We start from the raw sequence: 72,089 nt of genomic DNA on the forward strand, positions 1-72,089 counted from the left end.
GTTAAGAACCCAAGAACTATCATTGACGGAAGTAACTGTGCATTGAACTTCAGTCTTTTCTGACTCTGTATCCTTGCTGGATGTACCGGACATTGTTTTTGTTGACATTTCAATACAAAAAAAAGAACACAGAGACATTCATTAACTGCTTTGACTAGCATACACACCAGACTCTCCCACACTCCTGTCATCCAATTTGAGCAGTATTCAAAGAATTCAGAACTACGCACTGGTTCCAAATTTTCCAACTCAGTCCTTAACTAAAGTTTTATAGATTTTGGGATCTTATATCCAGAACCGAAGATCCTTGCAGAACTTGTAGCATTTTTTGTGACGCAGCAGCAGGGAAAAAAATGCACTATGTTGCGCCATATTTACAAAGTAGATCTACATCTGTTTATATGTCTGTCTCAACTTAATTTGTATTTGTACTAATGATTTGCCAATTATTTGTGCAAGTAACAATCACTTGTGAGATATAAAAAAGAGAAAGCAACACGGGAACTTTATATTATTCACAATTTTTTTTATATAAATACAATAATTGATCATACCCATCTCCTCATTACAGTTTATCACACAAGTGATCATTATTTAGGATAAATAAGTGTCATTTGTCTTTTATATGTATTGGGTTTGTTTTTTTGAATTATTTTTTTATTTCTCATATACCAATGATGGGTATTCTAGATAGGGAATCTCCTCCTCTCCTCTTGGCTCCATGTTATGATGTACCAGCCTCAAGGATTTAATCCCAAGATAAGAGAGGAGAGAGAAAACCCCTCTAGGTTTAGCTGTTTGCTTTGTCCACTCCATACCCTTTAAACTGGAAAGCCCTTGGTTAGGTTGGAGACCAAGCGCCAACAGTACCCAGGTGAAATCATCGGAATACTCTCATCTGTTCTGCCAAGCCACAAGGGCCGCCGAGATCTTATCCTGGCTAGAGCTATCGCATGCTATATCAGACTCACTAGTGTATATAATATATTTCAGACAGTCGGAAAAGGTGGGAACATTCTCTGACTTCCAAGCCTTGCATATTTGCCACCTAGCTAAAATCATTACATAAAACATAAATTTGGTCCTCATATCATTAAGCTGATAATCTACACCGAGACCAAAAAGAATCATCCTTGGGGTTATCACAAGATGTATACCCAAAACTTCTGTTATAAATTCTTCGATTTTAGACCAAAAGGGTAACAATCTTGGACACTCTACAAACATGTGCAAATCATCAGCGGCGGGGACTTTGCAGCGTGAGCAACAATATTCAAGGTTCATAATCTTTACCAATTTTTTCGGAGATATATACGCTCTATACAGTGTGAACATATGGTTCCGTTTTAGGGGGGGGCGATTTCACCACTGTATTTAGCAATTTAAAAGAATCTCCCCATAGAACTGGTAAGTTATCACATTGTAAACCTTCCGCTCCTCCCCATAACTTATTAAGTTCAAATTCTGTAACTTCATCTTTCTCATTTAGTGCCTCATACCAGAAGGAGATCTCTTTTTTCCAACTCCCCTTTCTCTTTACCAGGTCAAACTTAGGGTTAGCTGTTAAATCCCATGATATGGTAGTCCACCAGCTAGATAACTGATAATATTTGAACATGGTGAGAGTTCCACTTGTCAGCCTAAAGAGTGAGTCCCACCCCAATAGCTGTGAGTTATCGAGTAGATCCTGCCACTGCATAATACCAGCTGCTTTGAGGGGAAGCGATAATCGGTCTCTGAGGCATTCCGGTGTCCCTGGGGAATCCCATATAGAGGCCTGAGGTGTGTAATACGGGATTCCTAGCTTTTTTCTGACGAACACCTAATTCCTCAGAGCCGCATCTAACACCTTTAATCTAACCTTCTTGTAAAATCTAGGGTCCCCAAATTTAAATAAGAAGGATTCGTGCCCTAGAGGAATACCATGTAATAGTGCCTGAAATAGACGGCCCAAACAAGATGTATCAGCTTTATCAGCCATTAGTCTGACGTTTTTGAAATGAAAAGAATGGCAGTAGTGAAGTATGTCTGGCATAGCAAGTCCACCTGTTTTCAGTTTTCTTTTCAATTTTTTCAAAGAGATTCTGGGCGATTTTGAGTTCCAGATGAAAGATCCAATCCTTCCCTGTAATTTGACTATATCTTTTGGACTGAATGTCAAGGGTATTGAGTTAAACAGGAAAGTGACCTTCGGCAAAATAGCCATCTTTACCAGGTTTACTCTCCCGAAGATGTTTAGCGGAAGTCCGGACCAACAATGCAAGAGCCCACAGATGTCCTTGTAGATTCTATCCAAATGTACTTTATATGTCTCAGAGATGTTCTGAACCAGATGTATTTCTAGATATCTCATCTGGGGCTTCGTTTCGGGGAATGGATCCTCCTGGTTCCACTGCATGACCTCTGTTTTTTCCTTGTTAATTCTATATCCCGAGACCTCTCCAAAGACTTCTGCTTGATGAAGTAGTCGGGGATTGCTACCTCAGGATTGGAAGTATACATTAAAAGATCGTCCGCGTATAAAGCAAATTTCAAGTCTAATTCATTCATGCAGAAAGGTTTAATTAAAACATCCAATCTTAACTGAATAACTAAGGGTTCTATGTATAAATTAAACAATAAGGGGGAGAGGGGGCACCCTTGTCTAGTTGCCACGTGTTATTTCGACCCAATCTTTAAGTAAATTATTAACAAGAATATTGGCCTTAGGATTAAGATACAGTGCTTTTATGGATGCTATAAAATTTGTTGGGATACCAAACCTTGATAAAGCTTCCCACAAGTACAGCAAACTAACTTGGTCGAAGGCCTTGGCGGCATCAATTGCTACGATAGTTAAGGGGATTTTCTCCTCTGTAGCAAAATCGATTGCAGCAAAGGCCTGGAAAGTCAGCTCATTCAGCTGCCTGCCTGGCATAAAACCCCTCTGATCCTCGTGGACCACAGACTTGATTACTTTGGCCAATCTCGCCGCCAAAACACCTGCAAAGATTTTATAATCAGTATTTAGCAGCGAGATTGGCCTATAGGACTCGACGATCAGGGGGTCCTTATTAGGCTTCAGAACCAACGTGACTGTGGCCTCCAACCAAGTTTGTGGGATAGGCTCTTCTTCCTGATGTATTATATTGAATAAAGACGTAAGGATAGGAACAACAATATCTGATACTATTTGGTATACTTCCATGGGAAGCCCGTCTGGGCCGGCTGCTTTTCCCTTAGCCATTCTTTTCAACTGATTGTGGACCTCCCCCTCTTTGATGACAGAACCCAGGAGCAAACTATCTGCCTCAGTTAACTGTGAAGGCAAAGCCCCTCTAACCAATTAACTGCACCTTCGGTTGTTGTTTTATCGTTATTCCCCGTGTATAAGTTCTGCATATATATTTTAACTTCTTCAGAAATCTCATCATTATCATATGATATATCTCCAGAGCTCTGTACCTTTAATCCAATTATTTGATTCCTTGCTCTATCAGATCTAGCCTTCCATGCCAAAATGCGTCCACATGTTTCTCCATAGGAGAAATTCTGCAGTCCACTTGCATCCCACCTGTCTTTAATGATTTTATCCAGGTTAGCCTGATATTTAGCTTTTAAGCTCTCTAACTCTTTCTGTATGGTAATCAAATTGGCCTGCTGTTCTAGTGACGCCTTCTGTAGCTGTTGCTCTTTTTGTTTTATTTTGTATACAGAATCTTCCTCTATCTTCCTCCTGGTCTTATTTCTCTGTATCATTATGGTGGTAAATGCCCCCCTTAAGTAAGACTTAAAAGCTTCCCACACTGTTTGATCGGATGCAGTGGCACTATTAAACTTAAAATACTCCACCATTTGCTTCAGCAGATCATTTTTTAACCCTTCCTGTAGAAGCAAGGATCTATCCAAGGTCCACCGTCTAACTTGTATACCCTGTGAAAATTTGACCGTTAATTCTACCATGGAATGGTCAGATAATATGGCCGGAATATAAGAAGTGGACATGGTCTCAGAAAGTAAACCTTGATCAATGAGGAAGAAATCAATACGCGAATGATGTCTGTGCCTGTGGCTATAAAATGAATAGTCCCTATTTTTATGATTCTTAACCCTCCAAACATCCAATAGGTTGAAGTCCCTCATTATACTTCTGAGCTCTCTCTTTGATTTATGTAATGAGGGGGAAGCAACCCTGGAAGTGCGGTCCAAACTTGGATCAAATACTAAGTTAAAATCACCACCTAAAATAATAGGAGCGTTCAAGTCAAGAAAGCTAGTTTTTAAGCTTATCAGGGCCTCTGGAGAATCTTGGTTTGGCCCGTAGTATATTGCACATGTCAACCGTATATTTTTTATGACTAAAGATGCGGTCAGCCATCTGCCTGTATAATCAGTTTCGTATTTCTCGACTCTTATCCCACTGTTGGCTCGAATAATTATAGCTACTCCTCTCGTGTTACCACTCTGTTTAGAGCAAAGGAGATCCTGTACCCACTTTTGATTCTTAAAAGCAGCCTTACATTCCTGCTGCTCAAGGTGGGTTTCTTCTAGAAGAAGAATATGGCCCCCAGACTTATTCAAAAATTCGCAAATTCTATTAAACTTCCTACCCTCCCTCAGTCCGTTGACGTTCCAACTTATTATTTTATTCTCCATATTTGTCATCATAGAAGAAAGGGTATCTAATAACAAATTTGTCTCCAATCCTCATATGTACTCTATTCAAAGCTTGATTCATGTCTGTCCTAGTTGTTTTGGATATATGAGGAACATTTTTTCTCTTTATCAACCCCCCCCCCCCTTATGAGCCTTGGCGATTATATCGCCATTCGAGGGCCCTATCCCTAATCTGGATTCTGACCCCAGTAGTGTCTGCTATGTGATATAATGTACCTGCACCCAATTTTCATCTTATATTTTGTGTTTTTTTGTGTTTTTTTTTTTATTTTTTTTTATTTTTTCTTGGGATAGGTTCCCCTCATTTTTTTTTTACACACCTATATACAAACACACCTATATATATGTTTATGTGTCTATATATATATATGCTGTGCTCCAATTACCTAACCCAGTGTGCTTTCACAATCAGATTTTTGCGATATTTGCTCCTCTCATATAGTTTATTGTAATAAGTATCTAATGTTGAGCCTCTTTCAAACTAATAAGAAAGCTATCGAGTTCCTGGGCGGACGTAAAGTTCTATGTTTTATTTTTCCATACCACCCGTAATGAGGCTGGGAACTTCATCATAACCTGAGCCCCTAACCCTCTTAGCTCCTGCATCCGGGACCCAAACTCCCACTGCCTCTGTGCTGTCACTCTGCCTACGTCGGAGCGGATTAAATACTTAGAGGAAGTGATGAGTCAACGAGAGCCCTACCTAAAATCAGTTATTTTACTGAGTACGAGAGGAAATTTACCAACATTTTTCTAGGGGCACTCCTATCAGGATGACGTCGAAAGGGGTCTCTATGTGCCCGCTGGATTTCGTTCTCGAGGTTGATATCAGGTCTATCCTTCAAGACTCCTTCCCTCAACAGCTTGCAAACCAGGGACTTTACATCTCCATTTTCAGCTCCTTCAGGGATTTTCAGGAATTTCACATTATTCCGTCTTGCATGTATCTCTAAACGTTCCATATTCTGTTGTAGAGTCTGATTCTGAGCCTTCAATTCAGATATCGTTTTTGAGTGAGCTTGCGAGACTCTCGTAAGAACTGCTACTTCACCTTCTAACACCTCTGTTCTTGTGCAGATGTCGTCTAGTTTACTTTCAAGGTTAGTGCACTTCTCGGTAATTTTCTTCTGATTTCCTTCAGATATTTCGAATTTGGGCAATAATTTTGCCAAAAGATCCTCACGTAGGGATCGAAGTAAGCTCTCCATATTTTCGCTCCCCTCTCTCTGTTGCTGTTGCTGTTGTTAATCCACTCTTAGAGCACCCTCCCCTAGGGGATCAGCTGCCTTAGATGAGGAATCGTCAGCAATACTAACTGCTGTTTGGGAGGTAGTACCTGGCGGAGGCCCAGCAAGAGTCTGAGAGATGGAATTCTCTCCGCTATTGTCCTGCAGATCAGTGTTAGATGTAAGATCTCCCAGGTCCGTCTCCGGCTCTAACAACAGAGGAGCATACTTATTTTGAGACACCACAGAGGGACTGGAACGGGCAGCAAGGGCAGTAGTAGGCACCTGAAATTCAGTCCGTGGCGTCGCCTGCTTGCTCGCCGCGTCTAAACTAGATACTGCTTTCTCCATTATTTTAAAATATGATTTTAGAGAGGGGGCAGGTTTTAATATCTCAGAACTTTTTTTTTGTTTTTTCACCTCCTCAGTTTTATTTCTCTCCCTCCTTTCTCTCTTTTTTTGCCGCGGAGTCAAGGGGACAGGGAGCAAGCAGTCAGCTCAATTTAAGGATGCATGTGAAAATTCCCTCTCAGGTAGAGAGCGGAGGAGATATCTACTCCTTATTACTGGAGGAGCTGCGACTGCAACATCTAGTGCTCTCTGTACTTCCTCAATCTCTATGCTGCCATTTCCCCTCCTTTGATTCTCCTGTTGCGCGGAAAGTTCTTTCAGTGTTATTGGGGGAGTCTGTGTAACCTTAATGTTTTTGTCAGTGTCCATCCCTTTGGGACCAATATATGCGCCAGAAGAGATCTGTATCTGTAGCTGTTGCCTCAAACAGTCCCCAAGTGTAATATTGTGACACTCTCCAGGCTCTCTACTTATGTATACACATTGCAGACACCTGACAAATTACCTCCCTCCTCTCTGATCCATGAACGATACCCGCACACAGCCGTAATCCCACGTCTTCGAGGGTAGGCTCTTGTCGCTGCTATCTAAATCCTAAGCCATACGCTGGAGCGGCTCACTACACCGATCACTCTTTGTTCGCCTCGGTCTCCGGCTTCGTGGCGTTTGACGTCGGACCAGGTATCCACGCCCATCGAGCCTCCGGGTCCTAATGCTCAACACTCGGCTCGGCTCGATCCCAGGTTAGATCACAACGGAATAGAAAGGTGGAGGGCACAACAGGTTAGTAAAAAGAGAATTTTAAGGGGAAATAGACATCTTCTCGTGCTCACCGCTTCATTGCCGATGTTAGGCTTGCTTAAGAAGGTGCAAATACTCCAATACAGCCAGACATCTCCCGATCAGGGACAGAGCTCTCACGGCCGGCGTCAACCTGCCGCCATCTTCCTCTCCTATCAATATTGGGTTTGGGTTGATACAAATGAGATATAGGAACAAGTCAAATTCTCCTTATTCATTTGTCACACGCACTGTTTAATTCACATAATTGATATATGTACCCTTTCAATTTCAATTATTGTATTTATATAAAAAAAATTGTGAATACTATAAAGTACCCGTGTTGCTTTCTCTTTTTTATATCTCACAAGTTCTTGTTACTTGCACAAATAATTGGCAATTCATTAGTACAAATACAAATTAAGTTGAGACAAACATATAAACAGATGTAGATAGTCTGTCATTTGAGATTCACTCTTTGGAATAAAATCCCTTGCAGGCACCTTTTTCAGACAATATTTACAAAGTGACACATCTAGGTAGATGTGTGACTTTGTAAACCCCTGCGCCACAATATACCTGCGCCAGGTATAATGTATGCAGGGTGGGCCTTTTGACGCAAGTAAGCCTCGTAGAAGTGACGCAGTGATATCTATAAGATTTCACTGTGTCACTTCTAGGAGGCAAATGCGTCAATATCTTACACCTTCCTCACAGCAGGCATAAGAGTGACGCAAGGCACATTGAAATGGGACCTGCCCATGTTAAATGACCTATTGCTGAAGTTGCGTCACTTTTGTGACACACTCCAGAAATGCGTCATTTCTGCACCTACAGAGACGTTAGAAATACTGACATATCTGTAACTCCTTGCGACATGATGCGTCATATTGTAAATAAGACGCATCCAGCATGTCGTAAGGAGGGCGCAATGAAAAGTGACGCATTGCTGTTTTCACGCAGCGATGCGTCACTTTCCATAAATCAGGCCCCCAACCTCTCCTCCTATCAAGAAAATATCAGAAACCACCACACCATGTTTCGCACCATCTTTGGGAACCAGGAGTCCCCTCTTTGCCAGTTGTAAATACAACAGCCTAGGGCACCTTCAGCATACCTGAGGTCAAGGGTCATACTGTGTGGGCCCACTGTCTGCCACTACGGACCAAGGTCCCTGAACCCTGACATCAGAGCAGTGGAAAAAGTATGCATTTTTGGAACAGCAGCAATGGCCCACCCCGCCTTACTTTCAGCTCGGGAGTAGTGAAAAATCAAATGGTAATAAATTAACTTTATTACCATTTTATTTTTTGAGCATTTGAGTTAGCGGGGCAAAGCTCCTCCGCCCTAATGGAGGAGCTGCGGTGCCTACTCTATATTAAAATGTAAGAAAGTTATATTAACTTGCATGCACACAGTAAAAGTGCACAATAATGACATAATACAGCTAGGATTGTAGATGAACCCTGGCAGTATTATAGTAATGTACTTTAAGGATGCGATTCAAATGTCGCAGGAAACATTTTTCATTCCTAAGACCGAAGCTTGTTCACAGACACATTTAAATTTGTGCTCCCAGCAGCATTCGCAAAAAGGGAATTTTTGTAACACATTAGAAAAAATGATAGCATGAAAACAATGAGTTAAAGACAGAGAAACACATTCTTTATTCATCTCATAGCATGCCGAGGTAAACGTATTGCTTAACATATAAATAATTCTCTCAGGCTGACAGAGCAATTTTCAGGTGTAAATAGCAGAAATACTGTTCTCAGGACTCTTGAAAGTGTACTGTGAAAACAAATAAACAGGAATGATTCACAAAATGTAAATCCATGATATAAAATGTTTAACATTCTATTTGTCTGGTAGTTTCATGACTAGCAATTCCTGGACTCAGACATAAAGATTGTTTACAACATTTTCATGTAAGAAAAGGTGCTTCTGAAAGACATTACTGAGGTATTTTAGGTGCAAATATAAAGTTATATGAATTAAATGCAAATGTTGTAGATATAAATATGCAATTTGTCATCATGGATGCTCGTTTTGAATCACATTGTATTGGAAAATTTATAGGCCAAACTGTGGTGTTATTCATAAAAGTAGAAGTATTCAAGAAGAGTGGATATTTCAGCATGTATGGTTTTTCAAAGCAAGTAGTAACATATTCTTCAATTCACAAAAATGTCACAAAAAGGAAACATCGTACATTTGCACCTATAGGTTCACTTCTTAGGTATGAAACATTACATTCGGATCACCAATTTACCAGAATATCAAAGTCAAAATGATGAGGACTAAAATATGGATGTTAAATTACACTGTGTCAGTCGCTACTGTGTAATTATAGTTAGGATCAGGTTTCCATTGGAAATTTATTTACTGGTTTGCTAACACATTTGCCACAGCCGAAACGTTTGAACGGAATTATGCAAAATTTGGCAGAGAGATAGATACTGATCCATTTGGTAATTTGGTATAAATCAGTTCAATAGTTTTTGGGGAAATGTAAGTTCAAAATGTTTGTATATATGGTGACGCTGTACCTTTAAGTTCAAAACATACAATCTGATTGACTGGCTCCAACCTGAAGAAAATGTAATAAATAATCAGACATAGGGGGGTAGTGGACTGATGCCATGACCCCCTGGGCCTTGTGGAGTGTTTTTTTTTCTGGCAGAGCAGTACCGTGTTACTGCCAAAAAGCTCAGGGCAGCCCGTTGAAAAAATTTAGAAATACTGTAACATCACAGTGGCCTGAAAAAAAATATTAGCTGCCTTGGGGCGTTGCTCCATGATGGAGGTTGTCCAGCAACTGGGAGTGGGGTGCCTGCAGGGGGTTATGTAGCAACAGGGGCTGCGCGCAGAGCCAGGCCACAAGCCAGGCCCCACACCCAACCCCAAACTGTGCACGCTTGAAGGATATGCATAGCACAGGGATGAAAATCTAGGGGATGGGCACAAGGCCTTGCCTGAGGTTGTGTGCAGTGTGGTACAAGGTTGGTATAGTAAGGTATAGTACTTTCTGTTAAAAGTATGGTAATAATATCCTACTTTACACTAAACAACTTTAAAGATACACTGAAAACACTAAGGGGCCCATTAGGATGGTGGGCGGATTGCCCCTGCCAGGCCAGCGGTGGTCACTGCTGGCCTGGAGGGGTCAATCCGCTCGCCATCCGCTCCAGAATGACCCCCCGCCATATTAGTATGGCTGGGGGGTCTGCGGCGGACGGAAAGACCGTCCACCGCTTTTCCGCCCCGGTCGCCTTTCCGGGGCGGAAAAGGGTTTATATGGTGGCGGTGTCTATCAAAAGAACTTTCTTTTTTGCTTATCTGGGTGTTGCTTTTTTCATGGATTAAGCAATAAAAGAAACTTTTGGAACACACAGAAGATCCTGCGAGTGCGAAATTCATTACTCTTTCCTTGGAGGGAGTGTTTGTGTGCATATATATTACTGAATATTTAAGAAAAACAGTTTAATGACATTTTGTTTTTAAATCTCTGTTTCAATTTCTTTGTAAAGGAGATCATTTTTACATCTATTTATTGCGTTTGCGGCATCATTGGTCGTCGCAATGTCGCCGCTTGCCACGAACACCACATGGTTGTTCGAAATGTGAAGCAACTATATACCGATAGTGCAGACATTGTTTGAGACTAGGGATTCCAGAGTATTATCATTCAACTTGAGTTTTTGTATTTATTTCTTTGGAAGACCACTTTTGAAATGCATTTTTGATTGTGACAGCACTGCCAGACATTGAGATGACGTCGCTAGTGGCGAAGAACGCATGATTTTTATAAAGCCAGAAACACATATATAAAAATATTGTAGACAATATTTGGGAGAGTAGGGGTTTAGTAGTATTATCTTTTAACTTGAGTTTTGTATTTATTTATTTCAAAATACACTTTTGAAAAGTATTTTCTATTTCTTATGGTGGCACCATCGGCTGTCGCGATGATGTGGGTACTCTCGACGGCCGTGTGTTTTTTCAGAGTGTAAAACATATACATACATATTATTAGAGAATGTTTGAGGGTAGGGGTTTAATATAATTATCTTTTAAGTTGAGTTTTGTTATTTATTTCTTTAGAAACCACTTTTCAAATGTATTTTTCCTTTTGGCGCTGCCTCCGGAAGTCGGAATGACGTTGCTAGTCACAAAGTTCATGTGGTTTTTGCAAAGTCTAAGGGGCCTGTAGTGTAGTTCCTATATTCCCAATAGGCTATGCGCATTGGAATAATATATCCTGTAGTTTAGACATAGGACTGAGGTCGACTAGGTCTCTACCAAATATATTAAACTTAATTGTGAGTGCCAGCTAGCTCAGAGGTCACTAGAAACGTTCTCAAATTCACAAGAAGGGTTTAGATTCTGACAACCGCATAAACATGACAACTTTGTTTCCCAAGAATAAGAAATCGATCTCTAGAGTCGCAGAAACAATAGATAGCTATTTTACTCAGTCAATCGTGCATGCTTCGTTTCACCAGAGGTGCTGAGAAATAGAGAGACGGACGTTTTCAATAAAAAGTATTTATTGAACAGTCTTCTTTCTCAAGCATAAGAAATGTACTGCTACAATCGTAATACTGGTTATAAAGTACAATGCGTACAGTATGAAGAGTATTATAAAATAATACTGTAAAAGCATGATATGGTTTTTAAGCCATAAAATACCTAAAATACATACAGTGATAAATAATGACTAAAAGTACTCAACTGGTGCTTCTAAAATACGCCTACCCGGTGTAGCTAACCTAAGTCTAGTACAAGGGAAGAAGTAAGTGAGGTGTAGTTTAAGTTTAGTATTCTTTGCCAAGAATCTATTCCAAGAATTCTCTAAGGGTCTAATCAGCTCCGTACCTTGGTTTTAGAATGAAGGAGGTCTTGTATCTCTCTCTCAGGACTCGATTTCCCAGCAACCCACAAGGGTAGCCTGGAAACACTGGAGCTGGATTTCTCGGCAGGAGAAAAGACAGCCTCTCTCAGTGCGTCAGCTGGAGGGTCGGCTTCCTTCAGCACTTGCTCCTGCAGGGCGCATCGGGCAAGTAGATAGTCGAACTGCTCCAAACCACTGTGCGTTTGTCTGGGCAAATGTAGGCATATTTATACCTTGAAGGTGCCAATTTTGACGTATGATTGGACATATTAACGTCATCAAAGACTCAACTCTTTGAAAACTCCATGATTTACTAGATAAATTAGTATTCAGGCAAGGGGAAGTCCCTAGCTGCTGAAGGCGGGTTTTTCTAAGAAATCGTTGTTGATTCTCGGAACTTAGTGGAAGTAGCCATGCCGTATTTGGGCTGCATAGGCTCAGTCTAAATATGGTAATGATTTCCATACCTATATAAGGATCGGGTAATTTATACCTATCTATGGGCATGAATCGGGAAAATTACACTAGGGTCTTAGATATCTACACAACAGGCCGATTACAATGGTGCTAAATCCGTGACCGCCGGGCCGGTGGTGAGGCCCGCCAGCCCGGCAATCGGGGATTTACCGCCATCGTCCTTAAAATTCCCACCGCCAAATTAGGATGGCGGTGGGAAGGGAAAAGGTACCTCGGCGGACGGAAAGACTGTCCGCCGTGGTCCCACAAGGCGGGCCTTTTCCGCCCGCCTTGCGGGACGAGGTACAAGGGGTCAATAGAGGAAGTGCCGTGCAAGCATCGCCGTGGTCATTTGGATGCCTGTCTTTTGCGGCGAAGTCCCTGCTGCAAAAAGACAAGCGGAAAATGCCTTCGGGGCCCGTTGCGGGCCCCCCGGTTGTGCTGCACGTTGGTGGTACCTATGGTGCCCCCCTACATTTGTATGTACAAGGTGGCAGGCACCGAACAGTGCCTGCCATGTTGTAAAAGCAAATGTAAAACATGTGTTTTGACATTGTGGCAGGTGCTGCACCCGCCACAATGTAAACATACAGGATGCGCCCGCCAGTGTGGCGGGCACAACCTAATTAGTTTTGCGGGACCACTGCATCTATGGCGGGTGATCCCTTTTCCACCAGCAATGGCGGGAGGGCAAAGTCCACCCGCCATCGTAATAAGCCCCTATGACACACATTTTCACATATTCTAAGAATTTATAGAGAAGAACAGTTTATTAACAGAATCTTAAAGCATCTATTTTCAAGTTATTGTAGTAAAAACTGCTTTTTACTGGCAGGTCCACTAACCTCAAACACTTTGATCGTCACAAAGGTTACGTGACTGGGACAAAAAATTATGTGATTGGATTATACACTTTTCAAGTATCCTAGAAGGTAGACCCCACCCATATCTATTTTCCTGAAGATTCCTTTCATTCTACTGAGATCCAGAGGAGTTGACTGTTGTTAGCCATTGCAGAAAATGGCTACATCACCAGGAGGAAAGTGGTAAGTGTCACAGGAGGTGTACTAGGACGTTCAGGAAGTAGCAGAGGAAGACTCTGAAGATAAATGGAGCTGTTAAAAAATCCGGCATTGCCATGTACTGTATGAATTGTAGGACAATAATAAGTACTGGAAAGCAGTCAATTGCAGCCATGCATTATTGCGCAAGCCACCACAATTGTTCGTTTTTTTTGTTTCAAAAACCTACTTTATGCAGCTCTTCTTGGTGCTTATTGTTATTTTTGCACCTCTTTGATGCCGTTTCAGTTGCCAAAAAACTACTATAAACAACACAGAAACATTCAAAAATGACAAAAAAGCACATTAATAAAGGTTCTCATTAGAACCACAATTTACAGTTAAAAAAAGATAAAGTATGCTGTAAGAGTGAATGGTTGTGAGAGAGCGCAAACTGACCTAAATGTATGAGTACATCACACTTACCTGTAGTAAGCACAAATCATGAGGAGAAATGCCATGAGTGCTAATAGTATCTGTAATTATATTCTGAATGTATAGCTAATGTAGAGATTTAAGTAGAAGTGGAACTAATACAGAAATGTGTGACACTATATGATTTTAGTAGATGTGATTATTTCTGAATCCATGTCGTGTAGCTGTTAAAATGTAAGATGGTATGTGGTTAAACGCAGAATGTGGTAGGCCTCAGGGCCAGAGCTAAAAGGGAAGGTGTTTCTTTTCACGACACAGATTGTATTAATGTTTTGGTCATTGCATTAAATGGGCCATGATTTATAGAGATGTTTACTGAATAATAGAATAAGAGTATTAATATGCTTTAATTAATGAAGAAGTTGAATGCTATAATCATGATGAGAAATATTGTAGGCCTGAAATGTTTTAACATCGATTTGCACGTACATGTCTGGGCTGAGAAATGTTGCAAGCCTTTTTTTGGAAGTCTATGAGAGTTGGGTTTTTGGCTGCAGATATCTGTCTGCAAAGGAAAAGGGGGGATCCAATTATAAATGAATGAATAGAGGTCTGTTCAGTAGACGGCCCAGACATGGAGGAGGGTTCCGGAATGTTTAAGGGGTATCAGCGGGCCGGAGAAGAGTCTGAGAAGCAAGGTCAACTCTAACGTATGAGGCCCAATACAAGGCATCATGGAAAAAGCCAGAAGCTACACCACGTGAGGGGCGTCTCGCAAGGGGCGTCTCAAATGTTGTTGACTGTTTTGTATTAGGGACAGCACCCCTGGGTGGAGTTAGAGCAGATACCTGAGGACCCTTTAGAGAGCGGATGGGTAGGCAGAGAGGGGTCATGACTGGAGAACTATAGGTTTTCACCAAGAGACTTAGAGTGAGTGACTTCCCTTGGGGGTTATTCACTGCTGACACCTTTGTTAGGTTGGGACTTGGTTAAGTAGGGATACCATCTAGAGCAGGGTAGGGACAGCCTAACCTGTGCGTTTTCCTCCAACTTAAATGAAGGAGAGATATGCGTCAATGCTGATAGCTTTATTATTCTTAGAACTTGTGTTAGTGATTTCTGTTGCTCGTCTGAGGGCTTTCCGAGAGCACATGTATGTAATTGGACCTGTGTATCTCGTGAATCTCATTCTGAGATGCCTGTATTTGCAGCTTATCATATCCTTACAATAAACTTTTGAAAGCTAGAAGTTGTTTGTGATCTTTGGGAGCAGAGTCCTTTATTGGGTGAACTAGCTTGCAGAGAGGGGCACTTTCTTCCTCCAAGACAGGCAACAAAGGTTCAGTCGACCAGATCGAGGTTTGGATCAATAGTGATGAGGTATCGATCAAAATCTCGCCCTTCCAGTTGGTAGCTATAGAGGATGGTTGCCTTCTTGAGGACGGTGACCTAGGCCAGGTTAGCTTACCCCAAGGCCCCTAGAGATCGATGATCGGAAGAACAGCCCGCTGAAGAAGATCCGGATGACGTGAGACAGAAAAGGCAGCAGTATCGGTCGAGAGTGAGTATAAAGGGTTATGCGTGTTAGATTGCGGTGTTTTGTATTGTATCTATGTTGTAATGTCTGGCGGAGTTGAATGTCTGTAGAGTGACTGTGGAACAGGTTGTGAGCGCGCGCAACCGGTGGAAATCTTAAGTTCAAGGAGAGCTTAAGTGGTTCGGGTGTATCGGACACCCAGAGTAATCGTCAACTAGTGTGAAGGGGGTCATGAGGTACCATTGATCACCCGAAAGACCGAGATAGGGGGACCGTAAGAGTGAGTGCGTGAGTAACGGACGCTGGTCGGAAGTTACTGTGTGTGTAAGCAACCTATCAGAGAGACGATAGACATTTCGTCAGTTGAGTTGACAATTACATATAGACTGTGGACGTACAGTCGAGAGAAGTGACCGCTTGGTCGGAAGTAGTCATTTTTCGGTGTATGAATGGGACGCATGCATAACCGGGAGACGAGTTGAGAAAGGAGGGGTGCTGCTGCGAAGCGGAGAAAAGTGACGTCAGGAAGTGTCGCGCAGTGATTGGCTGACCGGAGAAAGACTGCGCCGTGATAGGCCAGCTAGCAAAGACGTCAGAAAGTGTCGCGACGTGATTGGCCGACCGGAGAAAGACCGCGCTGCGATAGGCCAAGCTAGCAAAGCCGCGACAGGATTGGTGGATTGTCATCAGGAAGTAAACAGAGTAGCGAGACTGGATATTGTGCGCATAATTATGAAGTGTTTTAAATGGCTGAGAGCGGTGTTTAAAAAAGAGAAGCGGGGATCGTATGAGGGGGAAGAAGCCCCGCCGGAGGGTACGCCAGCTCGTTACATGGCAGTGAATGTTGGGCTGCATACGATCCTTTGGATATCAGAGTGGAGTAAGATTACTGAAGGAAATGAGGAACTGACGTTCCCGAAGTACGGGACGTTCAGATTAGAGGTGTTACATTGATTAAAATCAGTCATGACCTCAATGAGACCCTTGCCTAGACCGACCCAGTTTGAAGCTCTTGAAGCATGGATTAGGGCAGCGCATGAAAAGAATATGAACAGACGACAAGAAAGGGTGAAACGATCGGTAAGGGCAGTACAGGATGCCAGGTGGGATGCGGATGCTAAAAGATGGAGAGTGCATAACATGGAAGTAAATAAACTGTACCCAGTGTTAGAGGTGCCCGTAAATAAAAGCCCCCTAGAAGAAGATGATGAGAGCGAAACAGAGGACAGCTTGATAAACAGATTATTGACAGACAGGCCACCCCCGTATAATAGAGCAGGGGGAGAGGTCGAGAATACTGAAGGAGGAAAGGGGGGCAATGCAGGAGAGCATAGACCGCTTCCCAGTTCAGAGTGGGATCCAGAGGCAAAGAAAGAGCTGTCCCAGCCTAGTCAGGTGCAACAGGTAGTCGGGAGGTTTGTGGTACAAAGAGCGCCGGAAACGGAAAGCGCCACATCCTACGCATTACCAGATGCACTACAGGTACCTGTTACCATAGGTCCTATAATATCGATATATGACCAAGAGAGAGCAAGAGGGGAAGAACGGGTACGGAAGGACAGAGAAAGAGCAGAGAAGGCAAGAAGGAACGATACGATCAATTCCCCAAGTCAGATGCCGATACCGAGAGAGTGGAGCACCCCGATGCACACAGCAGGGGACCCAGGAGGAGATCCTGGGGGCCCTAGATGGCCAGTGGATCTGAGGGGATCTGGACGAAAATCCTTTCAAGAGCTAAATGAGTACATGAAGCAGTGGGATGAGGCAGTGAAGGCTCAAAAGAGCATCATAGCTGCGGAAGCTGAAAGGGAAAGTCAGGACAGCCGAGCTCGGACTCACTGCGGGGCTGGGGAGAGCAGCCCGGAGTGGGACTGTAGAGAGAGAGATAGTAGGGGAGTCACCCATTGGGCCCGGAGTGGGAATAGAATAGATTTGGAAAACGGGGGCCCCGGGAGTGGAGGGGTGGCGCGCCCAATACTCAGTGAAGGGGAGAGGAGAGCGCAAGAGTACAGAAACAGCTTTAAGTGTCCACACTGTGTGCCCGGCACCAGAGAACTGAATGGGAGTTGTGAGAGGTCGCACCATAGTCCCTGTGATGACGGAAATGAGCGCAGCCCAGGGAATATGGGGAACCAGGAAGGATCGTATCAGATACTGAGCGATACTAGGCAAAGAGAGAGTAGAGACCAGAGGGAAAATAACAGAGAGGTGTGCGGTGAGAGGAGAGAAGAAGAAGAGAGTGGGCAGAGCAAGAGTAGGGGTAACAGGCCCGTGTTCCATCACCTTCCAAGATCGGATGGCCGAGCATGGGACCTGGAGAGATGGGAGCAAGGGAGGGCACCCATTAACTCTCCCGAGCCCAAACGTAGAGCTCGAAGTTGGGATGGTAGGGAGACCAGTGAGCCCCCTTCGAAAGACATATTGCGAGCTGAGATAAAAGCCGAGAGACTCGATGTCGCCAGTTTAAGGTCAGACCTGGATGACATGGTAGATGGTACCCTGCCTTTAGAAAGAATGGAAATGTATGAACAGGATGAAATACTGTATATGGCAAAGGACATTACTCGAAAAGCGAGAGCAGTCCATGAGAAGTTAGTCGAACTAGCAGGCAAATATATGGTGGACTTGTCAAGAACCAAAGCATTACAGGGTAACCATAGGCTACATTATACAGATCGAGACCTAGATGAGAGGAGAACGATTGGGCTGAAAACGCACATAAGGGAACTGATCGCTGGAATAAGGACATGGAGGGCACTAGATAAGTGGGAAGAGAGGTGGTCCAAGAAAGGGACCGGCAGGAGAAGCACGCTTGGTATGACACCAGGAGGACAGCAGGGAATAGAAGCTTACCCTTTGCGTGAAGTCGCAAATGGGAACTATGTACATGTCCCTTGGAGTAGGGGAGATTTAGCTGCTTTTACCACCTCCTTCCCCAAATTACGGGAAAACCCAGTGGAGTGGTACAAGCAAGTGGAGAGATTTGTAAAAATCTCAAAGGTCCTATGGATAGATCTGAACACGCTGTTTGACATTGTAGTACCAGGAGATCTGTGGACAGCATGCAAGGTTAGCGCTGAGTGGCCCACAACGGAGCCAGAGAGAGATGCTAAGACTAATGGGCCGTCCGAGATTGTGATGGCAAAATTCGAGAGAGTGATGACTTGGCTGAAAGAGAAAGTGCCAATGCAAGACATAGATTGGGTCAGAATAGACCGAACAAGACAGGAACCCAAAGAGACAGTCCACGAATATTACGAGAGATTGCTGAAGGCGTTTAAACAGTATAGCGGCTTGGATGTAATGGATCCAAAAGACATAGGGCAATTTGTGTCCAAGTTCGTCCTGGGACTGAGACCGGATATTAGTTTAATGATTCAGCAACACTCGATTTGTTGGCAAAGTAAACCCCTAGACGAAATACTGAGATATGCCAGGTACTGCTGTGATGAGATAGACTCCAAGGCTAAGAAACTAAAAGAAAAGTTGATGGTGGTACAGATGCAGGCAGCAGGAAAGGGGGGACCGCAGCAACAGCAGCAAGGGACAGGTACAGGAGGAAAGAAGCAGTACAGTCAGAACAAGGGCAATGAGGAGAGTTCCACCTTTAGACCCAGAATAGATATAGCTGCCTTGAAGAAAACGACTAGGTGCCACCAGTGTAACGAGGTGGGGCATTGGAAACGCGAGTGCCCCTACAATGTAGAGATAGGAGAGCAAGAGAAAGAGGAGGAAGAGGTCCAGAGCGCGCCTACAAGAGGGGTGACGCCATACCAAGGAAAGGTGCTCAAAGGGGGGGGGGCTCCTCCCCGAGCCCAGTTCCCGCAACCTCCTCGAGTAGGGACTATGGGTAAGACCTATAGACAAATGCCCCTGTTTGTAGAAGGGGAAGAGTGCTATTATGTGGACCCATTAACCGGACAGAGAGTGGAAAGAGAAGACTGCACCCTCGGGGCAGCCTTGGAGGTGGACCAGAGGGGACCCTATGTGGAAGCAGAAGTAGCAGGGTGCCCTACGACATTTCTGGTGGACACAGGAGCCACTAGATCCACGATCAGATCAGCTGCAGTTCCAGACCTGCCCATGTCTGGAGAGACCATACAGGTGGTGGGGGTCGCAAACAGGAGAATAACCAGCCAATTGACAGAACCGGTACAGGTGAAAATAGGGAAGTACAGCGATGAGCACCAGTTTGTGGTTTGCGATTCAAGTCCTGTGTGTCTGCTAGGAAGAGACCTGTTGTGTAAATTGAATTGTACTATATATTGTACACCTCAGGGAGTGGAGGTATTGACCAATGATGATGATGCAGACTTCAAAGTTGCAAACTCAAGAATATGCGTGGAGCTGTATCCTACTTTAACAGTAGATGAGCTCCCCTGGGACTTGAGAGAGACAGTGGCACCAGAAGTATGGGATTTCACTGGGGAAGAGATAGGATTGGTAAAAGGGGTGGACCCAGTAAAAATTGTAGTGAAACCGCATGCTGAGTTCCCAAGAACACCCCAATATAAATTGACTCCAGAAACGATTGCAGGCATAAAACCCGTGATCGAGTCCATGATTAAACAGGGAATACTGAAAGAAATCGTGGGTAGTCCATGCAACTCCCCGATTATGGGTCTGCAGAAACCAAATGGGAAATTTCGGATAGTACAGGACCTTCGAAAGATTAATAACATAGTCGTTTCGTGTTGTCCAGTGGTACCGAATCCATCAGTGATACTGTTTCAGATTCCATTCCAAGCTGAGTGGTTCACTGTGATCGATCTTTGTCAGGCTTTCTTTTCGATCCCTCTGGACGAAGAAAGCCATTTTCTTTTCGCATTTAAGCTGGAAAATCGCGTCCTAACATGGTGTCGTATCCCTCAGGGGTATACAGAGAGCCCATCGATCTTTAACCAGCTTTTGAAGAAAAATCTTGAAAGTCTAGTGCTGCCCCAGAAGTCAGTTCTGGTCCAGTACATAGACGACCTCCTCGTGGCGTCAGAAACAGAAGAAGCTTGCAGGGAGGACTCCATTGCTTTGTTAAATCACCTAGCTGCCAATGGGCACAAGGTGTCCCCGGGAAAATTGCAGTACTGCCTGACAGAAGTGCAGTACTTGGGACACAGAATAGAGAAAGGCAAACGAAAGGTGTCACCAGACAGGATAGAGGCGATCATGAAAATGAATGCGCCTAAGACACAGAGAGAGGTCAGGATGTTCCTAGGGATGGTGGGTTATTGCCGACAGTGGATCGCGAACTTTTCACTGAAAGCAAAGCCCTTGCAAAAACTGACGCACAAGGAGGTGAGCGATCCGGTACCATGGGACAAAGACTGTTTGATGGCATTCCTACAGCTGCGAGAGGACCTGTGTCGTGCTCCGGCATTGGGAATGCCTGATTACAATAAACCATTTTTTCTTTACTGTTGTGAGAGAGAAGGTTGCGCGTTGTCTGTGTTAGTCCAAATCCATGGGAATGCCCGTAGACCAGTTGCTTATTTCTCGGCTACTTTAGACCCAGTAGCCGCAGCGTTGCCCGGATGTCTCAAATCCGTTGCTGCAACGGGTGTCAGCATTGAGAGATGTGAAAATATCGTCATGGGGCACCCGTTAGAGGTGTGCGTGCCCCATTCTGTTGAACTGTTGATGACCAGGACCAAAACACAGCATCTGACCAACAGCAGGCTCACGCGATATGAGCAAGTTATTCTTGCTGCAGAGAATGTGACCCTCAAGAGATGCTCTGTTTTGAACCCTGCTACCTTGATGCCACTCCCAAATGATATCGAGGATGATGATGAATGTACAGACCATGACTGCCTCGATGTGACTGAACTATGCACCAAACCCAGACCCGACATCGTAGATGAGCCACTGACCGACCCAGACGAAATTTTCTTTGTCGATGGCTCATGTGTAAGAGACGAAGTTGGGCAGTTGAGAGCAGCTTATGCTGTTTGTACAATTGCTGGAGTTGTGGAAGCTGGGTGCCTGGAAGGAGTACACTCCGCTCAGGTAGCCGAGATTGTTGCCTTGACACGTGCGTGCTTGGCCAGCAATCAAATTCGAGTCACCATATACACCGACAGCCAATATGGTTATGGGGTAGTTCATGATTACGGGCAGTTATGGTCTCAAAGAGGCTTCATGACCTCTTCAGGCTCTCCCATTCGCAATGGAGAGTTTGTGCGCCTGTTGTTAGAGGCGTTGCAATGCCCAGCAGGTATCGCAGTTGTAAAGTGCACCGCACATACCAGAAATGAGGACTTCGTTTCGAAAGGCAATAGATATGCTGATGAAGTTGCGCGGTATTGCGCGGAACAAGGGTACTCTTTCACAGAGGTGGAAGTGGGTGGAATAAATGTAAGGTCTGAATTAGCCATGATACTGGAAACTGTTGATACTTGGGATGAACTGTCAAACATGCAAGAAAATGCTCCTGATATTGAAAAAGAAACATGGGAAAAGGCAGGATGTGTAATGGGTGAGTCCCATTTTTGGGTCTCAGCAGACGGCAGAGCAGTGTTGCCCAATGAGATGGTGAGTCCAATGGCTAGACTCATACATGGTCCCGTACACTTAGGGAGAGATGCTATGCTGAGAGTGTTTAGACAGACTTGGTACAATCCTAAGTTTAGAATAGCAGCAGAAGCAGTGTGCCAGCGTTGTGTGACCTGCCAGCAGCTGAACGTAGGAAAAAGAACACCAGTTGCACTGAGCCACATAGGAAGGTCTGGAGGTCCATTCAATAGAATGCAGATAGATTTCATTGAAATGCCAAGGTGCAACCGCCTCCGCTATGTCCTGGTGGTTGTTTGTGTGTTCTCCAGATGGGTTGAGGCATACCCTACACGTAGGTGCGACACCCTCACAGTGGCCAAGTTACTGCTTAGGGAACTCATTCCGCGCTTCGGGGTGCCGGCCTTTTTGGAATCAGATAGGGGAACACATTTTAACAGCGAGCTTGTGAAAATGATTTGTGCAGCTCTGAATATCGATCAGAAGTTGCATTGCAGTTACCGACCAGAAGCCTCAGGAATTGTGGAGCAGATCAATGGCACGATCAAGGCCAGAATAGCCAAAGTTTGTTCCTCAACGACCCTGAGTTGGCCTGACGCCCTGCCATTGGTTCTCATGAGCCTTCGTAGTACCCCAGACAGAAGAACGGGGTTATCACCACATGAGGTGTTAATGGGGAGAGCAATGAGGCTGCCATCTGTCCCAACTACTGCACTGTTAAATATCACAGATGATATGATCCTGGACTATTGTAAGGGGCTGTCTGACGCCATTCGTTCTGTGTCCCTTCAGGTGCAGGCTGCCGAGGTTCCATCGTGCCAGGGCCCGTGCCATGACCTGTACCCTGGGGACTGGGTCCTGGTGAAAAAACATGTGAGAAGAAGCTGCTTGGATATTCGTTGGCGTGGGCCCTTCCAGATCATCCTGATCACGAACACAGCTGTGAAGGTGGGAGGCCTGCCCAATTGGATCCACGCGTCACATACGCGAAGGGTTCCAGCACCTCGGGAAGAAACAGCTCCTCTCTCGGATAGACGTCCAAAAGAGGACCGAGAAGCCATAGAGGGGGCTAGCCAAGCTGTAGAGGTGCCAGCGGAAGCAGGGAACGAGTCTGACCAAGCTGAGGACGGTCAGTACAACAGCGAAACGGAAGACGCTACAGAAGGAGAAAGTAGCTGGGAGTACGAGTCAGACACTGACAGGTCTGACAGAGAGCGAGAACAGACAAGAAGGAGAAGGAGTAGAAGGGCACGTGGAGAAGCTAATTGGCCGCAAAGAAGGAGCTCTAGCCTGAGGTCAACTCCAGAGGTAACCCTTCCTCCGATATCAGAAGACTCAGACCCGGAAGAAGGTGCTCAGGGCGCTGAAGCACCCGACCGAAGAAGGTCAAGAAGAGTGCGTGTGCCTAACAGAAGATACTCCACACCTGAGTGGACATATCTGGCGACAAATGTCTGTGAAACCGGAGACAGGGAGGATCCGAGCGGTGGTGGTGTCCAGTTCTGAGCCCATTGTCACCGTGGAAATACGACTGTTGGTACCCGGAGTCGAGCAAGAAGGGTCACTAACATTCATGCTCCCCAGACCTCCCCGCCTCAGCAAGTTAAAACACATGTTCCTTTCAGAATTGCAATTCCCCGACTTTGGTACAACGATAACAGCACATGAAGAGCACAATCTTCGTTTGGAAATACTGAACTATGCTATTGAAGCTACAGGCACAAACCTGATAGTAGACTGTTAAAGGACTTTGTAAATAAAGCAAGCAGAAAAAGAAGATTACCTAGCGCCCAGGAAGCAGAGAATTTTAGGGAACTTCCCTTGAGTTGATGGAGAAGGGCTAGGGTTGTCTTTATTGAACTGTTAAAGGACTTTTGCGAAGAAGGTTGTCAGCTTCCAGTTGTGTGGATTCTAAAGACAAAAGGATTAAAAAGAGACTGTAAAGGAACGAGAGGAAAAGAACTTTTTGCTAAGATAAGAGAGAGCCATATTGTCTGACGAAATGGAGGCCGGCACCCAGAACCGCAGAGCTAAATGTATAATAGGTACACTAATAGTAGGAGTGATAATATTAATAGCTTTAGTGGTAACAATTTCTTATGTAAAGGGACATGAGGAAGAGGCAAAGGTAACTGATGTGAATTCTGTAGAAACGCTTACACCTACTGTTGCTGGTGAGAAAAGGGAAAATACTCAAGAGAAAGCGTTATTAGCTGCAGAAGCCCGCAGGTTACACGTAGATGAGTCCCAAGGAGACTTTAGGTCAAATGCTTATGCTAAACTTTTATATGAATACGTGGATGCCATGGAGGTTAAGGATTGTTACGTCTGCATGCAGTTGCCGGCGTCTGTAGATGAAGGCATTAGATACCATCACCTCCCGCTGACATATGGCATTACATGTAGCTTATTGCTTAGTATATTTTATGAGAGAGATAGTTTCGAATACTATTTCTCCAATTATGATTCAGTGTTGCCAGAAGTCCCAAATTATAAGCAGATGAACAAATGGGACTACTGGAAGAGTGAAGACAGATTGGCCAAGTTCTTCATTCCTTGGATTACCTTAGATACTTCACATGCCCGTAGAAATAACCTGACATGCAAGGTGTCAGAAGTCGAGAAGAAGTTCATAGGGCAGGTGGATGATCGTTACAGGAGACAAAAGATTTTGAAAAAATCAGGACAATGGAAAACAGATTGGACCGAGGAAGAGAAGGCACACAAGAGAAAGGGTAGTAGTGGTCCAATAGCTTTAGATAAGACGCAGAGAGGAAAGCTATGTCTTCACCGAGCCAAAACGTATTATGAAAATGTATACGTGGGAGAAGTCGACTGTGAACATGCTTTCAATATAGAGTACTATACTAAAGATTTCCTGAAGGGAATGCAAGTGATTCCAAATGTGTATTTTGTATGTGGAAGAAATGCCTACGTGAGACTACCTGACAACTGGTATGGATCATGTTACTTAGCAATTGTCTTCCCCAAAATATATCATGCACAAGACTTAGTGATCATTGAGGGCAAGACATCATCGAGGGGAAGGAGAGATATAGGAGATGCAGAAATGGTTGGAGATGTCTTTGGAGCTATGTTCCCTCTTTTGGGAGTAATCCTTAATGATGTTAAAATTAGACGACTGGCAACAGTTGTCGACAGGTTGTCTGCCAGCACTGCTCAGTCCTTAATGCTGGTAGAAGGAGAGATGCAATCGATAAGGGCTATGGTTCTTCAGAACCGTCTTGCGTTAGATGTCCTACTAGCAAAAGAGGGCGGAGTCTGTAAGGCTTTGAAGGTCCAGGAATGTTGTACTTACATTCCAGACAATTCGAAGCCCCTTGAGAAAGTTATTAGGAACATAACTAATATTCACAAGGAGATCGAAGACTTGAGTAGAGAAAATGTCTGGGAAAAGGTGGGCCACGGAATGAGTGAAGTTGGAGGGTGGATTTCCACCTTAGGCAAAAGCTTTGTGTGGTATATACTAAAACCTATCATCATAATATTGATCTGTGGGATTATATTGTGGGGATTGGTGAGGGTATTCAAATGGTACAGAGCAAGAAGGTCAGAAAGGGCCCAAAGAGAACAGCTGCAGAGATTGGCTGCCATACAAGATAATCAGTACAGGAGCCTGAGGGCTCTGGAAGCGCAGAGACAAATCATGCCAGCAATAACTGCAGTTTAAATGTTAGTGATGACCCCGAGAGGTCATCAAAGGGGGGAACTGAGAGAGCGCAAACTGACCTAAATGTATGAGTACATCACACTTACCTGTAGTAAGCACAAATCATGAGGAGAAATGCCATGAGTGCTAATAGTATCTGTAATTATATTCTGAATGTATAGCTAATGTAGAGATTTAAGTAGAAGTGGAACTAATACAGAAATGTGTGACACTATATGATTTTAGTAGATGTGATTATTTCTGAATCCATGTCGTGTAGCTGTTAAAATGTAAGATGGTATGTGGTTAAACGCAGAATGTGGTAGGCCTCAGGGCCAGAGCTAAAAGGGAAGGTGTTTCTTTTCACGACACAGATTGTATTAATGTTTTGGTCATTGCATTAAATGGGCCATGATTTATAGAGATGTTTACTGAATAATAGAATAAGAGTATTAATATGCTTTAATTAATGAAGAAGTTGAATGCTATAATCATGATGAGAAATATTGTAGGCCTGAAATGTTTTAACATCGATTTGCACGTACATGTCTGGGCTGAGAAATGTTGCAAGCCTTTTTTTGGAAGTCTATGAGAGTTGGGTTTTTGGCTGCAGATATCTGTCTGCAAAGGAAAAGGGGGGATCCAATTATAAATGAATGAATAGAGGTCTGTTCAGTAGACGGCCCAGACATGGAGGAGGGTTCCGGAATGTTTAAGGGGTATCAGCGGGCCGGAGAAGAGTCTGAGAAGCAAGGTCAACTCTAACGTATGAGGCCCAATACAAGGCATCATGGAAAAAGCCAGAAGCTACACCACGTGAGGGGCGTCTCGCAAGGGGCGTCTCAAATGTTGTTGACTGTTTTGTATTAGGGACAGCACCCCTGGGTGGAGTTAGAGCAGATACCTGAGGACCCTTTAGAGAGCGGATGGGTAGGCAGAGAGGGGTCATGACTGGAGAACTATAGGTTTTCACCAAGAGACTTAGAGTGAGTGACTTCCCTTGGGGGTTATTCACTGCTGACACCTTTGTTAGGTTGGGACTTGGTTAAGTAGGGATACCATCTAGAGCAGGGTAGGGACAGCCTAACCTGTGCGTTTTCCTCCAACTTAAATGAAGGAGAGATATGCGTCAATGCTGATAGCTTTATTATTCTTAGAACTTGTGTTAGTGATTTCTGTTGCTCGTCTGAGGGCTTTCCGAGAGCACATGTATGTAATTGGACCTGTGTATCTCGTGAATCTCATTCTGAGATGCCTGTATTTGCAGCTTATCATATCCTTACAATAAACTTTTGAAAGCTAGAAGTTGTTTGTGATCTTTGGGAGCAGAGTCCTTTATTGGGTGAACTAGCTTGCAGAGAGGGGCACTTTCTTCCTCCAAGACAGGCAACAAAGGTTCAGTCGACCAGATCGAGGTTTGGATCAATAGTGATGAGGTATCGATCAAAATCTCGCCCTTCCAGTTGTGTGTTTGAATGGGGAATGGATGTATATGTGTTGTTTCAGTGATTAAATGAGTTCATCAATGGTGTATAAAAGTTACAGTGACTGCTTGAGGTGTGCATGAATGATCAAATGAGTGCATAAGTGGTGCATAGATGACTGAATGAGTTCATGAATGGTGCATGGATGTTAGAAAGAGTGAATGAGTAGTGCATGGATGTAAGAATGAGTGCATGAATGGGTCATGGATGAATGAATGAATGCATGAGTAGTGCTTGGATGATTCAATAACTGCATGAGTGGTGTATGGATGATTGAATGACTTCATGAGTGGTGCATGGATGTTAGTATGAGTATATGTGTGGTGCATGGATGATTGAATGAGTGGAACAAGAATGATTGAATGAGTGCATGAGTAGTGCATGGATGATTAAATGAGTCCATCAGTGGTTCGGATCCATGTTAAAATATTGATATTAAAAATATTGATGAAAACAATATCAATATGAAAATACTGATAACAAAAATATTGACTCCCTATACTTAAAGAGGTAAGTACAGTAATATCGACTCAAAAATATCAATGTAAAAAATATAGATGTAAAAAATATCGACTTTAAAAAATAACATACCTTAAATTAATTAAATAATATTATTATTAACAAATTAAATTAATTTTAATATATATTAACTAATTATAACAAATAAACTACATTTTATTAATATAAACACAAAAAAGTGTACATATACATATATTTACTTAAATACATTTTATTAACTATTATCTTTATTTAATGTGTAAACTTTATTAATTATATAAAAATAAAATAAAACATATAAATAATTTAAAATAAATACAAATATTTAATATATTCTATATTTAATTAATTAACACATTAAACTAATTAAAAAAAATAATACATACATTTAATAACAAAATAAAAACATTAATAAAACGTTAGATAGCGGGAGGGTAAAAATTACTATTCCCACTCCAATGAGTGCAACAGAAGGAAAAGCACTGGATAGCGGAGGGATAAGATTTACTTTTCCCACTCCAGTGAGTGCAACAGTAGGGAAAGCGCTGGATAGCGTAGGGGTAAAATTTACTATTCCCACTCCAGTGAGTGCAACAGTAGGGAAAGCGCTGGATAGCGTAGAGGTAAAATGTACTATTCCCACTCCAGTGAGTGCAACAGTAGGGAAAGCGCTGGATAGCGTAGGGGTAAAAATGACTATTCAAACTCCAGAGAGTGCAACAGTAGGGATAGCATTGGATAGGGTAGGGGTAAAAATTACTATTCGCACTCTAGTGAGTGCAACAGTAGGGAAAGCGCTGGATAGCGTAGGGGTAAAAATTATTATTCCAACTCCAGTCAGTGCAACAGTAGGGAAAGCGCTGGATAGCGTCGGGGTAACATTTACTATTCCCACTCCAGTGAGTGCAACTGTAGGGAAAGCGCAGGATAGCGGAGGGGTAAAAATTACTATTCTCTCTCCAGTGAGTGCAAGAGTAGGGAAAGCACTGGATAGCGTAGGGGTAAAAATTACTATTCCCACTCCAGTGAGTGCAACAGTAGGGAAAGCGCGGGATCCCAAAACAATAAAAAATAAACATATCAACATTTTCCTTAAATTTTTTACTAATTTTAACATAATTAATATATAAATATAAATATATTATTATTAACAAAGATAAAAAAAGAATTAGTTAGCACTATAAAATCCACAACAAACACCTAAAGTTAATTACACAATTACATTTAATATTTACTCATTAATGAAAATTAAATAAACAATGAATTACTTACCAGCTTTCACACCATTTACACATATAAACACAACACACATAAAATTCATTACACAATTACAATAATTACTAAATAATTAATAGAAATTCATTTTAAACTAATAATTAATCAATAAAAAAGTAATTACTTACCACCCTTCACATCATTTATTGTATGAGTCCATCAATGGTGTATACTAGTTACAATGACTGCATGAGTGGTACATGGATGATTAAATTAGTGCATGAATGGTGCATGAATGATTGAATGAGTGCATAAGTGGTGCTTAGAGGATTGGATGAGTACATGAATGGTGCATTGATGTTAGAATGAGTGGATGAGTAGTGGATGGATATAAGAATGAGTGGATGAAGGGGTATGGATGAATGAATGAATGCATGAGTAGAACATGAATGATTGAACAAATGTATGAGTGGTGCATGGATGATTGAATGAGTGCATGAGTGGCACATGGATGTTAGTATGAGTACATGATTGGTGCATGGATGATTGAATGATTGCATGAGTGGTGCATGGTTGATGGAATGAGTGCATGAGTAGTGGAGGGATGGTTGAATGAGTGCATGAGTGGTACATGGATGATTGAATGAGTGGTGTCTGGATGATTGAATGAGTGCATGAGCGGTGCATGAATGTATGATTGAATGAGTGAATGAGCGGTGTATGGATGATTAAGTGAGTGGTGCATGGAAGATTGAATAACTACATGAGTGGTGTACAGATGATTAATAAGAGCATGAATGGTGTATGAATGATTTAATGAGTGGTAGTTCAAGTTCAAGTTCAGGAATTTGTATAGCGCACTACTCACCCAGAGGGTCTCAAGGCGCTTGGGGAGGGGGTGCATTATTTATCGAATAGCCAGGTTTTAAGTTCCTTTCTGAAGGAAATGTGGGTCTGTGTAAGGCGGAGGTGAGTGGGGAGAGAATTCCAGGTTTTGGCCGCCAAGTAAGAGAAGGATCTTCCTCCCATGGTGGATCTGTGGATGCGCAGAACTGCGGCGAGGGCTTGATTGGAGGATCTTAGTTGGCGGGTGGGTGTGTAGAAGGACAGTCGTGTGTTGAGACATTCGGGTCCTATTTTGTAGAGGGCTTTGTGTGCGTGGGTGAGGAGACGGAACGTTATTCTCTTGTTGACGGGAAGCCAGTGGAGGTCTTTTAGGTGACCGGTGATGTGGGCTTGGCGTGGGATGTCTAATATGAGTCTGGCTGAGGCGTTTTGGATGCGTTGGAGTTTTTTCTGTAGTTTGGCTGTGGTTCCGACGTAGAGTGGTACATGGATGGTTGAATGAAAGCATGAATGGTGCATGTCTAGGTCGGCTCTCTCCCCAGCAGCTCTGCTGTGCTGTCGCTATACTGTGCAGACCTCTGACCTCCACCTGGTAGGTTTGAGGCTGCTGCCAGCTCCGCCTTGGAATATAGCCTAATATTCAGGCTGCTCCACGCACTTTCCTCCGCCTGCAGCCTTCGCCAACAGGGTGATTTTATTTATAATGTATTTTCTTCCTGCTTTTCATTTACAGCACTTCTGTTAATTCCATTGTTTCCCTGCCTCCGTTACCACTGCTACAGCCCCTGCTGCCCCTTCCCTGGACAGTCCCCACTCCCGCCTCCCAGCTGCATGTCCCGCCCCCTCCCCAATTTAATGGTGGCTGCTGCGCAGTCGTGCAGCGGACTCGTGCAGCAGGCGCACCACTGGAGCACTGCTGGCGCGCCAAAGGCAAGCCCATCTGCGCCTGTTCAGACCCAACCATGACTTGTGTCAGGGACCCTGGATCTCAAACCATCCACCGCTAGAAGACAGCTGCCCTCCTCGTACTCAACCCCAGAAGAAACAACAACTGTCAACAGGCCACACCGAACACGACCCACGGCCAGTTCTCCCGCCACCACTGCCGCCAGACCTTCACCACCGCTCCAGCCACCAGCACCGCCAATGCCCTAAGATGCATTCTCCTCAATGTGTGCTCCGTGTAGAGACATGCCGTGGAGATCTGGAACCTACTGGACTCACTCTTGACAGACGTCGCCTTTTTCACAGAAGCCTGGACAAACGCCTCCTCCACCCCTGACATTGCCATCGCCATCCTGGACGGATACAAGATCCAGAGGAAGGACCAACCCAACCACCCGGGAGGAGGCCTTGCCATCATTAGCAAGAGCTCCCTCCGCCTCACCACCTTCAGCGAAACCTTCCCCGCCACCCTCACCTGCACTTCCAGGTCCAGACCAGCCCCAACTCCACACTCCACAGCACCCTCTCCTACAGACCCCCCAGCCCCAGGGCCCACTTCGGCGACACCATCACTGACCTCATCACACCCAACTCCATCGGCGCGATGAACCACATACTCAACAGAGACCTGAGCTTCAACCTCAACAACCCCAGCGAACCCAACTCCACCACCCTCCGTGACAACCTTGCCAACATCGGACTAAAACAACTAATTTCCACGCCGACCCACAAGGCAGGATACTCCTCAACCCCATCTTCGCAGGAGGAAACAGTGTCCACTTCAAATACACCAGGAAACCCCCATGGACTGACCACCACTGCGTACACTTTCTCGTTGACAAACCCAAACCACTCAAACCGGCCCCATGCCACGCGATGGAACTGGAGCAGAGTCACTGACAAGCAACTTAACTCCACCCTCAACTGCAGCAACTGACGCCAACCTCGCAGCCAGGGAATTCCACACTTGGATCTCCAACTGGTCAGACAAGCTCGCCTCGCTATGCAACCACAACAAACAACGCCCCAGGAAAGCCACCTTGTTCACCACCTATCTCCAAGAAGACAGATGCACCTGCAGATGCCTGGAGAAGAATTGGAGAAACAGCAAGACCGCTGGAAACTATACCACCTACAAGGACGCCATTACGGACTACCACCAACACATCAAAACCACCAAAATGACCTTCATCCACAACAAAATCCTCGCCAACTCCAGCAACTACAAGGAACTCTTCAGTGTCATCCAGGAAATCACTGATCCCCGCAGTGAAGCCATGGACATCACCCCATCCTAGGATCTCTGTGACAAGTTCGGATCCTACTTCCACCTGAAGATCAAAAACCTCTACACCAACTTCAATGACCTTATGCCTTACTCCGCTGCCAGCCCACCCTCTGGCTACACCAGCCAGCCTACCATCTCCTCCTGGACACTGATCATGGCTGAAGAGACTGCCTCGACCATGAAAGGCATCAACTCAGGGGCCCCCACTGACCTCAGTCCACCACACATCTACCACAGAGCCGCCACCACCATCACACCCAAACTACAACAGACCATCAACACCAGCTTTGAGACCGGCACCTTCCCAGATGAATGAAAACTTGCAGAAGTTAGGCCCCTGCTCAAGAGGCCCTCAGCTGATCCCATGCACCTCAAGAACTACCGGCCCATCTCGCTAGTCCTCTTTGCAGTGAAAGTCGCTGAGAAAACCACCAGCTCAGAACTGACAAGGTTCATCGAAGACAACGCTGTCATCGACCCGTCTCAATCCGGATTCTGAAGAAACTACAGCACCGAGACTGCCCTACTTTGCGCCACAGACAAAATCCGCACCTTCCTTGATCAAGGCCACACCGCAGCCCTGATTCTACCTGACCCATCAGCGGCATTCAACACTGTCTCACATCGTACACTCGTAGCCAGACTACGAGATGCCGGCATACAAGGAACCACCCTCGACTTGATCCGATCATTCCTCACCAGCAGAAGTCAATGGATCAGACAGCCGCCCTTTCTGTCCGAACCCATGGAAATCAACTGTAGAGTACCACAGGGGTCATCACTCAGCCCAACCCTCTTCAACATCTACATGGCCCCCTCACCTCCATTGTCTGACAACACGGCCTCAGCATTGTATCCTATGCCGATGACACCCAGCTCAGCCTCTCCCTTACCAAGGACCCCACCACCAGCACCAGACTAAACTTCCAGGAAGGAATGCAGGACGTCGCAGCCTGAATGACCAACAACTGCCTAAAGCTCAACTCTGAGAAGACAGAAGTCCTAGCCCTCAGAGCCCCCCCATCAGCCTGGAACAACACCTGGTGGCTCACCGCTCTTGGCAGCCCACTGACCCCCACAAACCATGCCAGAAACCTTGGCATTGTACTCGACGCCTCCCTCTCCATGAACCAACATGTGAACACCATTGCCTCCAGCTGCTTCAACACCCTCCCCATCCTCTGTAAGACTTTCAAATGGATCCCCCCAAGTCAAGGAAGGCAGTCACCCACGTACTCATTTTCAGCAGGCTGGACTACTGAAACGCCCTCTCTTCCTGCATAAACAAGTCTCTACTCTGCAAGCTCCAGACGACACAAAAGACCTCTGCCAGACAGGTCCTTAGCATTCCTTGACAAGAGCACATCAACTAACACCTACGGAAGCTCCACTGGCTCCCTGTGGAGAAGAGAGTCACTTTCAAGATTCTCACCCAAGCCTACAATTGCCTACACAACAACAGACCCCAATACCTCAAAAACAGAATCACCCTGCACCCTGCACGTACCCTAAAGAAACCTCTGATCAGCCAACCTCGCCCTCGCAAAAACCCCATACATCAACAGAGCCAATGCAGGGAGAAGATCCTTCTGCTACTTCGTGACAAAGACCTAGAACAAGCTCCGGATCGACATCAGACACGCCCCCTCCCTGAACACTTTCAGGAAGACTCCGAAGACCTGGCTCTTTGGCTGAACGAACTGCTGAACTGCTGACCCCCCAGTGCCTTGAGACCCTCATTGGTAGGTAGAGCGCTTACAATTCCCTGATGATTGATTGATGTATGATTGAATGAGTAGTGCATGGATTTTAGTATGAGTACAAGTGGTGCATGGATGTAAGTATTTGTACATAAGTGGTACAAGACTGATTGAATGAGTGCAAGCATAGTGCATGGATACTTGAATGAGTCCATCAGTGGTGCATGGATGTTAGGATGAGTAGTGCATGGATATAGACATGAGTGGATGAGTGAGGTATAGATGATTGAATGAATACATGTGCATGGATGATTGAAGGAGTGCATGAGTGCTGCATGGATGATTGCATGAGTGCATGAATAGTGTATAGATGATTTGATGAGTGCATGAGTGGCCCATGGGTGATTAAATTATTGCATTAGTGCTGCATGGATCTAAAAATGACTTCATGTATGGGGTATGGATGAATTAATGAGTGCATGAGTGGTGCATATGTGATTGAATAAATGCATGACTGTTGCATGGATGAATGAATTAATGCATGAACGGTGCATGTATTATTGAATAAGTGCATGAGTGGTGCATGGATGTTAGTATGAGTGCATGAGAGGTGTATGGATGATTGAATGAGTGCATGATTAGTGTATGGATTTTAGTAAAATTGAGTGCATGGATGATTGAATGAATGTATGAGTGGTACTTGGATGGTTCATCGAGTGCAAGAGTGGTGTGTGAATGATTCCATGAGTGCATTAGTAGTGCATGAGTGAATTGGTGCAATACGAGTGCGTGAGTGAGACATACATAATTCAATGAGTGCATGACTGGCGCATGTATTATTGAATGAAGGCATAATTTGTAGTAAAGTGATTTGAAGCATGCAATTTTGCTTTACTCCACCGGCCCTGTTAAAAAAAAGAAAAAAATATGTTACAATGTCCTCTTCAAAATTACAAACTTATACCAACATATATTACATATACTGTTACATTATAATACAACACCCCCAAAAAGTCTCGATTTTACTGTTCTCCGCTTTCATACTTGTTCACCTTAAACAGTGCTCTGTATGCAGCATCATCAATGAACAGTTAGAAAAAACAATCATTGAATGTAAAAATAAAAGCTATACTGCATAGTACATCTTTTCAAATAAGTAATACTATGCATAGCACACACTACAAATCACTAAATATTAGCTTTTTCTAAAATTAGTACAATAATCTAAGAAACATTGGTTTGAACTGTTTTTCATATTGTTAAATCTGGTACAATATGACACACAAATATGAAGCAGATGCTGTTTAAAAAACATTGTTTCCTGTAGGTAGAATAATATGGAAAATGCTGATGATCCATGTACACAAATATCACACAGTAGTTTGTAGAAGTTCTTGTTGGAGAAACAAAAGGTTTTTTTTATTTTCCAAAACTGTTTTAGGTGGTAAATCAAGGGTGCTGTTATTGCAGTATATCCACTCAGTATTTAACTGTAATAAGAGACTGTGGGCCCAATCTATGACCCGTTTTTGCATGCGCAAACAGGTTTGCTAACATGTTTGCGCATGCAAAAACATCATGGGCCATGTACAAAGCCTATTTAGTCAGTCGCTATTTAGTTGCGACTCACTAAATAGGATTTGCGACAGGCTATTTGGAAGGGGGGGAATCCCTTCCAAATAGTGAGTCTCAAAACCATGTACTAATGTCTTGCGACTGCAATTGCAGTCGCAAAACACTCGCAATTATCACCTACTTCAAGTAGGTGGTAATGCATTCGCAAATGGGAAGGGGTCCCCAGAGGACCCTTCCCCTTTGCAAATGCATGCAAAAATAATTTTTAAGGGCAGGCAGGGGTCACAGGGACCACTGCCTGCCCCTAAAAATTGAAACAAAAACGTTTCTTTTTTTAAAAGAAAATGCATCCTGTTTTCCTTTAAGGAAAACGGCCTGTATTTTTTTTTTTAAACTGCTTTATTTCAAAGCAGTCCCAGACATGGTGGTCTGCTGAGCCCATCTGACTACCCTCCCTGTGAGGGCCTGTCATTCCCAATGGACTCACAAATTGCGAGAGGCTCATTAATATTAATGAGCCTCACAATTTGCGACCCCATTGGGAATCGTAAACAGTGTTAAACACACTATTGTACATTTTATTTTGCACCTCGCTATTTCCGACTCGCATTTAGTTGCAAATAGTGAGGCACAAAACAAAATGGTTGTACATCTAGCCCTGTAGGATTTAGATGTTGTATAAACTTCTTTGTTGAACGTAAAAGGACTGCTGTGTTTCCAATATTCTGAAGACATTACTTCTGATCTACAGTTTGGGCAGGTAATATTTTTGTATGTGTTTTTGCTAAATTGCTCTAAAGGCACAGTTTTACAATCTGGTGATGTCAAGTACAGAAATCGTTCTGAATTAATTACAGTAGTGGAGGTGAATTGACAATTTTCGCAATTATGCTCCTATTTGTAACTTAATCCAAATAAGTTATTAATATTTACTTCTTCTTCCTCCAATACTCCTAGCATCACCATAGCAAATGTGCATCTTGTTGAGATTAAATACTATTGATCCAGTGGACATATCTATAAGATGTCATAGTCATTGAAACATAATATAATCTAGCTCTATTACTCTGTAAACGTTACAGCAAACCATAGAGTGCTTTACAAATTCTCTTATCTCTTTTTTGTTCGATTTCGGGAACAAAATCTGACAAATGGAATAGTACATTGACAACAACATTTGCATAGCAGTTGACCCCTATAGTGTTGTAGAATTGGAAAGCTACAATTTCTTCATCATTTAGTAGTCTCCTCTTCTTTGATTCTTGGGAATTTTCCCTTTTGACTGCCTTTTGTTCATCATTTATACTCTGTTTTGTTTTCTTTCGCGTTGGACAGATAACTCATTTCTCATAAGTTGGGAACTGGCCTAAATGAGAAGGAAATAAACTCCTCAAATCTATTAGACTCCATTATACAGCTAGCATCAGCACGATTATTTTGTGGATCAAAGTAAATCAAAAGCAAACAAGAAAATGTTCTATTCATGACAACATGACACTCCTTCTTTCAATGGGAAACAACCTTTACAACGCAACCATTACATCGCACTACACTTACAACACAGGCATTACATCGCAACATCCTTTACAACTCATGACACTACAATGCAGGCATTACAACGCATACCATTACAGCGCATGACACTACATCGCATGTCACTACAACGCAAGCATTACAATGCATACCATTACAATGCATACCATTGGAGTTAGAATAGTAATTTTTAACCCCTACACTATCCATCATTTACCCTACTGTTGCACTCCCTGGAGTTAAAATAGTAATTTTTACCCCTACACTATCCAACACTTACCCTACTGTTGCACCCCCTGGAGTTAGAATAGTAATATCTACCCCTATACTATCTAATACTTACCTTAACTGCAATGTAATTGTATGCGTTGTAAACATATGAATTGTAAAGGTAGTATGTGATTTAATGGAATGCGTTGTAAAGGTAGTTTTTTTAAATGCGATGTAGTGTCATGCGATGTAATGGAATGCGTTGTAGTGAATGTTGCGATGGAAAAACTGTGTTGAAGTGCAAGGGTTGTAAATGTATGCATTGTAACGTCATACATTCCTTTCAATACAGTACTACCAATATTATTAAAAGCTGCATCTACACTTGATTTGTGGAGAGTTACAGCATATGCTAGAGACAGTGGAAACTGCTTTCGTTGGACATACAAGTCTTTCATGAGTAAAGAACATACCAATCTGCTTAACTAGATCAATCTAATCAAATTTTATTACTAAGTATTCCACCTGGTTTCTGTTTGGGTAAATCATACATTTCATAACTATCCCTTCTTCAACATTTAAATTCCAATGTAGGACTACACAGCAATTTCCACAGACACATAACGGTTTCTCTAATCCAACGGTTTTGGAAGCAGACTTCTCTAAAGTGTTCAATTTTGATTGCAGTTTTTCTGTCAGTAGTACTGTAACTCCCTGATGTCCTATTTTATAAATTGCTGTAATTTCTATAATGTCCTCTTTTTCCAGTTGTAGTAAGTCTTCATTAAATTTCCATCACTCTTGAATGTTTGGCATCAAACTATAGGCGTCTTTTCTTTAATTAAATTATACATTAGTTGAGAAGCAGTAACATTAGAAATAGATTTTTGAATAGATGGCTTTCTAATGCACTATTTCCTTTTTTTGTGAGAACTCCCACTTTTATACCCTTCAGTATATTCAGTATGGGGCTCTAATAATATTCCTTGGCTACGGGAGGTAAAAATGGTTTTGGAGGAGATGGGTCTTAATCAGCTATGGGTTTCCCCAGGGCCCACCTCCTTCCCCTCCAAGCAAGACTTTAAAGCACTTTATTGGGCTTCTGTCAAACATTCATCTATGGTACTGTAGGCGTGGGAGGGGGTGTGGTACTGGTTTCGGGTTCAGGCAGAGGCTGTACGGCAGAAGAACGTTTTAAACTCGGCTTTATTTTTATGGTTCGCTTAGTTCTTAAAGTCAGTCTTTCCCTGGCGAACTCCAGGTTGTTCGTGGTGGCGGTGTCTTCGGTCTGTAGAGGTCCACGCTGTCTTGACAGGCGTAGGCGTCGACAGCTTCGGGTCTCCAGGCCGGTATACCGAGGGAAAAAGGAGACCAACAGAGGGAGCCGTTAGAGTACTGTTTGGAGACCTCGGTCTGTTCAGGGGGCCCAAGTGAAGGGACGTATCACCTGTGTGTCTCACTACCTAACCGTGGTTGTGCAGAGGGGCGGGATAAGAAGGTGAGGGCACCGAACGGGTAGGGAGGGGGGACGGGAATCGGGGCATACACACAGGAAAGGCACGTACAAGGGTCTATACAAATTTACACCGGGGCGTTCTTCTTCCCCACCCAAGCCGCCAAACGTCTCCGTACCTGGGAAAGCCACACTCCTCCCTCGGGAGTGTGGCACGGCGAAGCACAGGGTCGTTGGCCTCCTGGCTCTCCCTCTCTCTGTGCTCTCGTCCTTCTCCTCCGCTCCGTCCTTCCTCGCCTGCTCTCCTTCTCTGCTTCCGTCCTCCGAGGTGTAAAAACACCCTCCATACAGGATATCCTGTTCTTTAACCAGTCGGGGTCCTCTGACGTCCGAAAGGGGTGGAGTCTCGTCCTGCTCCACGAAGGTCCAGTTAAAGGCGCCGCGGTCTATTTCTTCCCCCTGTTCGGAAACGCTGTCCCACTCTGCCCTTGGGTTGTCAGTCTGTAGAGAACGAGGGGAATTAGGTACAGGTATCCACCAGTTAGTAGGCTGCTCCGTCTTGACCCCGCTACAGGTACAATCAGATGCTACAATCCTGTCGGGCAGATTGTTGGCCCACAAATTAGACCCCTCTCTGGAGACTTATTGGGACGTGATCACCAAGACACTAGACAAAAAACTATACCATCAGTTTCGAGTAGGGTCCTTGCCAACAAGGTTGTTTACTAAGAACTGGTCTGTTCATCTAAATGATTCCTGCCCCTGGTGTACTGACCATAAGGAGAGTGTAGGCTATTTTATTTTTGCATGCCCCGCCTATCATGCTCCAAGAAACAAATGGATTAGACCCATATGCCGTAGATTGGAAGTTAGAGGGAGTACTGAGGCGTTGAGGGTGCTACGCACCAATACTTCTGAGATGGTGGTTGTGGGTGTTGCTAAGTATCTGGGGTGGGCATGGGTTATTAGAACCAGATATTTAAGTGCATTATAATTCTCAAAAACAAATTGTATTGGGTGCTCATACATTAGGTCTTTAATATACTATTTAATTCCTTTTAATTAATTAAATGTTTTTTGTATATTTGATGGTTTAAATACATTTCCATGTATGTTTTATTCTGTTTTGGTAATTGTCTTTTATGACGAAAAATCGAAATAAAGACCTATGAAACCTGAAACATGATATCTCTGTATTGCACATCTGATGCTAAGTGCATTTTTGTTATTAACTCTTTGTATTGAAAGTTTTCCCAAATGTTTACATTTCCAATTCTTTCTAGTGAATTCCTTGTTTTATTATATAGTAGTGTCTTGAAAACAGGTTAACCTTTGACTGGTGTTAGTTGTGGCAGGTCTACAAACACTATTAAGTGTTTTCCATCAAATAGTAACCCATACTCAGGTTTTAATATCTGCTCTATTCTTAAATGTATAAAAGCAATTAATAGTTTTGGATTGTGAAATTTGTGAAATAATTAGCCTATATCATTATTTAAAATTCATATTCTAATATACCTCTTTCTCTTTTTGTCTGCCTTTTTTTGTCCTTGTGTGGTAATACTCCAGCTTCCTTTGTTTAGTTCCTTTCCTCCTTTCAAATCCTTCAGTTCCCAATCAGCCTGATAATTTAGATTGTAGCTTGTTAGAATGCTGAGGCATATTTACAATGCCCTTTGGCAGTTTTATGCCGCTGGAGCGCCACTTTTGTAATGCTCGGAAGGCGTAGTGTGCCAGTCCATATTTACAAGGCCACGTGAAGCACCCTACATGGCTTTTCAAAATATCCTATTAGATATGGAATAAGGCAATGTATTACTCTGTGTGGAAGGGGTGTTGCAGTGGGTGTTCCCATGCAACACTCAAGGGGGCATATGTACAATGAACTAGCAGAGCACGGGTTAGCTCCAAAATTTCTAATGCCACACTCCATCATTCCAAAAACGCAGGATGCGCCGTATTTACAATAATACGACATACCTCTAAATTTCCGTTAGCGCTGGCACTAAATTAAACTGCCTTGCAACAATGCAGGCACCCTTGCACCATAGTGCAATGATGCCTGGGTTGGAGGGAATGATTGTTTATGTGCAGGAAGTTGTCCCTTCCTGCACATAAACAATCCAGAATGGTGCTTTGTAACTCCTTGGGTTGCTTATGTGCAGGAAGGCACACCTTCCTGCTTATAAACAATCATTCATGGTGATATGCTGTTTCTATGTGTGCAGCACAATGCATAAAAACAGCAAAAACAAAGAGAAATTTGACATTTCTCCTTGTTTCACCATGTTAAGAACAGGGATTTTTCGATCTTAATTTTGGTGCTTCCCCATATTACACCAACCTTGTAAACAGGGGGCAGCATCAAAATCAATGGATGTGGCAGCAGAACCCCCAATCGCCCACCCCGTTCACAATAAGGGCCTGATTACGATGTCGGTCGAAAACTAAACCTCCCGTCTCCTTGTCGGATTCAGTTTCGACCGACTCGCAGTCGGCGGTTCCGCCTGACCGATTATGATGCTTCTGAACACCGTTCAGAAAGAATCCCATTGACTTCAATGGGAACCTTTGCTCCAACAAATAACACATGCCCCTATGGGGAAAATGGGTGTCTGCACCATGTCACGGGCACCCCATGGTGCCTGCCACTCTGTGCATGGTTTTACAAGGGGGCTTCTTCGGTATCCCTCAGACCCCAAACTGGAAGACTCAGGATTAGGAGGAGGTCTGCTAGGGGCCACCAGAGTCAGTTTCCGACAGCCTTTTGGTGTCGGACAGACCGAGTCCGAAAGGCTGTTGGAATCCAACATCATAATCAGGCGGTCGGAAACGCTGTCTGGTGAGTTGTATGAATAGGCTCCGACTGACTTGGATTCTCCAAATGCCAGTCGGAACCAATTTGGAATGACAGAACAGTTCCCCTTCCAACCGCGAGCATCGTAATCGGTTGGTCGGAAATGTTTCCGACAAAGTGTAGCGTGAAAAAGTGCCTTATTTACAAGGAGGCTTTAAGCTATGTTAAGTGGCTTAATGCCGCCTTGTAGGTAAGCTGATGGACTTAACGCCACCAGAGAATCCTAAAAATTGGCGTTCTGGTGGTGTTGAGTCCTTTTACATATGCCCCATAGTTTTTGACACTGCCTCAGATTTACAACATAGCGTAAATCTGAGGCAGCGCCAAAATTAAAGCCTTCCCAAAGCAGGCATAACTAGGAGAAATCTTTACATTTCTCCTCTTTCCACAGGTGCTGCTTTCTGAAGCACACAAAGAACGAGGAAAATGCCTCCTTTGATTGTTTTTGTGTAGGAAGGTGTCCCTTCTGCACAAAAACAATCATGCCAACAACGGAGACATCCTTGCACGATTGTTGCGTTGGTGCTTGGCTTGGCTGCTTCCACGCAAAAGTGACGCTCTGGCAGCATAAAAGTGCCGAAGGACTTTGTAAGTATGCCCCCTAGTTTCTTAATATACCCACCTTGCCTTTATCACTTGGACTTATTTCTTCAATTAACAAATTGTTTCTGCATTCCACTGACGTTTATAATTAAAAAAGTTCTCCTATTTTTATTAACTATGAATAAACAGTCCAGTATTTCACCAAATTATTTCCAAAACTGTTCTCAGTTCATAAATAAAAGCATAATTTGCATGCTAACAGCCCACGATACTACATACAATCGGAAAAATACATAACGAGTAATGCATTTTGAGTTCAATGTTACCTTCTCGGTTGTTCAAGTGATTTTCATAAACCACTTGGCCTTTTACATTGTGGTTTATATATCACCAGGGTCAACTAAAATTATATTATAAGTTTTACAAGGATTGTGAAGTGCTAGTAAAGTATATTAAATACAATAAAGTCAATGGACATAAGAAGTCTAGAAATGATGTAGGAACTAAGAGTGGTTCACCACTGACATTTTACTTTTTCTTTTAGCAATTTAGCAACTTTTTCTGGTTGCAGAAGCAATCTGGCATACCACGCCGGTTGCACCTTAAGCGGGGTATGGGTGATGTCTTACCATAGCATGTCTGCAGCCTTTATAATGTCAGATTGCTATTCATTACACTTCCCATCCAACTCAGGTGGGGTAGGTACTTCACAGTATGGTGTGTTTGGATAAGTCTGTGTAATATAAAACTATTGGTGGCATGCAAGGCTTAAAGGAGCAGAAAGTCCTCTCCTTCACCTTGATCTGTCTACTTCATGATGAACTGGTCTTGTGAAGTTACCCCTTGTTGCAGCCACAGGGGAAAGTCAAGAAAGATGAATTAGTAGCGTGTAGGGAGCACAGTGGGAAACATTCATCAATCACAGTGACAATTTAACTTACATTATTTTTTTAGATATAGTACGTACAGTAGGATATATCAAGCTATGCTACGACCATGGTATTTGCTTTTTCCTGTTCAAATGAAGTTTTTCAATCAATATGTAATGCATTTCGTTTTATTACCATAAGTGAAAGAGGACCCAGTCATTTTATATCATAAATGAAAAATAATTCCATATTTCAAGCACACCTTAAGCATAGCATGGGGCATATGTACAAGAAAATGTCGGAGCACGGTGCTGCGCTAAATTGGGCAGCACTGTGTTCTGACATTTTCAAAATGCATGGATGCACTGTATTCACAAGAATACAGCGCATCCCTCTGTGTTTTCCCTAGTGCTGGCGCTAAATGTAGCTGCTTAGCTCCAACGCAGGCACCCTTGCAGCATAGTGCAAGGGTGCTGCGTTGCAGGGAATGATTGTTTATGCACAGGAAGGTGTCCCTTCCTGTATATAAACAATCATTAATGGTGATTTGTTACTTCTATGTGAGCTTCAAAATGCAGCACACATAGAAGTAGCAAGTCGTCATTATTTAAGGATTGTTTGTCTGCAGGAAAGGACACCTTGCTGCACATAAACAATTATTAATGGGATTTTGGTTTTCTATGTGTGCGGCGTTTGCCGCACTCATAGAAACAGAAAAAACAGGAAGAAATAAAAGTATTTCTGCTTGCTTTGCCATTCTAACGCTTGCTCTTGTGCTGCTTCAAATTTACACCTCCTTGTAAATATGGGGCAGCGTCAAAAGCAATGGGTGGTGTGGTAGAACGCCCACAGCAACACCCATTGCACACCCTTTCACGCTAAGTGATGCGTGTAAAGGGGCCTTATTCACAAGACAGTGTTCAGAAACAAACTGCGGCTTAACGCTACGTTGTAAATATGGAGAAGGGCATATCGCTACCAGAACATCGCTAAAAGTGATGTTCTGGTAGCGATATCCCCTTGTAAATATGCCCCTATGTTTTGGCATTGTGTAACACTTTCATAACTTTGTGTGCTGTACAGTACAGCACACATGCACAGTTAGTACAGTTTTGAGAAAGCATAACTTTACTCTGATGTTTTGCTTGCCTTGAGGAGGAATACATTTTTGGTGCAAATTCCTGTCTACCAATGTTGGTATACAGGGATTTGCATCAAAAACCATGGTTGGTTGCATGGGATGGTCCTAGTACCACTCATGGTAGTAGCAAAGTAGCCTAAATAACTATTTTGCATTACTTTTAGGTGACTTTCCAGCCCCAAACATATTTTGCATGAAAAGCAATTCCCAAAATCAAAACTTTACTCCAGTTTTCATCTTGTATGCCTTAAATGTGGAATCCCCTTTTTCTGCCAAGGCTTCCCTAAGGTTAAAGTCCTGCTGCACTGCACAGAGAAAATACACGCTTTCATTTTTAGCCACATAGAGAGAAAGCATCAATCTACGATTGTCACTCTGTAGTAACTGCTTTTCAAGCAGGAATCAATAACCACATACATCGGCTTTTGAGAGTTGAAAGAGCATAAATTCAATGTGCCATACATAGCAGAAAAAACTATTATTCAAGAAATAAAGAATTATAAAGAGAACTGTAAAACATTAGAAAATTAGATCCTTGTTTGACATAATGCAGGTAAGGGTCACGAAGAGGAAGCAAAAGGAAGAGACACTTTTCACAAGCAATAAAGATGGACAATTGGGAAACAAAATGACAGATGTATCCGAATCACAAGCTACAGAGAGTAATTTAAAACAACTGTTTTCACAGCTAGAGAAAGGAGATAAACAAAGGATGGTAGGTGATCACAATAGAGAAATGCATAGAAGTTAACAGAGTGCCAAGAGGCTTACGGATCTTCACCCTGCCCAACCATCCAGACACAACACCGGAAATACTGGAGGAATGGGGATGGAACAACATGCAATATTCCAGGAATATGATGTAAAACATAATTTAATATAATTTAAAAAATCTGGATGAAATTCACACGATAATTGAGAACATTGAAGCCCAAATACAATCACTTAGGAAGGAGGAAGAAAGCAACCAGTAAAGAAAAGATATGGAAATGAAATTGGACAAATATGAAAAGGAAATAGAGGGAAAAAAACAAAGAACATTTAGGTAAGATGAGAGGGACTACGAAATGGGCACCATCTTCACCTTTGCCAAGAGATTCACAGTCTTGAAAAAACAATTAACAGAGAAACAAATCAGAGGGAATGAATCGGACACGACGATAAGAAAATGAGATGCGGATCTAAGTGAAGGAGAAAGTGTGATAACAGCTACAAAAAAAACTATTTTTTAGAGGAAATGAGACTGTTATATATATAATCAAAGACCAGGAAGCAACAGAGGGAGAGGGAGAGGACAGGTACAAAAACGAGGATGTGGAAGAGGGAGAACCATCAAGCAATCAAAAGAAAAAAAACAAGGAAAGGTCTCAAAAAGTACAAACAAATATCCTCTACGCAGCAAACAGAGGAAATAGACCAAATACTGGAATCAGAACATACAAATAATCTCATTATCAACCTGTCAAAACACACATTAACTGTAAATCAAAGCATAGTTCTTAACAAAGGATTGACTTTTTGCCTGGAGAAAAACCAAGATTACGAGGAAACAAGAATCAATATACAAATTCATTTGAAAACTGAAATTGTCGAAGTTTTTTGCTGACATAAAATCATACCAATCACTAATTCTGAAGAGGCAACACAAATTACAAGCATATATTGATCAAGGCTCAGATTTCAAAACAATTTATGATCCAGCTCATGACTTACAGGATGATGACATGCCAGAATCGGATACACTTAGAGAACTAGGTCTTAACACCAACAGTAGAGACATGAGCCGTTTCAGATCGAAATCAATGTTTTGGCCAACTTTGACTCCGGGCAATAGGTTTGATCTATACCATGAATTAATAACATCATTTTTAGAAAATCTAAACAACAAGACACATACTAAACAAGAAGAGAACCTCACAAAAGCAGAAATAAACGCCGTACATGAATTGATGAACAATCAGTATATAGAAATTAAACCGAAAGATAAAGGTGGAAATATTATCCTAATTGACAAGATACAATATAAAAAAGAGGCACTACAACAATTAGATGTGCCGGACAGTTACAAAAAACTGAAACAAAATCCCATCAATGAATTAACACTAAATCTATATGACAGGATAGATATATGGTATGAAAAAGGTCTGCTAAGTAATGAGGAAATAAAGTTTCTCAAAAAAGACAGCCCCACAATCCCTACAATGTACTTTCTTCCAAAAGTACACATAACACTTGTAAATTCACCTGGGAGACCGATAATCTCAAGCTGTGGTAGTCTATATGAGCCCATCTCTGACTATGTTGATCATTTTCTAGCACCTATGATGACTACATTTGAACTCTTACATAAAGGATACTGGTGACTTCTTAAGAATTTTGGAAAATACACACTGGCAGGATGGATATCTCCTTGCCACCATCGATGTGGTATCCCTCTATACTTCAATCAATCATGAGATGGGATGAGGTGCACTTGAATACTTCCTATGTCAAAAAGACATCAACTATCTGGAACATTCCAAATGTTTAAGGAAATGGCTGAAATATTGTTTATAAATAATATATTTTTATTTGATCAGCAGTTGTACTGGCAGTTCTGTGGAACTGCTATTGGAGTGTCCTTCTCTCCAAGCTACGCAAATCACACTATGGGATGGTGGGAGAAGACAGTGGCTCAGAGAGAAGAAATGGACGACAACGCAGAAAAAAATATGTTGTGGCTAAGGTTTATTGACAACCTGTTTGTCGTATGGAACAGAAGAGCTGACAAATTTATGCAGTATGTAAATCTATTGAATGAGAATGATACAGGTTTGAAATTAACATACAACATCAGCACAACAATAGTTCGATTCTTTGATGTACAGGTATGCATAAACCAAGGCATAATCAAGACAAAAGTATGTTGAAACCCCACTACAACCAACAGTCTTTTACATGGCTCCAGTTTCCAACCAAAATCCCTAATCAAGAGCAAAAGAGCACACCATAAGTGGAGTTTTTAAGAATGAAACAGAACTGTTTGGATGAAAAGGAATTAAAAGTAAAAACAGAAGAAACGGTGTGTAAATTCTTGAAAACAGGATAAAAACCAGCATATGGCACAGCAAAGAAAACAAAAGCAGAGAAAATACCTTGAGAACAACCCTACTGACAAACAAAGAAATAAGTAATGAGACACAGGAAAAGATCAATTCAGATATTAGGTTAATCCTAACTTACAACAAAGAAAATCATGAAATTGTAAGAATCATGAATAAACAGTGGAATGTACTCAGGAAGGACGCTGACATGGGTAGGATCTTGGGGCACCAACCAAATATAACTTACAGACAAGCACCATTACTCAAGGTTACATTGGGACACAGCCACTACACAAGACCACAAACAAAATTGTGGCTGCATGAACATCAAAAAGGATTTAGAAAATGTGACAAGTGCAAAGTCTGTTGCTTCGAAAAAACAAGAAATGACTTTAAAGTGACTGTAAAGGAAAAACATTTTTCATCAATGAAAAGATCAACTGTAAAATGAGCTATGTTGTCTATCTGTTACAGTGCAATTGCGGCCTAATATACATTGGCAGTATTGGCATCAGTTCCCGCCAGTGAGAGGGACGGTGACAGAACAATGAAACTATGACGCCTGGAATCCAGATTGATAATTAGTTTCTGAACTAAACAACCATGTGGATCGAATGGAGACGAAGATTTCCATGTTCGTCTTTAAATCCTGAGTGAATTTAAACAACCTCTAGAAATGTATTCAGTGTCCAGTGTTACATTGATAAACCAAATCTCAAGATAATTGAGATCACTTATATGTCACAACAAGCGAGAGTTACTAGTGACAAATCCAAGTTAACACTCTTCATGGAAGTTGCGAAAGTTCATAATTGAATAGAAACGGCACTCAGCCGGTGAAATCAGTTGAACATCGGTAGCATGTAAAGCTGCTATTGGAATAATATTGAATTTGAAGCAATTCAATTGGGTGTAAAAGTTCCATCAATAATGAAAAGTGGGAATGTGAATAACATTATAACAATGTTAATAAATGAATAGTGTGGATGTATTTCATACATATCTTTTCTTTTTTCATTCTCACACAGTAGACTACATTTCCCATAATGCCTCACTAAGGGCCTAATGGGCGTTTTTTGTATAAATAGACATAGAAGATGGATCGTCACTAAACTTGATCAAGACCATTCAGGTCTAAACGCATTGGTTAGCAATTGGTGATGGCGGAAATCTAATGAAATAAATTAGGATAAAAAACATCACTCCTGGAATGTGAGTATAATTTTTGTTAGAGGACTCATTTGTTGGCATATATGTATATATATATATATATATATATATATATATATATATATATATACACAGTGGCGACACCCACTGAGTAGTTACTCGTGAGTCAGAGTTTCCCTTAGGAGAGGGTTTTTTGTTTTGCTAATATCTTTGGCACCTTTTGACAAATGTTCACAAAACGTTCCAATAAAAAAAGTTTGTCCTCTTCAGGTCCTTCCTGGAAAGATGCGGGATGATCCTTTAAGCAGGGTCCGAGAAAAAGGGTGGTCCCAAAACACTTTTTCCCAGGCAATTTCTATTGAATAAATAAGACAATGATACAGAAAAAAAGGCTGGACAGAATAACACCAAATTTGACAGAAAGCTAAATATGTATTCAGAAAGTGTCCTTTTTGTGATTTGGCGTAAATTTGTTCTGTTGTAGAGAAATTAAGGTCTAAAAAATTCCAGGCCCCAATGGAATCCCAACACAGGTTTTTAAAGCTGCTGCACAAAAATGGGCTTTGCTGTTGACTCCACTATTCGAAGATGCTATACTGGGACGTACCATCCCGCATACGTGGCAAGGATCACTTTTAGTACCTTTCCATAAAAAAGGTTCGCGCTCTGACCCCGATAACTATCGGATGATAGCGCTACTCGATGTGGACGGGAAAGCCTATGCAAGTATATTGTTGAAAGAACTTACAAAATGGGTGGAATCGAAGAATCTAATCCCCTTCAGTCAAACTAGCTTCCGAAAAGGCTGCCACATCGAAGACAATTTGATTTCGATAGTCCATTTGATGGAGACTACCATAGCTGCAAAAGGCAAATCCCTATACATGGGATTCATTGACTTCCGCAAAGCATTCGACAGCGTTAGCCGCCCCAAATTATGGGAAAAACTGTCAAGATGGGGAATTCCGCGGGCACTATTAAATGCGCTAATAGCCCTTCATACGGACACATGGGTCAAGGTCAGAGTAACATCAAAATGGACCACCTCTAACAAAATTTATACAAATAGAGGCCTTAAACAAGGGTGCACCCTTGCACCACTACTTTTTAATCTGTACCTCGCTGACCTCCCCGAATGGCTAACTGGATCAAGAGCCTTCCCCCCAGGAATTGGCCAAAGCAAAATTCAAATTTTGCAGTATGCGGACGACACGATTCTGCTAGACCAAACTCAGGTGGGCCTCCAAAGGCTGTTCAACTCTCTCGCCCAGTATTGTAAAAATAATATGCTCGAGATAAACGTAGGCAAAACCAAGGCGATGGCAGTCTCACCTACGAACACAAAAAAGCTCTTGTGGTTCATAGAGGGGAAGCAATTGGAGACTGTCCCTACATACAAATATTTAGGTGTCTGGATTGACCACAAAGGTAGATGCTCGGTGCATATATCTGAGATGCTGACAGTGGCTCGCCGTCTAGAGGGGGTCTTCTTGAGAACAAAGAATGCCCTACATTCTCAGGATTTGGTTCCATTAATAAAATTGATTAATGCAAAATTTTTGCCCACAATTACCTTTGGAGCAATCATCTTCAAGGACAAACTGAACAACTGGCTTGATAGAGCGCAATCATCATGTTACCGCCGGGTCTTTCGATTGCCAAACTCGACTTCCCATGCCCAAATACGGAAAGAATTTTCTCTATCCTCCATGCGTTGGATCATGGCTGCAAGATTCGTTATATATTGCTTAAAAGCGAAAGAAGCAAATTCTCATACGCTAAAGAGCTGTATATGGCTGGTCCTCAAAAACCCCGCCACATCATGGAATAAATATTTAATGTTCTGTCTTAAATCGCTCGAAGCGGGGGACATATGGTCTTCTTCTCTGCCCAACGAAACGAAAGGAAATCTCTTAATCAAGAAGGCTAAAATCCTTTCAAACCAATCGGACACACAACTGGTACTCAAGCTCTCTCATGGCACCTGGGCCGCCAAATTATACGCTTCAAAAACTCTTCCATCTTATCTTGCATCAGCAATGAAACCGTATATTAAACACCAGCTAATGAGATTCCGATTTGGCCTAATTCCGCTGAAAGCATATAAGTTTGGGCAAGGATATAAGATAGGAGCCTCCTCCCAATGTCGGTTTTGCAAACGGGGAGAGGAAAACTTAATTCACATTTTGTGCATTTGTCATCAATTGCGGCCTCAAAGAATATTCTGGCTGAGACCAATTTGGCTCCTTCTAGGTATCAGAACATGCCAAGAAGCACTCGAGGAATGCATGAGGGGGGATTCGCCTCAAATGGCGACCCGCTTTGTCAAATTTATTTCTGAAATTAATTCCATGGCTTTTCCCTCCGCGCAATGCCTGAATTTAATTCCTTGCAAGTAATTGATTTTTTGACTTTCCTTGTCTTTTTACCTTTCCTTCCTACCCATTTACTGTTTTAGTTCTAGTTTTTAACAGTCTCGAATGCTTATACTACAGTTTTTTGTATTCTTGCATATTGCAATGATTTTAAATAATTGTGCAATAAAAAAAAAAAATCTATTGCTAGGAGACAAAAATGACAAATAAAAGCATTTTAATTGGCTGGTCCCATCGGACACCCACGCTGATCAAGGAATTGGATTGGCGCCACAAGCAAGATGAAAAATGTTGCAGCTGCCATTACTGGATTCGGAGACTGGGTCCTGAAAAAAATATATAATGGGCCCAGGTAGGGATATGCTGATCCCCTAGTCCCTTTTGGAGGAGTGAGGGGAGGTGCAAAGGACCAAACACAGATTTTTTTTTTCATCCCATGATGACCTAACAAATAAGGGCCAAACTGTCTGCTTTCAATTGGTGGGGCACCTCTCCAATTATTGACAAACTACCTTTATTAGGGTGAGCAGTAAGTCTGAACCCAATCATTGAGTATGTGGAATTAGGTAGAGGCTTTGGAGTCAAAATAAAAGATTTGAGCATGGGGGTTATTTAAAAAAAAATAAAAGAATTCCAGGCAAAGGTGAAAACTGTAGCTGAAATTTGTTTTATGAACTGGCCTTAATTATCTAACTTTAAGAAGCCATATGCCAATGTAGACCCCGTTGCGCCATAGCACAAATGTGTCTCCTTTGTGGTAAGCATAGTCTGTGTACAAGAAGGGGTCCCTTAGAGTACAAAAACTACGCTTTACGATGTTTCCGACTTTGTATGTGTAGAATGTAGCACACATGCAAAGAGGGAAGATCAAGAGAAATTATAGAATTGCTCATTGTTACACCTTCCTCAAGGAGGCGCCGGATTTTGGTGCAAATCCTTGTCTGCAATTCTTTGTAGATAGGGATTTGTGTCAAAACCCAACAGTGGTTACATTGGAAGGCCCATGCAACCCCTTAACCGTTCCATGCTGATGACGGAACAGCTCCGTCATCAGCCGCGGTGGCGCTGTGCTGATGACGGAGCGGTTCCGTCATGGCCCGCCCAACGCGCCTGCGTGGTGCTGATTTCGCGCCTGCGCGGCGCGTTCTATTAAGTGGGCGGGGCCATGACGGAACCGCTCCGTCATGAGCACAGCTGAACCGCGGCTGATGACGGAGCGGTTCCGTCACCAGCATGGGCCCGCCGCGCGGCCGCCTGCCCCCTCAGCGCTGCGGCGGAATAGCCGCCGCAGCGATGTGGTTAATGCAAAGTAATGCAAGGTAGTCCATTGAGCAGCTTTGCCTTACCGTATCGCGTTTTGGAATGGAGTGTAAATCCCCCACACTATACTTTGCATCAGGTTTGTATTAAAAAAAGTGACAAAAATATAAAGGAAAGTGTTTGAAAATCTTGCCATTCATTTTTTGCATTCCTATATTAGCCCTAGTGAACAAAAAGTCATGTACACATATATGTATACATGTAATTGGGATCCAAGTGTATGCAGTGAACACAACTCATGTATACAAACAACACATGTAGTTTGAAGTTAGTTTGGTGGGCAGTCCTTGTGAGTGAGCAGGGAAATTCGGAGCAAATTAGGCAAACACACATAAAGCCAGACAATAAAAAATGTTTATCAAATGAAAAAAAATGATTTGACTAAAAATATTAAATTGAACATGTTCCTTACCCTACTCATGTACACTTTATGCAACTTGTAGAGATAAAGTTTTACAATTAAGTATGAATTTAACTTTTCCAAGTGAGTGACCCTCATAAAAAGACCAGATCTGGACACTATTTTTTACCACCGTAAACTTTACAGGTCCACAAAATAAACTAATTTGCTACAACTTTCACAATAAATTGTTGTTGGGTTTTTACTTTAATTTTATTGCCAATTAGATGTCATTACTTAATGTTACCAGGCGTTCCTGTTTTCAGTTCCGTTGCTGTGAAGTCCTGTGTTGTTCTTTCAGTGTTTTTAATGTTTTCAAAAAGCGTAAATGCCATTGATTGTCAACATTTACTATTTCTGCAATCACAGGGATTGTGTTTTCCAGTGCTTATAAAGTTTTCTTTTGTTCCCTTCCCTCTTTATTCATACTGTCAAGTATTGCTCCATTTCTTTTTGCTCCCAACTCCCTTCTTTTTGCCCTTTCTTTGAATGTTCTCTTTCAAGTAACGTTTCACTGCCTGTCTCATTTTTAGGTGGAGCGTCAGCGAAAGACCTATTGTCAGCCGTATTTGGGAATGTGGACACGAGAGGTGCACGAGCGCAGATTTGACCTCGTGGGCGCGCACGGCGCCGTGCCCCTCTCGTGCCTCACATTCCCGTGTGCACACAGCCAGCCCCCACACCCCTGAACACATACCACACAGGCACACGTACACACGCTGCCGCCCCCCCACCACACACACACATACATACAGACACGCACGCATACACACGCCGCCGCCCCCCCCTGCACGCACACACAGACACACACCCCCGCCCCATGCATCGGGAGATCTGCCATCCCCTCGAATCTCGGTACTTACTAGTTAGGCGCCGGAGCGGTCAGCGGAATCACCACCTTTTCCTCCTCGTACTCCAGCCCGTCTAGAGTCAGGCTCCTCTGCAGCTCCGGAGGCTCCGGGTGGAGGAGGCAGTGGTGGGAAGGCGGGCCCGGCTTCAGGGGAAGGACCGAGAGTGGCTGCAAAACCGGCAGCTTCCCCCAGACCGGGGGCGCATCACCGCCAGCCTCCGCCAACATCGCAGGTAGCGGCGGTTGCAGGCCCCCAGCGTAGGAAACAGACCCCCGCGGTGCGCACACTGAGAAGAGGAAAAGGGGACGTGACCCACGGCACAGCGAGGCGGGCACAGGGAGGCGGTGCGCGCCAGGCCTCCGTCGCTGCCTGGAACGTGTGCACGCGCTCCCCAGCCTGTCGCGAGCACGCCTCCTTCTGGCTACTAGCGTGTCCCAGCCGCCGAGGTCACAGAGCAAATATGCCCGTGAGACTATTGGCGAGTAAATTAATTTTTCTTGTTTGAATAATGTACTTGTTGATAGGCACGATATGTATAAATACGTCGGCTTGTTTTCTAATGGTCATGTGATAACGGGCCGAACCATAAGGTATTGCTTAACAGAGTTTTTTAAAATAAAGCACTTGTTGAAAGGCACGCAGTGTAGAAAAACGTCAGCTTGCTTTCATATGGTCACGTGACAGCGGGCGGAACCGGTGTGTTCCATGGGACAGGGAAGCTACCGCGAGTTCGGAGGGAACCCGTCCGGGTGAGTTGCAACGGAGGGCAATTTGAAGAAGTAGCGTACATGGCGCTATTTGACGCTTTAAGTTTGACTAAAAACTCATATCACTGCCTTTCAGCATCGCCTAATCCCAAGGAAGTTTGGATCAGGCACGAGAGTTTCAATTAAATGTAGCACGGCAGAATATGCTTTGTCAAGCTCAGTCGCTTGAAAATCGGCAACTCCACATATTCCCTTTATCGGTAAGAGAAGCACACACAATTGTGAACATCGTGTTTCGAATGAGTTAGAGGTTAGCTGTTTTTTTAAAGAAGCACTACCATTTTTTGTTTAGGAACCGCTTTTGAAGACATCCGTTTGTGAGTACTTTTAGACTTTGGTATTTATTTTGAAGCATGCAACATAAGATGTTTTTTCTTCAATAGCACCCGGTCTCACCATGAGGAAAGGCTTAATGACATGAGGGGATTGAATTAAAGAGCACGGTTGAGGCACAGGTGGAGTCTCTTTGTTAAGAATTCTTTTGGGCACCAGTACCTTCTCACATTTTCTCCTTCCAGTGCAAATCCTATCTTATGCATGTAATTTAGCTCGAGCATCTCAATATTTGATAGACTAAGCAACAAATGTTTATTGTCTTTTGTAGTGTCCGCCAGCAGGTTGATTATCAAATTTGTACATGCTCCAAACAATTGGAAAAATTACCTCCTGAAGAAGGGTTTTTCAGAACCCGAAATGCATTGGGCTTTTTAATTTTCAAATGTGTTTACTTTGAATTTACAAATTGTTAAATCATTGTATTTTTTTAGCAAAAGTACATCATTGTGAACAACTAGAGTGAGTTTAAACTACTAGTGATTCACTGTTTGAGTTAACAAATCAGGTATATGTGTGTTTTTAAATACAATTTGAATCAGATGAAACACAGAAACTTTGTTGACATTGATTGATTTTTTGGATAAAATGTTTGAGTAAAATTGTTTTTGAAACCCTAGGGACTTAGGCAGAGCGTCCTGCAGACCTGGGTGTTCCCAGGCCTTGACAAGAGCAGATAAATAGAAAGCCATTTTCCGTATTAATTTATTGCAGATTTAATCTGCAAAATTTAATGGCGCAAAACTTTGACACACCATGTAATTACTGCATGCAATAAACACCTCATTGGTTATAGCTGCAATCCCTGTGCAAACAGGTGCCTGAGAGGGGATTGACATTTAACGACCCGCTTGTAATAATGCACTGAGTCTTAAACGTATTATTATTACTATAGGTGTCACATTTGCGAAAGTTATAACTTTTGGCATTGTAAATGACAAAGCTATTAATTTAGCTATTTTCAAAACCAACACATAAATAAAAAAATTGTCATTTACAAGACCAATAGCTCAAACTTTCCTAATGCGAGACCTATTGCATTTCAAATGCTTGTTTAGTATTGAAGCCCCTATTTTCAGCAGTCCAGTCCCAAAATCTGGATAGCATGTGCATAGATGGACCTATGTTTGCACTTCCATAAGATTAAATTGAAGCAGATAAAAATGTAATTGTGGGCATTTATTAAACTTTCCTACTACTCTGTCCTTCAAACAAATGGTAAAGATCAGCTTGGTTTGGAGCATGAGATATATATTTTGGGGAGCTGAGAGCTCTGTTATTGCAAGCTAGTATCACACTGCTCTGTTCCTTGCCTCAAGATAGCAAGGATGAACTGACCTAATAAATGTATCACCACTGTCTGATCTGGGCATATAACTGCTCTGCCTGGTCGCAAGGGAGAAGACTGATAAGGAATTCATATTCATACTGTTGGGTTTAGGGACTTTCATGACAGAAAACTGTTATGCTTAACAATGAAGCAGCTGAAGTAGCAAAGAAACTATTTATCCTGCAGTATGCCTTGGGTGATTTGCCTGTAAAGTTCACACCATAAAAGAAGTTTGTTTATTGGATTTTGTGTTTATTTGAAAGCCAGCACAAGGAAATAATAGCTTTGATTTTTAGAATCTTGTGAATCTTTGTTTATTTGAAAGCAGTGGGGCTCTGTGTTCCTTCTAGGCTCATGTGAGAACTGCAAAAGGCACTTTACTTTTGTGTTGTATGCAGTTTGCACACTTTTGATGCATTTCCCATCTTGGGTGGGGGGGGGACAGGGGGGGGGCTAGTACAACTTAATATGTTTCCATCAAGTACAGTCATAGTAGTTTGTACAAGTGATTCTGCTAAGTGTGAAGCCTGGTTTCAGCACCGTTAAGTTCCAATCACCTTGAGGAAGTAAGAATAAAATGTGAACTTGGTGATTCTGGGGCACGAATGCATCCTATTTGAATGTGTAGGATCAGAATGGGTCTATGCACCTGTTTTTTTTTTAAAGCAGTAGCACATTGCAGTCATTCCCTCTTCATGTTTCTGAGCTGTACTTTCTACAGCTTATACACTAGCTCATAGGTTTTCGAGTTAATGCATGTGCTAAAAGCAGTAAGTGGCTTAGCGTGGCTTGGTAAATCTGGTGTAACACAAGACAGTGCAAGTCGCTGCTTTGTGCTACTCTGATCCTGGAAGGTGTTACGTGGATGGAGAGTGGGTGCTCCCACGCATCCACCTATGTATGTTAGCGCATTCCCATATTTACTAACAGTAATGAATCTGAGAATGTGTCAAAATTATACACCTTCCCAGTAGAGGCCCAACAAGGAGAAATATTGATATTTCTTCTCATCTTTTCCTTTTTCTAAGTGTGCTGCACTCTCATGCACAAAACAAATCCTATCTGTAACCCAGGTACTCTTGCCACATGGCGGGAAACATCCTTTACAATGCAACTTTTACCACGCAGTGCCTTTACGATGCAACTTTTACAACGCAAACCATTACAACGCATTGCGCTGGCGGCGCTCTAGGATAGGGAATAGATTTAATTTACTATCCAACACCTTCCCTACTATCCACGGTGACTGGAGTTGAAATAGTAAATTAAACTATTCACTATCCAACACCCCAAAGGGCTGTGCGTTGTAAAGGCATGCGTTGTAAATACCGTGTTGTAAAGGCATGCGTGGTAAAAGCATGCGTTGTAATGTCATACATCCCCACACGGCGCATGCGTTTACGCGTTCTCGTTGGCAGCCACCAGTGTGTCAGCACACAGAGAGAGCAGGAATAACATATGGCATATTTCTACCTTCTCCATTTGACGCAGAGGATTATGGCCTACTTAGAGCAGATGGGTGCTAAAGGGAAGCTATTGGTCTTGGCTTTGATTGGGCCATAGTCATACCAATCACAAGTCTGGTAGTGTTTGTATGAGGTCACCACCCCTTGAAGTGTCACTATGAAGCAGTGAAATTAACTCCAGGTGGTATAGGCCAAGTGGGCAGTGGAAGGTAGACCCATGAAAGTCTGGCGAATCACCTCAAAGAATTGCTCCATATGGTCTGCTACAGCTTTTGGTGTGTAGCCATCACCTCTTCCAATGTCACCAGAGGGTTAGGCAAGCCCTAGTAGTGTGGTATTGCGGAGAGGAATATCCTTCAAGAGTTTTACTGAATTTAAATAAAACACAAAAAAAATGTGTGTAAGGTGACCCTCCTTTGCAGTCCTAGCATTGAAGCTCAAGCCTCCAACCATACTTCAATGTGCTTAGGAGAGGAAGGCGGCCCTGCACTGCAGAGTGTGAGTCAGCAGATTATGAAGCAGATCAAGGGCATCCTTAGCCTACTATCATTGAGGAAGTTGTGAAAACCTACCTCTTTCATGCCCTGCGATTCTTATCAATTTTCTACTACAGATTTCGCAAACTGTAAAGTCATCCCTCCTATGGTCACCACAGATCGAATTTTCCTACTGCAGTATCTCTGCTCACCTTACTCTCCCTCTGTTGCAAACATTTTTAGAAGTGGACACAGTCACAAAACAGCTCCTCGTCAAATTATGAATGATGCACTACCAATAATGTATAAAACAAATTCAAGTTTTCGCATCGATTATTTCAAACAGAAGTGTCTTTTGCATTCCTGGCACTGGCAGTCCAGCTGCTTGACTCTTTCCAACTCCAGAGCTAGCTAACTCGCAACCCAAGGCATAGACAAGACAGCAACAGAGATCTCAGGCGGGAGTTGTGACCGATCTTGGAGCCCAATCCAAGGGCATTATTATAAATGGCTAATAGTGTGACAGTGTGCCATGAAGTGTACTCATAGTGTGTCAGTGAGACTGGACTTCAAGATGTGAGAGGCCACCAATAGAGAGTGACTGCTGAGTAAATTGTAGAACTCGTAGTTACTTACTGAGTTAAATCAAATGAAAGGAAAGGCATTGCACTAGTACTCTATATTTCACCCTATAGCTCTCTCAATATATCATCTACTTCCACTGTCTGACTCATCCCAAACCTCATTCTACTCCTATGATCTCCAAAATAATCCTTCCTTGACTCTTCCATCATAAATCCCTCCTTGGATCACCCCAAACCTCATCTTAATATTATGATCTCCCAAACAACTCTTCTAAATTCTTCTCTCACCTATCCCTCCTTATACTCATCCTGAACCTCATCTTACTATTATGACCTCCCTAATCCCTTCCAAGAGAATCTTCCCTTCTCTATCGCTCCTTATACTCATTCCAAACCTTACCTTGCTACTATGATCTCCCCATAAACACTTTCTAGATTCATCCCTCTTCTATCCCTTAATTATCCTTTCCAATCCAACTAACAGACTCACATGTCTACAGCTCAAATTAACTCAACTTTCACTATACTAATCCACCACTATTTCTTTTTTGGTTCCGGAGTAGTGTGCTTCTCGCCGAAAAGAGCTCCGACGCCCCATCAGGGGTAGTAAGCGCTATATGAATACAATTACAATACAATAATACTAAATTAAGTTTTACACCCTAATTTTCATATTTAGGGGTCATGTTCTTTCAGAGTGGGTCATGGAGGGCTGCTATTAATGCCAGGAAGTTAAATTATATTAAATCTAATGCTGTTTTGCCTACTTTTGCACAAAAACTTGGCAATAAACCAGTTAATGAAATGGTAATAATATATAAGCCCAAGTGTGTTACTACGGCACTGTATGAGGCAGAGCTATAGGGACTTTGAGATACTAATTTCCACAAACTCGCAGAAAATTCCTTTTTAAAATCCTTATTGGCAAGTTTGACATTCAGAAGTGGGTATGCCATTTTTAGTCGACATTTCACATACATATCCTATATTGTTGTGGCACAAAATATGGACTTGTGCTGATGCTTGCCTCAATCAAAAGATATTTGAAGAATGTCTTAAATTGTCAGCATTTTCTCAATTCCTTGGTTAAAAAATGTGAACAGATCTGCTTCGATTTAGGGCACCCAGAGCTTTTTGAGTGCCATGAAACTTTGCCGTCTGTCTCAAGGAAATAGCTAAATGGTCTCATTGTTTGAGGAAGCTAGGTTGTCGACAGAATTAACTAAACAAAGTGTTCTTAGAAACCAACTGATCTGACTACTTCCTTCTTGCAGCCGTATTTAAAGTTTGTTCGCAATATCCAACATAAGTTTGTTTTGACCTGCTTCAGATTGGATACAATTCATCATTTAGGGAAACTTCTGTTTCTAAATGATTGGCCCAAAGAACAATCTAAATGTCCTTGTAATGATATTTCTACTCAAAGTGCTATACCCACCTTGTTCTTTTGTATCTTTTTTTAAAATTATTTGACCAAATGTTAGATTGGACCAATTTTACGCTCCTTTGATTTTAATCAATGTCGCCCTGCTTTTTATACTTGCAAACGATACCTCCCCAGCCAGTTTATTACTCTGTTGCTAACTATTTGGGCACAGGTTTTACAGTCAAGGAAAACAGATTTTTTATTATGTCTTTTATGATGAAGAGCATTGTTTATTGCTGTCTTGTTTTTGATACAGTCTATTATTTGATGATTTCTGTTGAAATAGAATAAAGTTGATTTGACTATTTGACTGGCTGCAAGGGCTCGTCTGCTGGCCTCCTGACATGATTCTCAGTGACATAAAATTCTTCCCAACATGCTTCACCAGTTCCCTGACCCCAGCTGCAGTGAGTCCTACACCCGTAAATGATCCCCTTAGGTCCTGGACCTTTGGTGTGGATCAAAGAACTTTATTCAAGCTTTTGGGCTCTTCGCCACCACAAATGGGCTCGTTCACACTGAGACCTTGCAGCACGCATCACAATTCAACACAAAGCTCCAACAGACGCTTCTTTGCGTTACAGCATCGACTGGTAGCGGGGGACCGATGCAGGAAGAACATGACTGAATGGAGAGACACAGCACTGACCAGTGAAGGCCGGCTAGAATGTGGTAGACAGTAGGAGAAGGCTGCACTTCCATCACAATCAACCTTCAACACCTCTGGAATCTGTTACCTTACTGTCTGCATCTCTTCCATGCTAACCGTATTGGTGTCCAAATGATAAACTCTTTGTGGTTGTGCACTTGGGTAGTGACTTTTCAGCAAGAAATAGCTGGAAGTGAATGTTTTCTAACCAGGCTGAAATACTCAAAAACATTCATAGTTAAGAAAGTCAACATAGACACATAATGTGAGAGGGCAAAAGAGAGCTTCAAGCTTTACAGGGCACTTCACTGGTTTATTTCCCTTATAAATCTACTTCACACAAATATTCTTCATATTGCCAAAAGTCAATGCTAAACTCTCCTAAGGGGGAAACATTGTTTACAACGCGGGGATTACATCGCAATGCTATTACATTGCGTTTTTCACAACGCAAGCCGTTACAATGACTTGCGCTAGATGGCACTCTAGGACAAGGAATAGTATAATTTACTATCCAACACCTTCCCTACTGTAACGTAGACTGGAGTTGGAATAGTAAATTATACTATTCTTAAGTCCAGCGCCCTCCAACGCAAGTCGTTGTAATGACTTGTGTTGGAAAAACCGTGATGTAATGTACTGCGATGTAAATGTATGCGTTGTAACGTTATACATACCTCCTAAGGTTCTCTTGCTAACAAAGGAATGACTTTGTTTTCTTCTATCCTGTTGATCGTTCTTTGACCTCCCGACTGGAGCTGATGTTCCCCAGCTGTCCAGAAGTCCTCTTACCCCGTCAGCTGGTGCAGTCCATACTCAGAAGAAGTAGGGGTGGCACCCTCATGACTTCTTGGAGCCAATGTAACCAACAGTCGCTATCACAGCCTGTGTTCTGTTCATTGGCTCTGCCGTCTTATAATTTCTCCTTTGGAAACAGATTCTCCTCTTTGTCTTTCCTCAGCATTGGACTCTTCCTGTCTCAGTCCACCTCAGACTTCCTCCTCAGTTAGCATTCTTCTAACTCTTCTTGTGATCATCCCACTTTGAGACTCATGTCAATTCCTGGTCCTTCCTACTGCTCTCCTTTTCTTCTTCTTTATGTCTGCTTGTTAGAACTTTCAACTCTTTGCTCCCTACAGATTTCACTTTGCCTCCCAGTTCATGTATTCTGCTGCTGGCATACAAGGATGGCATTGAGCCATTGGGGTAAGTAAATCCCTTGTGCACACATAGCAATGTTTTGGGTCAGTCGTCTTCAACCACTGGTATGCTCAACTGTCATTCACATTTCAGTTCTGCACAACGCAGCCTATAGCATTCAAGCATTGGGTCAATCTATTGATTCTCAGGCAGTTCGAATGATGGCACTTTGCCAGATTAAAAGTGCACATCCTCCCACAAAGAAGTGTATTTTAGTGCCAGAGCTGCTGGACCCATCCGGTGTGGTTAAACTATGCCTTAAGTTTATAGTAATTCGGAGGAGGAGCCAAGATGGCCGCGGAGACGGACGTGTAATCTCCCGGCTCCTCGAGCCCTTGTATCCCGCGCAATAATCCTGCTTCCTATCCTGTACCTGAGTACCGGCGTAGTGTCGGGGGTGATTTCCTGATTCCGGAGGTGTCCCTCCGGAGTTTCTGCTTGCCCGGCACCCTGAGAAACGTCGAGATCCACGAAGGGGACGACCCCAGCCCTGGTCCCGGGACCTGTTCCACGCAGCGCCGCCTGTGATTGCCGTGGCTACAGGAACCAATTACCTCGTAGCGGCGCCGTCATCCTGGGCTGACCGACTGGTTAACCGGCCTCTCCGTTGGCGATCGGGTGATTGGAACTGCTGGCCGATTGTAAGCCTGACTTGCTCCTTCCCCCTGTTCAAAGCTGCGGGATCGCCATCCATTGTCTCCCTTCTGCCGGGGGCGCCTCGGCGGCCATTACTCCCTCACTGCCTCGCCTCTCCTGTGCCGATCGGAGAGGGGCCCCCCCCCCCACGGTGTGCAGCCTGCGACTGCGGACCTGTCCGGTCCCGAGGGAGCGGTTCGTTTTCTCCTGGCGCCGGCCCTGCCTGGACTCATTGTTTGCTTTGACGGTGGGAGCATAACGACCGGTTCCTTTGAGGCAATGGCGGATGGCGCCCTGGTTCCTGCTCGTAATCCCCGGCTTGCTCCTCGTTGGGGAACTGATTTGACTGACGCGTCTTATATTACGGAGGTAATGGAGCTACACTCTCAAGCTACTCTCGCCTCTGTTTTCCTGGCTCTAACTAGACTGCGGGGTGCCTGGCAAACGTGCTTGCGGCTGCTGGAGGGGAAAGTTGATAGCTGCCTGGCTGATTTGGACTACACTCTGCCCGTCCTCTCTCCCTGCTCTGCTACACTGCCTCCGCGGTCCCCGGTCTGTGAGACATTGTTGCCGGAGACGTGTGAAATTGATCAGCAGCTTCGCCGGTTCATGGGGAACGAGCCACATTGTTCCCGCCTGTGCACTGATACATTGTCTCTCTCCCCAACACGGAAAGCAACCTCGCCCACTGGGTTCCAGGGACCGCTGCCTCAGTATTTGCCTATCCTGTCCGACTGTGCCTATCTCTGGGGGACATCGTTATCTTCCACAATGTGTGGTGTTGAGGATTTTGACATTCTGCTCCATTTACGTGTTGACTCTGGCCGGGACTGGCGAATTTTACTTAGTCCTTGGACTCTTCTCTATTGCCGAGTGTGGCCATTTTGTTTCTTTGTTCTTGGGGGGGTGGGCTCTCCCCTTCTCTTCGCGGTTGCTGGCTTCCCGGAGGGGGCGGGCGCAGGAGGACATCTTAGATCGGGCCAGGGCTAGGTCTTTTAGTGTGTTGGGTGCATGGGCGGGCGGGGCCTGTGTTGGGCCTGTTCCTGGCTTGCTCCGCTTGCTTCATTTGAATCCTTCCTCCGCTTCTGCATGGCGCTGACCATTTGTTTCGCAATGTGTAGGGGTTGCGGGCGGCTTGGGGTCCGGGAGATCTATTATTGTGTGGGCTCCTCCCCGCATCCTTCTTTTGGGAGTGATAGATCAGCTTGTCCTTTTCTTCCTCCCTCTATTCCTGTGTGAAAATTCTCATTTCTTATCTTCTTTTTTCCCTTTTTCTACGCTTCACTAGTTTTCTCTTCTCCTTTCTTCCGTCTTCTTTTCTCGCTGCATTTCGGGTTTATGGGGCGACAGGCACGCTGCTAGGGGGGGGGTAGACCATAGCCTCTGCATGTGTGTAGGGTGGGGGGTTATATTTCATTTTTGTTAGTTTCTATGGGACCTATTTTTGCTCTTTTATAATTTTTCCTTTTTCCTTGCTTTCCTTTCCTCTTTCTCCCTTTCTTATTTTCCTCTCTCCTTGTTGTTGTTTCCTTTCTTCTATATTTCGGGTAAATCTGGGCGACAGGCACGCTGTTAGTGGGGTAGACCGTAGCCATTACAGTGATGTAGGGTGGGAGGGGTGTTTGTTGTTTTAGTTTGTTTTCTTCTATGGTCCCTTTTTGTCTTTCTCAGGGGGTGGGCTGCGTCCCTTGGTGTTTACTCCTTAGTCTCATTAGCGTCTGCACCTTTTCCCTTTTCGGGGCGGGTGGGCTGTTACGTATGGCGTCCACTTTATTTGTTTGTTGGTATTCTCTGTCTATTTTGTACCTGATGTGGGCGTATGTGATTTTTGGGCTCTGCCCTACTATATCATCGGCTTGCATGGGGGGCTGTTCCCTCCCGCCCCCCCCGTTTCCACTTTCGGTATATGCTGCATGACGCGCTGGTAGATGTGGTTACTGCCTCCTTTATACAATGTAAAATGAAACCTCTTTATCCTGGCGCTGGCGATGTTATGTTTGTTGCATCCATCCTGTGCTCATTCTGTCGTGTACATTGCTATGTTTATTGCCTCTCCTGACTTTGCGGCCGGCCCCTGTGGTTGTTGGCCAGCGCTTGTACTTATACCTGTTCTTCAATAAAGGTTTTAAAAAAAAAAAAAAAAAAAGTTTATAGTAATTCAAAGCCAACAGTAACTTTTATTTGCACCAGTAAGAACTTTTTCTATGATTTGCATTAATACAGAAAAGGGGTTCTATCCATATTTAAAGTGCATTTGCCTACTGGGAACCACTTGTTTTGTTTGACTAAAATTATATATGACGTTTTTTCATATATATAAACTTGCATACTTATCAAGCAGTTGCGTCAATGTTGCGCCACACAAGGGGGCGCAAGAGCAACACAGCTAATATGTAAGATTTATCAAGCCATGCAAGGCCCCCTTGCATGGCCTTGCGTGGCTTGATAAATCTAGAGTAACGCAGCGCAAATCGCTGCATTGTGTTACTCTGCCCCAGAAAGGCCTTTCATGGGTGGAGCGTGGGTGTCCGAACGCACCCACCCATGGATTTTGATGCATTCCCAGATTTACCATTGCTGATAGACCTGGGAATGTGTCCAAATGTTACGCATCCCCAGGTGAAGCGTAACAAGGAGAAATATCTCTATACATGCAGCACACATAGAAAGAGTATAATGGCTCTAAGGATTGTTGTTGTTTAGGAAGGTCTCCCTACCTACATAAAAACAATGCTGCTTCCAATGCAGGCACCCTTGCACCGTGGTGCAAGGGTGCCTTCGTTGGCACTAGGCAGCACATTGTGCACCAGTGCAGGGAAAAGACAGAGTTGCGCCTTTAAATACTGCACATTCCTGCCCTTTCCCTATCAAGCAGCAAGGTGGCTTGCTGCACGGCGCAGTGTGATTTTTTGATGGATGTGCCCCAAAATATTTAGGTCCTCATTTATGAGGCCCTGCGTCACTTTTACGCCGCCTGTGCGTCACTTTTTGTGACGCACCAGCAGCGTACAAAATGTGCCTTGTTGCACCATATTTACAAAGTGACGCATCTAGGTAGATGCGTCACTTTGAAAACCCCTGCGCTACATTATACCTACGCCAGGTATAATGTATGCAGGGGGGGCGTTCTGACACAAGACAGGGTCATAGAAGTGACGCAGTGAAATCTATAAGATTTCACTGCGCCACTTCAAGGACACAAATGCGTCAATTTCTTACACCTGCCTCACAGCAGGGGTAAGACTGACGCAGGCCCTTTCACATGGGGCTTGCCCCATGTGAAAGGACGCATTGCTGGAGTTGCGTCACTTTTGTGACACACTCCAGCAATGCGTCACTTTTGCGCCATACAGATACGTCAGAAATACTGACGTATCTGTAACTCCTTGCGCCATGATGCGTCATACTGTAAATATGACGCATCATTGGTCTCGCAAGGAGGGCGCAGTGAAAAGTGACTCATCGCTGTTTTCACGCAGCGATGCGTCACTTTTCATAAATGAGGCCCTTACTGTACATACATGGCAATCACATTTAGTGAGAAGCATATTTTATGTTTTTCTTTATACTTTAGTACCATAAACCTGCAACAAAAAATTACCATTGCACAGCTTGGCAAGGCCAAACATGATGACATTGCCAAAGCTTGTAAATAATGTCATACTTTACCTATATCAGCTGTAATGTTAGTATACCTAATAGTATTACATAAAAAGGACATAGGATGACCAAAACATATACACCCCCTTCTCCTTGAAATCTGGCCACATACCCTGCTTGTAGGAGTAATCTAGCACCCCATGCTGGTGGCATCTCCCTAGGTCGTTGAATATTACATTACTTTGTAATTGGCACTAACTGTATTAATCATAATAATATTCTCCTGCATGACGAGGCTGTTGCTAGCTATTTATAGATTGTTGAGGTATTTCAGTCTGAAAGTAATGATGAGCCACAGGGTTTTCATCAACAGAACCAAAGTCCTCTGCTTGCTCTTGGGCTGTGCACTCCATGATGAACTGTTCTTGTAAAGTTACCCTCTGTAGCAGCCACTGGGGAGAGTCAAGAAGGGATGAATTATTGCATGAGCTTGCAATAGGTACACTGGGAAACATTTGTCAATCTCAGCGGTAATTTCACTTAGACTATTTATTTAGACCCACAGAGCTCTGCAGTAAATATCAGGCTATTCTATGAACATTGTATTTTCTTTTTAGCTATTTATTTAAACAGGCGGCATGCAGCAATATTTATCAAGCTTTGCTAAGAAAATGTTATTTGCTCTGCCATGTTTCCCTGACATCATCTAATATATGTGGAATACAATTGAGTTTTATTGCAGTGGAGCAGGGTAGGCAGCCATCTTATGGGAAATGATTTCTATATTTTAAACATTACTGTATGGTGCTGGTAACTAACAAATGATGAGAGAGGCAACAAATCAGGATCAGACAGCACGCCTCACACAAGCAGGACTCTGACAAGGTGTCCTTTGGGTTATTCTCCAGCTCCAGTGCAAGCAGTACTGCTGAAAAGCATCAGTGAACCTAAGGAGTAAAGAAGGAAAGTTGGAACTAAGTCAAAGAGGCTGTGACAAACTATATAAACTGAACTAATGCAAGGGCAGCAGCTGATCCTGCTGTTTTCTTCTTCTTTAGTATAATAGGAAACGTCCCTTCGTACGAAGCCGGAATCACAATGTGCCTACACAGCGCCGGCAATAGAACAAACGCAGCATTATCAGGCATTCGTTCAGCAAGCAAGACGTGACAACAACTTGCTTTTAGGGCGGCGCATTGGTGGAATGGTGTTGCACAGACTGGAGTTGGAAAAGTAAATTAAACTATTTCAACATCCAGCACCCCCCTAAGGCAAGTCGTTAAAATGACTTACATACTGAACGAATGCGTCCTGAAGACGCGTTTGTACAAAAGACGACGTTCGTAATGCATGCGTCTTAAATACATGCGGAATACAGTCATTCATTCAGTATAATCCATCCCTTAGCAATTTGGAGAGCCTTATTTGCTTGGTGGTCATTGGAAAGACCAACTGCAGGCCCACCACATCATAGGCGTAGTGCTGGGTCACAGCTTCACCTGCTGCCCCAGCTGCGCACTTAATATCGTTGATTTAAGGTCGCAAACTAAGACCCATATTTATCATTTTTCCACACAACCCAGCAAGACAACCTGCTGTGCCACCCTGCATGGAAGGGAAAGGGTAACAATGCCTCGTATTTACCATTACATAGCACACATCTGTCTTCTCCTTGCGCTGGCACACTCAGTGCAGCCTAGCACCAATGCATACGCTCTTGTGTCATGGTGAAAGGGTGCCTGCACTGCAGGCAGGATTATTTTTTTGCAGGAAGGTACACCTTTCTACACTAAACAATCCTTAGAAACAATTCCCTCATTCTAAGTGTGTTGCAGAATGAGGAAACAATGAGGTGAAATAAAAATGCCTCATTTGCCTCATAATTCATCATATTCTGCATAATTTGTAGATTTTAACAAAAAAATGGTTTTCAACTCAAACGGATCAAAAGTTACTAAACATAATACCACACAAGTTGCTGTGCTTTTGGCATGCGAGGATAGGTCATCTTTCAGTTGCTGATTTCTGCATTTGAGAGTTACACTGATATTAACTAAGTGAAACCTTTGCCTATAGACAGTGTATGAATGTGTACAATTTTCAAAATAGTGAATTAATGCGGCTTCAGGATGGGCTGCATTGTGGCATGTGTATTGTCTTTTGTTGCTGCATGGTTTGGTCAGCCATGCCACAGAATTTGGTGCTCCCTTGCCACAGAATTCCATTAGCACTGCCAACAATTCCTGAGGAGCGTGAAACAGAGTACCCCTATATGGCATGCTCTTAAGAACAGTTAAAGGCACATAGCATGAATTTGAATCCTGGTGGCAGCTTGTCATCCCGGGAGATGAAACCAACATAGACTGATGGGTGCCATTTTGATGTAGGAGATGTTGCAAATGTTAACTACTGGTAGTAGTGAGCTGGGCATTTCAACCAGAAATGAGCGGTTGCAAGTAATCTCACCACAGATGAAGAAGGAAACCAGGTAGATCCCTGGTAGATTGTTGTAGTCAAACAAAAAGATATTGACTACCAACCATTTTCAGGGCCTCTCACCTCCAACTGTCAATGTGGCGTAATGGCCAAAGATGCCAACTAGGGAATGGGGAATGGGGTTCAAGCCTGGGCGTAAGCTCAACATCCTGTGGTTCTGGGCACATCACTCAATCTCCCTGTGCCTGTCCCTGTATCATTGTGTAATGAACTGGTGCTCATGCAGAGAGCTCCAAAACCTTTGGGTCGAGTTTCCCCTATATAATGAACTGCAGAAAAAAACAAGATATTTCTCCTCTTTGCGCCTCTGGTTGGAAGGTGTACAATTTTGATGCATTGCCAGGCCCATCAGTGTTGGTAAATCTGGGAATGCATCAGAATGCATGGTTGAATATGTAGGAACACCATCACCCCACCATTGTATTGCCTCCACCACGCACTGTTGTTACACCAGATTTACCAAGCCAACCAGGGCCACACAGTGTGTGGCCCTGCGTGGCCTGGTAAATATGATTCTAGGTATTGCGTCCCCCTATGTTGTCTTATGTGGCACAAAGGCAACGCAAAACAATGATAAATATGCCCCAAAGAGGTTGGCAAGATATCCACCCAGTCACTGCAGGGTGACAGAAGTTGCACATGTCCAACCTCACTGCCATGCACAATTGTGGGGAGCTGGGACCACAAATTGAGGCCGCCAACCAGCCACAACAGAATACTTTCTGCCCACAAGCCACCAGTGAGGGTCAGTGACTGCTCCCATATGCTCAGGCATGGTCCCTTGTGGTAAATAAATAAATAATTACCGGTACTATTTTTCTATGCATTAACTGAAAAGGATAGCTCAATAAATAATAGGCAGAATCCGTGGTATCTGAGTCATACGGGCTTTAATTAAGTGGCTCGAGCCAATGGACATCGGGTTCCATCACCTGCTAAGGTTCAGGAAGGGATATTTAACATTTCATTAACATCATACAATATATATAGTAGAACTGTACAGTTGCATTGAATACAGTAGGCGTAACAAGTGAAAGAAAGAAAGATAAGAACATATGGGCGTAAAAAGAAGGCGTGCACAGGGCGTGCACGGAGGTGTGTGATGTAGACGTCACAGAAGTGTCATAGGTGGGTGGACACATGGAGGGGGTGTCATGAGCAGCTGGAACCTTTAACCTACTGGTGCGCGCAAAACGAGTCATGACGTGTAACTGGGGAGAGCTGGAAGGCGCTGACTTCTAGCACTAGTAGAGGAGACTGAAGTCTGGGATGTCAGAATGACCTGTACCTATAGCGTATCTGATATCTTGTGTTTGGAGTACATGTTGCTTGATTCTAAAAGTCATCAGGGCAAAGGCTACTTGTCACTAAAGGCTAGTGTATGCATATATTTCTTTATGTATTGCGTGGGCTATGGATCTTCTATGGATACTAATTCAGTAATTTACTTGCATGGAGACAGAAAGACTGGACTGTAGACGGATATGTTTATCCTGTTCGTTAGCTAGGAATGTGAATCCGGGGAGCTGAACAGATAACTGTAGGCATAGCATATTCTTGGCAGGCAGGCTGACTAGGCCGAGCCGGGCATCGCGCTGCTTGGCAGGAAGTAAGTGAAGGGTCAGGGATGCGGGCGGGGCTGCATCTCTCCTCGGAGTGGTTCAGAAGACTTGAGGCTTGAATCTGGTGTCCGGGCCCTGTGAGGCCTAGAAACGGGTGCAACTCGATGATTTAACGTGCACAATGTAACAACGTTGGCAACATAGGCCTCAAAGCCTAATTCACGTTGTTTTCAGGAGGACTGGATAACTGACATACTAACGTTGGACGCAACTATAAATGCGTCTTTATTCGGTCATAGGGGGAAAATATGCATAGCGATCATGTACATATAACATATGATGGGGAACACGTAGGGACACATGACAGGGCAAAATTCGATTTTCCTCATTCCCTCCTTGTTCCCTACGTTCCCTTCAGGAAACATCAATATTCATAATACCATCTATCTGTTCATACAGCATCATTTGCTCGTCTTTCTTCATTTGGGAATGGGACCGTGGACGTGGAATACAAGAGGTAGCGCACAAGCCGCAAATCGCAGGGCCACATTGTAAACAGAGACAACAACTGAATATAATCATTACTACTACTCCTAGGAATGTCAGTACTTTCCATCCCCAGGCAGATATTATACTCCAGAGCCAGCCGGACCAAGTCCAGGTGCCTGGATTCTGGTGTAGCTGATGGGCTAGTTTATGAAGTCTAGTTATTGCTGAATACACAGACGGTGCGTTATTAGGAATGAAAACGCAACAACTAGATCCGATGACTCTACAAGCTCCGCCCCTATGGGCCAGTATGACGTCAAGAACAAGGCGGTTCTGAAGAACAACAAATCTCATAGCAGACTGCTCTTCTGTTAAGTTACCTAGGGCGGAAGTAGTCTCATTCACTACTGCTTCAAGGGTTCTGGTTAACCTGCGTATTAATTTACTATTCTGGACAGGACCTATGAAGAAAAAGAAACCTTTATTGAAATCTGTATACTGTTCTAATGCAGTTTCAGTCTGATCGACAATTGGGGACTCGATCTCCCTTCTATGTCTGTCGTGTACTAGATGTGTATTTCGGTGATAATCGGATGGGGCTAGGAAAACTGGTGGCAGTAGGAAGGCAATATAACATGTTCCATTCCAATCTAGGGGCAAACGTACATAAGCGGTCTGACCACATACAAAATAAGAATGACGTGAAGCTTTATAAGTAGACTTCCCACTGTCACTATACTCGACCACAGTAGTACAATCACTGTGTCCTAGATGTACTGAACCATTCTTTCTGACACATAATTCGCCTTTCACTGGTAGAACTGTTATAGAAGGCAAGTCTGGAGTGGTCTCGGACTGAACATTCAAAACCATGAAGTTAGAGGAGAAATTGCCTAGATCATATACTTCATTTTCGAGATCTAACCCTGTCCTATGGGAAAGACCTTCCTTGTCTGGGAAACAAGAATCATTCATGACTGTATTCAGAAGGGACTTATCGTCTAACGATGACGCCAATGTAAACCATGCTCCACACGAACCATTGTGTGAAAATGGATAGGGAAAGAGTGGCAGAACTCCCTTCGGTGTCTGAAAAGGGGGGAGTCGACCACACACCCAGCAATTAGTGGCATTGCTGGTCTGGTGTGAATAGTGTAACATACGAATAAAAGTATTGTTGCGCATTGCAAGTCGGTAGGATAACTCGTGAGGGGGTAGTTCACTAAATGTGTGCTCTACTGTATCATTAGAGGAAAGGTGTGAATGCGAACCAAGAGGAGGAAAAAATACATGTAATATACAACTTATACATGTGATCGTAAGACTCAGAATAAACATAAACAATAATGTAACGATGCATCTGCTTCGGAGATTTTTACAATATTTCATTTTCTTGAAGTTTCGTCTATCTCTCTCTCTATGTGGGTCTATCTCATACATGTCAGAAACCTGTCTAACCGCTTCACCCGAGGGGGACTTAAACAATTAAACGCTGTCTGACTTACTAGACCTCAATTTGATTTTATACTCCTGTTGCGGAGTTTTCTCTAACAGGGGAAGTTTAGAGTCGGTATCGGGGCAGTCCTTGAAAAAAGTCTTTGGACACAGTCCATGGAAACGCTTGCTATGACTGGAATGGAGCCAGCCTTTTCTTCCCTCTAGTTTTACGGCGGTCCTTGTGGTCATCAGAACGAGTTTTGGCTCCTTCCAGCGGGGCTCCAGAGGGCTTGAGCGATCAAAATTTCGAACCAAAACTAGATCTCCGGGAACGACCTCGTGCGGTTTCACCTGGGTGTTGTCCGGGAAGGCAGCCGCGACCTGTGAACGACAAGAGAGTAGTGCAGACATCAAGGAAGCTAGGTAATCTGTCAGCATATTACTGTCAACATCGGTGATTTTACGTGGCATTGGTGTACCCCACATGTTTGGGGGACGACCAAACACTACTTCGAAAGGTGACAAACCAGATCGGGAGTGAGCGACCATTCTCATATAGAAAAGGGCAACCGGCAGGGCTACCATCCAATCTACACCTTTCTCTGCGCAGACCTTCGCTAATCGTATTTTCAGAGTTTGATTGTGTCGCTCGACGAGACCAGCTGCCTCGGGGTGTCGTACGCAGTGGAATTTCCACTGGTACCCTAACAGAAGTGATACCTGTTTCATGAGTTCGGACGAGAATGGCTGTCCATTATCTGAATACACG

This window comes from Lissotriton helveticus, chromosome 11 (genome assembly GCF_964261635.1).
Source record: "Lissotriton helveticus chromosome 11, aLisHel1.1, whole genome shotgun sequence".
Taxonomy (NCBI): domain Eukaryota; kingdom Metazoa; phylum Chordata; class Amphibia; order Caudata; family Salamandridae; genus Lissotriton; species Lissotriton helveticus.